This window comes from Mya arenaria, chromosome 7 (assembly GCF_026914265.1).
Source record: "Mya arenaria isolate MELC-2E11 chromosome 7, ASM2691426v1".
Taxonomy (NCBI): Eukaryota; Metazoa; Mollusca; class Bivalvia; order Myida; family Myidae; genus Mya; species Mya arenaria.
The window spans coordinates 6,726,251-6,798,339 of NC_069128.1; the positions used below are offsets into that span (position 1 = coordinate 6,726,251).

General features: G+C 36.5%; 2 protein-coding genes and 1 long non-coding RNA gene across 3 annotated transcripts in view; 1 reads left to right on the forward strand and 2 right to left on the reverse strand.

Annotated features, from left to right (window-relative positions):
- The window catches only part of LOC128240440 (uncharacterized), a 5,904-nt gene extending 3,129 nt beyond the window's left edge, over positions 1-2,775 (reverse strand). The window contains exon 1 of the mRNA XM_052957079.1: positions 2,760-2,775. Coding sequence (XP_052813039.1) covers positions 2,760-2,775 — 16 coding nt within the window. The remainder of the gene's footprint in view (positions 1-2,759) is intronic.
- A 5,643-nt stretch (positions 2,776-8,418) lies between these two features.
- LOC128240441 (putative nuclease HARBI1) lies at positions 8,419-10,630 on the forward strand. The gene is made up of 5 exons (XM_052957080.1): positions 8,419-8,842; positions 9,499-9,590; positions 9,777-9,888; positions 10,085-10,254; positions 10,412-10,630. The coding sequence occupies exons 1-5, from the start codon at positions 8,419-8,421 to the stop codon at positions 10,628-10,630; spliced, it is 1,017 nt and encodes a 338-aa protein (XP_052813040.1).
- Positions 10,631-28,457: 17,827 nt separating this feature from the next.
- On the reverse strand, positions 28,458-45,022 carry LOC128241626 (uncharacterized). Its single transcript, XR_008262416.1, has 7 exons — positions 44,904-45,022; positions 37,648-37,766; positions 36,683-36,799; positions 36,253-36,371; positions 32,505-32,644; positions 30,946-31,027; positions 28,458-29,974 (listed from the first exon to the last, which is right to left on the reverse strand). It is a non-coding gene; the product is annotated as an uncharacterized LOC128241626 (long non-coding RNA).
- Between the last annotated feature and the right edge of the window lie 27,067 nt (positions 45,023-72,089).

The following is a 72,089-nucleotide window of genomic DNA, read 5'->3' on the forward strand; positions in this document are numbered from 1 at the left end:
CTATGAAACTTAGGTTAAAGTTTTAGGACAGGTTGGGATATTTATTAATAACTTCAATACCCTTTATTTAATAGACTTAATACTTCACACAGTTGTTCAGAACCATCACACAATGAGGTTACATAACTCCATATTATCCTTGATACAAGTTATGGCCCCTGATTGACTTAGGTTAAAGTTTTAGGGCAGGCTAAAGTTTTAGGGCAAGTTGGGATTTTAATACAAAAAAACTTAGGTTAAAGTTTTAAGACATGTTAGGATATTTATTACAGTAGAAACTCAGTAAACCGGAACTCCACAAAACGGGAATCCTCCGGGATACTGGACTTCTTTCAGAGTCCCAGTTTATAAAAAAAACCTACAAAACCGTAACCCCGAAGTTCCGGATACCGGACAAATAATTAAGAAAATTTGTTAGTTGTCAACGTAATTTTACCTAAAAAAAACAACAGACAAATATTTGTTCCAACATGTCAAAATGATTTTGTGTATTAGGAATTCGCGAATCGCGTGTCACTTTGTTTTGACAGCCAGTGCCTCGTTAAATATTGCACCTGTGATGGTGTGTTAACTCGATGATCGATAATGATGATTGCGCTGTGGATTGACTGCCGCATGATAATCAAAGACTTCTATGATTGAATCAAATTTAAGCGGTGCGTTAATTAAACTATCAAACATACTTAACAAGCATTAAATTACAGATAATCAGATAATGTGTTTGTTTGTTACTCAAATCAAGAACTTTGATAGGTGATGTAGTGGTCATTTTCCCAAGTTGTTTTATTTTAAGACTTGGAAAAAAAGATGATTATAAAAATGCAGAAATGTTAAATTATGTTTATCACTTTTGCATGTGCTTTAATCATGTCTCAACCTCCGTCTATACGTTGAAGAATTAAACTCACAGTCCCTAGAGGACAAAAAGATATAAACTGTATCTGTGATGTAACAAGCACATGCACATTGATATATTAATGAATATATATTCTATGCATTATTTCAAGTTACTTGAACCATTGTTGATGTAAAATAAATGTTATCTTTATGTGTTTTCATTTTATTCCAGTTTTCAATTTCCCTTTAAAGGTTAACTCAGTTAATATTTTGAGTAAACTTACTCCGTACATCAAATCCTCACTACACGGGAATCCTCACTTAACCGGAAATTTTGCCCAGTCCGGACCTTGTCCGGTTTAGTGAGTTTCTACTGTAATAACTTCTATACCCTTCATTTAATAGACTTAATACTTCACATTCACGTTCAGAACCATCACACAATGAGGTTACCAGGCCTTTTTCTATAGGTCCCACGGTCCCACGCGTCCGACCATCGGACCCATTCCCAAAGCCATATTAGCATATTTTTTCCCTATCCGTCAAAAATTCAAGTTTGTTCTGTGACTGAGTTTTAACCATTTTAGATTGACATATATGGCACATTTATTTCAAGAAATTTTTCAAAAATCATTATGCATATTAAATGGTTTAACTGATACAAGTTCATTGTTTCTGAACAATAAGCTCAAACCTGCTCATCAGACAGAGATAACTATATTTAAATCTCAAGGTTTTGGCTCCGTGCGAGCAATTTTGTTCCCAAATTGACACATTTTACGACACAAATTTTCCCAAATTGTCCAGGGTCTTTTTCCCAAAAGAAAAAGCCCTGGTTACATAACTTCATATTATCCTTAAAGGGACTGTACACCAGATTGGCACCAAACAATTTTTTTTTCTGTAACAAATCTCATGACATTTATCTAATAGAATGTGTTACGCTTACGGAGTACAGCCCCTTTAATACAAGTTATGGCCCCTGATTGACTTGGTTAAAGTTTTAGGGCAGGTTAAAGTTTTAGGGCAAGTTGGGATTTTAATAAAAAAAAAGCTTCTATACCCTTCATTCAATTAATACTTCATACTTCACACAACTAATGACGACCATCTTACAATAAGGTCAAATAAATCCATTTTAACCCTAAATACAAATTATGGCCCTTGATTGATTTATTTTTTTTTAACTTCTTTTTTTAAATTTCTTTTGACAGGCACATTTTTATATTCTTAACCACATTTTCATAAAGGGAAACAAGTTATTAGAATGACTTGCATAATTGTTTTGGAAGGCTCACAGGTGGGAGGGCAGCGTCAAAGTCACCTTATGTATCAAATAATTTTAGCTAGGTTTGACATAAAGTGACCAAATTTGGGATAAAGGAAGAGTTTATAACTTTAGACCTTTCATGTGATTGCGTTTGAGACCCCTAGGATCAAGGTCAAAGTTACTATAATAGAAAAATGGTTGGTAATGAATAACTTAAGGAAGGGTCGACATATTGTGAGCAATCTTGGTATATATAAAGAGTTTATAGAGACCTTTAATGATGTTGTGTTTTGGGCCCCCATGAGTTATGGTCACTGTTTACTTTTTAATTTGATTTGTTGTATTGCTTTTTACAGGCACATACATGTCACTTCAAAGTCAAAGTGGTGTAGTTGAGCGCACTGTCTTACGACAGCTTTTGTTATCCTTTGTTGTAGGGTGAAAATGATACTGTTTAAAATTTGGTGTTGATTATGGCAGTGTGACTGCTCTTGTTCTTAAAATTTGTTTATAGTCTTTGTGCTATTGATAGATAAATTACTGGGTGTACAAATATGCAATTAAACAGCATGTATTCCTAAGTGCTGTATAATTGTATGTTTGGCATTTATGAATATATCGAAGAATTAATGTATTTTTCAAGGCCAAAGACCTGTAGTTCCAGCCATTGCCGAAAACAGAACATCAGGTACCTGATGCAATTCTACCTGAACATAGCCTCGTCACGATTGCGGCTGCACAACTACCCAATACATAAGTATCTGAACGGATCAATCTGTCTGAGAGGGTGAGATAAGGAAGGGAGATGGTGGGTTGGAGATTTTAGTTTTGTTTTCACAAGATATATTTTCAACAGAAAGCTTGTTATATTTTCAACAGAAAGCTTGTTGTTGTTTTTCTATCCTCTCAATCCTCCCCCAACAGTGTTTTGGGAGGGGGGTATTATTTTGGCATGGTTGATCTGTCTGTCAGGAACCATATCTTGTTGGTCAGATCATGTTAAAACTTTGTCAGAATGTTTCCCTGCATGAAATCTCTACTGCTTGTAAAAGTGGGTCACTTGGAGTCAAAACCTAGGTCATGATAAGGTAAAATCTTAGAAAAATCTCTGTAACAAGCTATATTTTTGTAATATTTCTGGTCTAATTAAAGAGCACACCCCTTATGAGAACCTCCACTTGAATATCATACTTGAATGATAAAAACCCTTATTCTTCAGATCTACTCAACCAATACATCTTCTATGAAAATTTAACAAAATAATGTCAATACTTCTTTCTAAGAGTTGTTGTACGAAAAAGAGACATAGTGTCAAGAAGTTGTTCAATGAACATTTATATTTTGATTTACATTTGCTGAACACATGAACTGATACAGATGTCATATATATTCCAGGGAGCTCTATTATGCGGATCGAGGTAATTGCCCAATTTCTGTGCTGTGTATGTTGCTGTTTGGCTGACATTCCTGCAGCAGTCCTGTTGAAGGCTTGTGGTATTTACAGGGCAAAGAACACGAAGGAGCGCTCTAGATGGGTTTTGGAGTGGATCGAAGGGCACACATTGTAAGTTAATAATTACCATTAACTTACAGCATTTTTAACTGCACGCCTATACCTTTAAAGGTGTTGACTTGTAAAGGTCTTTCATTAGTTGGTTTTCAATATGTAAAATGTGGTGAGAATGAATTATCTAGATCCTAAAAACATTCAGTGATAATACAACACACATTAACCACTCAATTAACCTTCAATTGCTTTTCCCGAATCTGTATCTAAGTATTAAATGTTTTGTGGACACTTGCTTTGGAAACTTGGTCGTGATGGCATACTTTTTTATAATTGGCAATAATGGTTTCACTTTAATTTGCTATCAAAGATTTTCATGGCTTTTGCACGAGTCAGTGGGCAGCCCTTTTAGCAGGGAAAAATGTTGTTGGTTTTTTGTTTTGGGCACAAGTACTGGTATTTTATCAAACATGTTGGGGACAATGGAGTACAACATTTATAAATCAGTATCTATAGCTCATATATGCATATTGAGATCCTAATTATATAGAATTTAAAAAAGTGAAATAATTCTATCATTATAATACACAGGAGGGTAATTTATTTTCCAGGGGGCCCCTAAACTATCCAGTAAAAATTAACCCTGAATGTAAACAACTGATAAATGTATATCATGTACTGTCTGTTACCTAACAGCATTAATACAAATATGAACTAACAATTTTGTAACCAAACAAAGGCATAACCAAAAGTCACTAAGCACCCATTTTTTAATTGTTTCACAATATGTCTAGTCTATTCAAGCTCAAAACTGACTTAAGTCAATTATTAGAAAAGCCATGCTTTGTTCAAGAGCAAATTCAGTACAATGGTTAATGTTATATATTCCTTTGTTTTTAGGAATAACAAAACATCACTCCTCATAGGAAGAAAAGATGTATGCTGAAAAGCATGGTCTGTCCGTCTGGGCCGGTGCCCAAGAAGCACAAACTACCAAATACAGAATACATTCCTGGGTAAATTGCTTCAATTTTTATGGTTTATAATAAATCAGACAAATGATAGTGTGTTTTTTTCTTATTTGAATTTGTATTGAAATAGTGTTACAAATGTGTGTTTGTTATTTTCAAAACAATCATGACTGACCCATTCCCTTGATATGATTAACAATTGTTATATTAAAATGTATTCAGGAAGATAAATAAAAGATTGCATCCTTTAATATTGAACAAGAACTTTAAGATGTAAGCCAATAATCTGGTAAACTTTCACTTACAGCCAGTGTAACTAGTATAAATGGTCCTGGAAATGTCAAGGGAAAACTGTCCATGGCAAGCAACAGTTCAGTCAGTTGGTTAATCAGCTTCCCGAAATGACAAGTTGACAAGATGCCGAACAAGTAAGCATAATATAAATAATCACTTATATGTAATATAAACTTACATCAGTCATTATATTCAAAATGTCTCAATTAATAGCATCATTATTTAGAAAGATGTTTTACTTTAAACTGTATTCATTTTCTTTAATTGTGAAGAAAGTTATACTAACTTTTGTGTGAGAGTGTGTCCTGTGTAATGGGGGAAACAGGAGAAAACCCACTCGTGCGTCTTGGTAACCACCAACCACACTCACATGCTCCCGGGTAGGGATTTGAACCAGACATTGAAATGATACTTTCAGATGAACAAGTCCGATTTCTAATGCTACTGCTTGGCATCAAGTTCTTTAACATTAGCTATACATAATTCAAAATTTTGCGTAAGTGTGTGGTCTTGTTTTATGGGGGAAAGAGTAGAATTAGTGAAGACATTTTACCAGTGCACGGTTTGTGGGGTGTGTTTATTTCAACTGCTGTTGAACCCAGTAAGCCTTGGTGAGAAACTTCATGCGCCATTAGTAATTACAATGATGAGATCACTTTCCAATAAAAGATTTTCTTTCATAAGGATCTATCTGCCATCATGTATGCAGAAAAAAGCTGTTTTTGATTTCTTGATCACACACTTCTTTCTCCTTTGGAAGCGATATGTACGTAAAGCTGTATTCCGAAAACTTTACTTTACCAGCAATCATTCGGAATTCCTCGGCAATTTTTATCGGATGTATAGGGATGGTTAACATTCTCAAAAAGTGGTACGTTAACGTCTGCTGTAAGTAGATCGCGTAGTAATTTTATTTTGCAGTTAAACTTTACAAATCAACTCTTGGGAATCTTAATTATGTTTGCAATAATACAGATAATTGTCAATCAATTAAACTTAAATCAATAAATATAACGAGGTTGTTTTCGATAAAAATGGCCGAGGAAATGTACCAGCAATATTAAAAATTGTTCAAATGATGCAATTTCTTATACATCTCCATGTAAAACCTTTGTATTCCACCAATTTATGGTGGAAAGCATGAATGGTGCTCTTCATGAAAGTATACTCTTAATATCCTGTTAATTTTCCATACTTGGATATTACTGAGCTTACATCAAAATGAAGCATAATATGAGTAGAAGTGTTTAAATTGAAAAATGGAAATAGCATCACAGAATATTGATACTCTGAAATCAGTACATAAGTGATTTGTTTCTGCAAACATTCAATCACAAAATACATCTCTCAATACATGAACTTAACAATACAATAACACTATTCAATTGAATATGTTCATTGTAAAATCAAGGTTATAATTAATATGTTAGATAATCAGTCAATTCAATATTTGTGCATGAGTTATTGAACCTTGGATATATAATCTTCAACATTACAGGTCATCAAAATAGAAGGACACCTGTGACCTGCAATCAGGGGACATGGTTCTTGTAGACACTGTTCGCTATGCAGATGAGTGGCCACAGATCGTGAGTAGTCAGGGTGGAGGAGAATGATGCCATTTTGAAATGGTTTACAGGGGCAAAAATTTCATCATGGACCCAAGCAACAAAATGAGTTCAAGCCAGCGGGGAAAGATAGAACCTTACATTGAGGCAATTTCTAGAAGTGTTATTTGGTATGGTGACTTTTTCCTCACTCCAGCGGGACTCCTTCCAAAGCATGCTAGAGATGCCCTTGAGAAATACTTTGAGGATTAACAATGTTACATGTCAAACACGATCATCGGCAGAAATCATCCTTTCATTCTTTTGTTATAACGACATTTTAAATGATGTATGGTATAGAAATATTATTATTTATTTTTATGTACATGATACACTGCTTACATTATGGCTTATTAGGGGTGATGGTTTACTGAAAGGAGTGAATCCAGATCTGTCTATATCAATGGTCGCATGACAGGTATCCTGACCTTTAATTGTACTGACGTCTTTGAAATATGAAAAAGATCACTGTTAACGAAGGCAACAATATATGGGCCGCATCGCGCGATTTTAGGCCTTCGGACATAATTATTACAAATAATCAATGAAAATGCCAAAAATAATGTTTTTTTCTTTGAAAATCAATTTCTGTCATACTTCATTCTTTTAAAGGATTGTCATTGGTGCATCATTTTCTCAACAATTTATGATCACCATATACCCACATTTCCATAACAACCATGGACCTCATCCCGACATATTTTGACTGCATTAATAGTCTGTGTTTAAAACAGACAAATGTAATAAAAATACAAAACTGATTCATTATTTTTATCTGAAGTAATGTTCCTTAAAGATTCTGTGATGAGGAAATAATTAAATAATAAGCTAAATATGATATTGATACGTTAATTGTGCACGTCATTTGGATAATGGGCTTTCGTAACGACGTCATGTAAATGACGTCAAATTTAGTATTCAAATTGTGCAATACATGCTCTCACTTGTACACACGTAGCGTACGCAATTTAATTGATATCATCATGACATTTTCAGAATGTCTTTCTGAAATATCATCTTGTTTAAATACCTAAAAACATTGTAATACCAAATATATGTCCGAATGCCCCAAATCACGCGACGTGGCTCATATAGTGTAAGGCAGTAAAACTTCGTAATTAGATTTTGTTTTGATTTTCAATCAATATGAATCAAATCAAATTTCTATTGAGTTGTTCAGTTGCAGTGTCTTCGATGTCAGAAAACCAGCTATGTTTCTTAACAGATTAACATGTTTCGGTATTGTTGACAGTACTCCTGTATTTAATGCCTAACACTTTAGTGTGGAGGTGTCATCTGATACGCTCAAAATTGCCTGTTTACTGAGACAAATATCCAGAATAGTTTTCATGAGCGCACCGTCTTTCTCTGTCATTTGCAGGTACTCTGTGTCATATGTGGGCAGAAATGCAGAGTGGCACCACCAGTCACCTAAGCCACCTTTCCCCTCACAGACGAGAGACTCGTGCCCACAGTGACCGCAGTTTCCAGAATAGCACTCGATTGTAGCTTCCGAACGTCAGGTAAGCGGTAAATCTGGCCTATAATGTTGCCACTACCAATCTCTCGCAGTCTTTCAATAATTCTAGAACAGCAAGCCTTTATGTCCTTTTTGTCACAGTTTGGTGAGCAATTTTGGAAACAAAATTTGGGCTCCAATTAGTACTTCTGGCTTTTTAATTTGCCGAGATCCAAGACGCTGTGGATCAGCTTTCCTACAGACATTCCAGGTACAGTCAAGTTCCTCATTTAATCTGGGCCTGTATTCACGTACGTGTCTTAGCCTCAAAAGTAAACTTAGGACTCGAGACTCAGACTTTGGGCTGTAAAACGGTATTCACTAATGTTTCTGAGATCAAAGTTTGAGTCCAAAGTCTGAGCCTGAGTCTCAAACGTTGAGTCTATAATTTAGAAGCTTTGCAACCTTCAAAGATGGTGGCTGGACATAGAGCTATCGTTAGAGATCATATGTATCTGAGGCAAGTGCCACGTCCTCGTGTTTTTCGCGATAGGAGTAACCCTCTGGAGGACCTAAGGGAAGAGGAGATATTTGCTCGCTATCATTTCCGGCCGGATACGATCTACTTCATTGTTGATTTATGCCAGGCAGCTGCCCGGGACACAGGCAGGTGTTTCGCAATACCTTTAGTGTTGTGCGTTTTAAGCTACCTGCGGTTTTTGGCAACAGGAGCTTTCCAGTTGACTGTCGGTGACACTGTCAACCTGAGCCAGCCCACAGTAAGCAGAGTTTGCCGCCAGGTTGGACAGGTGCTTTCTGCTCTTGCAGACCGGTATATCTGCTTCCCCTCCGGTGATCGTGTCCTCCAAGTGAAGCAGCAGTTCGGTGCCATGGCTGGTATGTAATATCCTCTATAATATATTCACTTATTAAGCTTTAAAGGAATTACTCAGCAAAATATTGTTTATGTCACCTTCATTGAAGGAGAGTTATATTCTTAGTGGGACGCAAACCTTGCACCCTGTTATGTAGGTTAACCTAAAAATAGCTCATCTATAGTCTTTTTCACTCTTTCTGTCATGAATACATGTATGTTTATGTTTACCTGGATTTATGTATACATGTATGAAGTAAGTAATAATAACAAAGGCTTGACAAGTGATTTTTAAGCATGACAATAACTGGAGGTAAATGAAGTTGTGCCTGTTTGACATATTCCTTCATTTCAATGCAAATATTACTGTTGATATAAATATTTTAGTGAAAAAAGTTAGAATTGCATGTATCAGGAGTTTTACATGTATTTTAACAGTACTGAAAGAAGTAACTAATATATAAAATCTTGATGAATGATCCAATTCCTCATTTGATGTGATTAAATATTCCATTTAAAAATCTGAGTATAAATTTCAATACATTTCGATGTTTTCACAGGAACCATTGAGAGTAACCGATGATATACAGTTCCTGTTTTCTGGGACCAATAACAAAGAAATCTTAATAAGTCTAAAATTATACATGATCATGTTTCTGGCTTTCCCAACGTTGTCGGGTAATTGACTGCACCCATGTTCTGATAAAGAAGCCATCGGCCAATGCAGAGGATTACATTGGGAGGAAAGGAGTTCCTACAATAAATGTTCAGGTAAATTGAATTGAATTGAATGTTATCCATTTTCCAAGATGTTGAATTCATTTACCATAACCATCTTAATCCTTGAGTTTCTACTCAATTATAAAGTTACACTTAACATAGCATTTATTGAACTGATTTGAATTATATGTAATTTAGCATTATTGAAATCACAAATATTAACTGTGTATATTTCAGGCTGTATGTGATGCCTCATATATGATCACATCAGCAGTAGTGATGTGGCCAGGGAGGACACACGATGCATGTATCTGGCGCCAATGTGCACTCCGAAGGAGGTTTGAAGATGGTAAGAACATTTATATGACTTAATCAATGGATACATTAGTACTGTTAATTGAAACCATATGCTTCCTATCTAGTTATAGCATGCACGGATAAATATAGGCTTCCTAGATAAAGCAGTTAAAAATACTGGGACAATCTGGCTATTTTTTAATTGATCTGTTGTGTAGTTGTAATATAATGACACATTTTACCCGCAGGTGATATGCAAGGGTTTTTACTTGCTGACAGCGGTTATGCCTGTACAAGGTATATGTTAACCCCCTACATGAATCCTGTGGGAGAGGCACAGGCACGTTACAATGGAGCGCTGTGTCGCACAAGGGTCACTGTTGAACAAACCTTTGGAATTTTGAAGCAACGGTTTCAGGTAGAATAACATTAACACTTTTTAAAATTTCCCTCTGCTTAAGGAACATTATACAGATGTATGGCAATGTATTAATTATATAAAATATAGTAATATAAAGTAATTTGTTCTTGCAATGTGTGTTTTTTCCCAAAACAATGCATTTTCTTGTTGTCAGGTACTTCGGAGGAAGTTGAACTGTTCCCCAGATAGGGCATGTATGCATATTAGAAACTGCATCACATTGCACAATCCGGGGATCGATCGCAGGGATATCGTTGCTGTGGACCCAATCGACCCTATTGATAACCCCCATTATCATGGAGTTGATGTTGGGGACAACATGGATGGGAGGGCCGCCAGGGAGTATGTGACCAGAATGTACTTTGAGCGATAGGTAAAATCACTTGTAATACAACATTCTTTTTATCAATACATACACATGTATTGTTAAATGTGATGAGCTTTTCAGGCAGAACATCATAGATGGCAATCATAACATCTTTTTATGCCCCCACAAAGTGGCGGCATATAGGGTTGCCCTTGTCCGTACGTACGTCTGTCTGTCTGTCTGTCTGTCTGTACGTACGTACGTCCCGAAGATTATTTCCGATCTAATTCTTGAAAACCGTTTGTCCAATCCTCACCAAACTTTAAACACATGTTTGTGACCATAATATCTTGATCAAGTTAGATAGTCATGGAAATCGCTTTAGTCATTTAGGAGTTACGGCCCTTTTTTGCCAAAAATACTTCAAAAATATATGTTTCCAATCTAATTCTTGAAAAGTATGTGTCCAATCCTCACCAAACTTTACATACATGATTGTGACCATAATATCTTGATCAAGTTCGATAGCCATGGAAATCGCTTTTGTCATTTAGGAGTTACGGCCCTTTTTTTGCAAAAGAAGACTTGAAAAATACGTCCCGAAGATTGTTTCCGATCTAATTCTTGAAAACTGTTTGTCCAATCCTCACCAAACTTTTAACACATGTTTGTGACCATAATACCTTGATCAAGTTCGATAGCCATGGAAATCGCTTTAATCATTTAGGAGTTAGGGCCCTTTATTTCCCAACAATACTTAAAAAATATCTTATCCGATCTAATTTTTGAAAAGGATTTGCCCTTGTGCAGATTATCCTGAATAATCATTATGGCTTATTTTCTGTTGCAAAAAATCGAAGTGGGGGCATCCGTGTCCTATGGACACATTTCTAGTTGTCTTTTGGCATTGAACAGTATTAGATTATTATTTAAGTGTTTCTTTTGCCCTTTTTATAGTCAATTTTTTTTTACGTTCTCATTTCCATAAAGTCCTTTTTTTTATGCCCCCACAAAGTGGCGGCATATAGGGTTGCCCTTGTCCGTACGTACGTCTGTCTGTCTGTACGTACGTACGTCCCGAAGATTGTTTCCGATCTAATTCTTGAAAACCGTTTGTCCAATCCTCACCAAACTTTAAACACATGTTTGTGACCATAATATCTTGATCAAGTTAGATAGTCATGGAAATCGCTTTAGTCATTTAGGAGTTACGGCCCTTTTTTGCCAAAAATACTTCAAAAATATATGTTTCCAATCTAATTCTTGAAAAGTATGTGTCCAATCCTCACCAAACTTTACATACATGATTGTGACCATAATATCTTGATCAAGTTCGATAGCCATGGAAATCGCTTTTGTCATTTAGGAGTTACGGCCCTTTTTTTGCAAAAGAAGACTTGAAAAATACGTCCCGAAGATTGTTTCCGATCTAATTCTTGAAAACTGTTTGTCCAATCCTCACCAAACTTTTAACACATGTTTGTGACCATAATACCTTGATCAAGTTAGATAGCCATGGAAATCGCTTTAATCATTTAGGAGTTAGGGCCCTTTATTTCCCAACAATACTTAAAAAATATCTTATCCGATCTAATTTTTGAAAAGGATTTGCCCTTGTGCAGATTATCCTGAATAATCATTATGGCTTATTTTCTGTGACAAAAAATCGAAGTGGGGGCATCCGTGTCCTATGGACACATTTCTAGTTGTCTTTTGGCATTGAACAGTATTAGATTATTATTTAAGTGTTTCTTTTGCCCTTTTTATAGTCAATTTTTTTTTACGTTCTCATTTCCATAAAGTCCTTTTTTTATGCCCCCACAAAGTGGCGGCATATAGGGTTGCCCTTGTCCGTACGTACATCTGTCTGTCTGTACGTACGTACGTCCCGAAGATTGTTTCCGATCTAATTCTTGAAAACCGTTTGTCCAATCCTCACCAAACTTTAAACACATGTTTGTGACCATAATATCTTGATCAAGTTAGATAGTCATGGAAATCGCTTTAGTCATTTAGGAGTTACGGCCCTTTTTTGCCAAAAATACTTCAAAAATATATGTTTCCAATCTAATTCTTGAAAAGTATGTGTCCAATCCTCACCAAACTTTACATACATGATTGTGACCATAATATCTTGTTTCATTTCAGGTGCTGAGATCCTGGCGTCTATGTACCCATTAGCTTTTAATCATCCTCTGATGCATGCTAACCTGCTTGTAACATAGCATCAAGATGGACGGTGAATGTGTTGTACACCGTTTAAGTTATTAGCCAGGCAACCTTAGCACAAAAGGACCTTGGGGTTTGGGTTAGGAACGCATGGTTTTCATACAGGACGATCAAGTTAGTGGCACATGCATGTAAAGTGTTAAGTTTAACCTAACAGACTGATTTCCTGTTTTGTTTCTAGTTTTCATTTGAAGTAAGCATATAAAAACAACAAAGACATCATTTGATAGGTTTCATGTTTTAATTACCATACAACTATGAACAAGTAACAATGTGGAATGCTTCATATCACAATTGTGTTTTCATAAATGAACAGGCCCCAACTTCTCAAGTCTATTATAACATGATTAATTTTAGATCACTATTTTTGTTTTCCAAAAATTTGCATTATATTTACTTCTTTAAGAACTTTTATACTTTAGATAGGTATATGCTGTATGTTAATAACATTTAACTATTTATTTTCAATCCAATTCAAATTTAAAGAAGTTTTGAGAAATTGTGACCAGAGCATAAACTCTTAGAATGTTAACAATGATGATGTTAACAATGCTGTTAACTTAAAACACTTCTTTTCAATACACCATTATAGTATAAACAAGAGCTGTCACATAGACAGCGTGCTCGACTGTTCGGCCGCTTTTCGGTATAAGGATTGAAACTATTTGAGGTAGTACGCAAAGTTTTAACATAAATTCTAAGTCGAAACAGGGGCTTAATTCTGTAAATATGATTGATACAGTTACCTCCTCCTGTGTACATGTTACGGGCATGATGGTGAACAAGCATGCAAAGTTTCAAAGCTAGATGTCAATGGACTTTGAACATATTTGAGATAGTACGAACACTTTAATGTAAATTCTAAGTAGAAAAAGGGGCATAATTTTGTCAAAATGCTTGATAGAGTTACCTTCTCTTGTGTACACATATTTGAGGTGGTACACAAACTCTTAAATTTTTTTTTTAACATAAGTGGTTACGCCGACGCTCAAGTGAATAGGATAGCTCTCCTTATTCTTCGAATAGTCGAGTTAAAAACGATGAGGAATAACACTCATATATACACCACAGTTTTAACAAAGTATTGTAATTCAAATCAACCATAGGGCTTAGTGTGACAACTAGCTACAATTAATTAAGCAATGAAAGTACAATACATATGCAAACATCACATACAGTTTTAGTAAGGACCGATATCATATCTGATGTACACTTTTATAATATTTGACAACGATCTGTATTCTCTGAAACCTAACATTAGTGTTTTATTTTGACTACATCATTTGTAATGATAATATAAACAACACAGATAAGTGACGCTCATGAAAATTGTACAGCCATACTTCCATGGACAGACTTGCAGACTTTAAAAATGATACCATCTATTGTTCAATGTTAAGTAAATTTAGACAAGAACGTAAGTCAGTACCTTACTGCTTATTCATTCACCATGCCATTTTTGACAAAAAGAACAAATACACTTATTGACTGTCCAATTATTGGATAAAATCACCATAAGTTCAGATGAAATGTGTTTGTAAATTCCGTTAATATTTTAGACTTTGCATAAAATGACAAACTATCAAAATCAGTTCCAGTTAAACAGAGACAGCTGGGTTTTTTTTCATATAACTGAGATGTAATGATCATAACATATTAATAATATTAGTTGAATTTGATATATATCAATTAAAAAAAAAACTACATAAAGTCATTGTTGTACATATATATATATATATATATATATATATATATATATATATATATATATATGAAGTCATGCATACAAAACACCGGGAAAGCTATCAATAAAAAGTATACACATTTGCATCAATAAAGTGATCATTGTGAAAATGATCATTAGTATAAATTAACAGTGTCAATCATAAAGAGGAGACTTTCTCAAACTCCAGATGAACCTTGTGAATTCTAAATAAATGTGAACTGTGTAATAATTGGACAAGTTACAAGCAATACCCTTAACTTAATTGTCTGATGACTTTATGGCACCATACATTTTGTAAATTTGATATGTATATACTATATAGCAAACTACATACCTTATGTCCTTAATAAATAATTACTTAAGCAAACTTTACAAAGAATATTTCATCAGACATGGATAAACAATGATGTGTAACATATATATGAAATGTCATCATCAAACCTTAAGTTTATTCAACAATGTATAGTAGGTTTGTGTTTAATGCAACTATGGCAAACTTTTTCTCCTGTATTTACAACATGAAAATTTATGCAGTAGCCGAATAACATATATGGTTTAAAAACTTTAATAGCACATGAATTTCAGGGCATTACTTACTACAACAAGTACAGTTTGACTTGATCAAAAAATAAAGTCACCTAAGCCAATCATACCTGCAATTCAACACTGTACACAGCTTAAAATATAAGAGGATTGATGTAGGATCTCAAAAGTAATTTTGAAGAACAGTTAGGTTAAACAAGTACATCACCTTCAAATATACAATGAAAAATACAGGGACAAGCCAAAAATGTTTCAAAGGCAATCTAACAGTGTGCTTGTTACTTTCAAATATCCAATGAATTGGTTGAGCAGAATTATTTATTAAAAGTAAAGGAATCTACAAAAATAACACAAAGATTGTATCATGTTTTTTATGTAAATCTATTTATTATCTCTGGAAAAAACATCATATTTGGTCTGATCTCCATTTCTAAAAAAGTAGCTGTCCAAAGGCCTTTTCCATCAATGAATATCACTGTCTTTAAATTGCTGTTTTATCCCTTCAAGTAGTTCTAAAAAACAATGTTTCTCCCCATTTATGTAGCATTTCATGATGTGTATATTGCTTTCTTGTATGTGTTTTCAAGTTTACACACTTATTATATAATGTTTGAAGACATTAATGTGGTTTTGAATGATATTTTTGCAGGACCTCTTTCTTGAGTGGATGGATTCAGAGATGCGGCCATGACTGTGTCATATGGACATTATAGACAATGACTGAAAAAAATGATGATAGCAAAATAAAAAATGGTCTTGATATGGTTTTCTGGTGTTAATTCAACAAAGTGTTCATAATTTATGGAAAAATAGTGTTAAAGCTGTTATATTTTCTGCCAATTTTCTGCAAGTCACAAGGGGAGGAGTCGGAACACAGATGCTGGGACCCAGTCACAAGAGGAGGAGGTCAGGACACAGATGCAGGGATCCAGTCACAAGAGGAGGAGGTTAGGACACAGATACTGTGACCCAGTCACAAGAGGAGGTTAGGAGGAGGTCAGGACACTGTCATAGGCACATGGAGTATTTTGTTTATAAAAAAAAAGGAAACTACAAGGACAAGCCCAGAAGCCTCAAATTTGACCAAGGTCCTTTTTTAAAAGATAAGAATTAAGGCCAAGCAAAAATTACTTGAGGAAAGTCAATATCCTACATGACTTATGAATTTCAAGATGTTGTTAGTTGCACTCCATTTATGCATGTATACGTAAAGATTGATTTCAAACTTCAGTCACAAGAAGCAGACAGGCAATCCCAGGAATACCAGCACATTCTGTTGCTCTCTAGCAGTACGGAGAAATGATGATAGCGACATGGAAAAAGGAAAGAGGCTTTAGGGTAACATTTAACTATTAACGTAACAATGAACAAGAAATATGTTTAAAAAAGATAAACAACAATCAATTAGTAAACAGTGTCATGAAGAGTGTATGAGAAAGCAGTATGAACTTAACATGTGTATATAGTTTCATTTGAATATCAAACAATACATATGAAAAATATGTATTTATTAAGTGTTCTTTTCAAATTTAATACATCAGGATGTAATTTTTATGGGACGAGTTTCTGACATTTAAAATGTTTAATCTATTCTGATATGGATTTCTTGAACATTTAAAACATAGAGATAAGTCCATTTAACGTTTTATCTACAGAAACCAGACTTGAGGATGATAACCCTGGGGTGGATAAAAACAGCTCTGATGTAGATGAAGCTACACATGCTGATGAAGACGTAAACAACGACACAGGTTACCAACTAGAAGGCTCCTATTCTGGCTATGAGAAAGGTAAATAAAACTAAATAATTATAATAAAAACATAGCATTCTGGTACAAGTGGTACAAAGTTTGCATAGAATATAGGTCGTAATATGGATATATGTTGTTTTTAAAGCTTACTGTTGATTATTTATTGATTCATTATACTTGTTATGTCTCCCCCCATATTGTTTTTTCACGAGTTATCTGTCTCTGTTCGTCACAAATTGTGTCCGCTCCATATCCCTTGAACTGCTTGAAGGATTTTGAAATAACTTGCCACAAATGTTTACCATATTGAGACGATGTGCATAGCTCATGTTTAATTTAGCTGGGTTCTAGATCAAGGCCATGCTTAGAGGTCAAAGGTCATAATGACTATAATATGACTGTATTTCATGTGAGATGTTCACCATATTAAGACGATGTGCAGAGATCATTATACAGTCAGCTCGGGTCAAGGTCTCACTGAGATCAAAGGTCACATATGACTACAGTTTTTGTCTGCTCTATATCTTTTGAACCCCCTGAATGATTTTGAAATGACAGGCCACAGATGTTACCCATGTTTAGACAATATGCAGAAGGTATGTTACAACCAGCTTGGTTCACAGTCAAGGTCACACTCATATGACTACATTTCGTGTCTGCTCCATATATCTTGAACCTCTTGATGGATTGGAAATATCTGGCCACAAATGAACTCCACCATTTTGAGATGATGTGCAGAGGGAAAGACGTCAGGTTTTGATTTCTTAAACAACCGTCTTGTTTTTTACTTGAACAAGTTTACTAAATTACTTTTCTCCATAACTCCATATAAATTGAGGTATTGACTTTAAACTTCATACACATATTGACTGTGTTGAGGAGAAGTGCTGTGTATAAGAAACATAATTTTTTGTATGGTATTTTATTTCAACAGTCTATAGTCTATACAACATCTTTCAAGTCTAGGCCAGGCATTTAATTTTCTCAATTCCTCACAAATTGACTTTTTCTCTTCAAAGATATTTTGTGGAAGTAGTTTTCTGCTTGACAAAAATGTGTTCTTTTCCATGAATGTAGCCATTTATATGAACATGTATTGTATCTTTGGTGTTGACAGGAATTAATTGTGAATGCTTCAGTGATGTGCTTTAGATAACAAAATTCAAGGTTTTTTCAGTAGAGGCTGTTAATATGATTGTGTTGATATCTTGGTTAATTTTAAATACCCGGTAATGGCCATCTCGGGTCGAAAAGTAGGTAACCATTTTAGCCAAGTAGGCAGTAACCTCAGGTCAGAAATATATGACCATCATGGCCCTCTTGTTGATAATACATGTAGGTGTCATGGTAATTCTATAGATTCGCTAGATCTTGAGTTACCACAGACATGTTTACATTTTTTTACATATACATTTTTTTTTCAGAGTTGAAAATCAAGGACCTGTGATATACAATAGAGGACCACTCAAACACGCAGGAAATGTACAACCCTGACCTGACCCAGTGGCCAAGGATCTTTATTTATGATTGGCGAGAAAGTCTTATTCGGGCCAAATGGTGCTCTGGCCTGAAGAGCATAGATTGTCCCCAGGAATTAATACAGGAAGTCAGTAGTGTGGATCATACCAGCAGACCGGGGGCAGTATTCTGTATGAGGGACAAGAGAGACATTGATTACACTGTCAGTCAGCATCAGCTGAAGCTGATTTGTTGTAAACATTTCCAACACGCAGGCACCATGTGAACGAGACATTATTTGCTAATATAATTGTTCATTTGCTCATTAAATCATTAGTTCTGGTTGATTTGTATTTCCGTTCATTCATTCATTCATTATATTGCTATTTAGCCAATTAATTATTCATTCATGCTTTTAATAATCGGCCCCAATTTATAATATCAGATCTCATTTATGAGAAGTTAAGAACCATTACACTGGCATACATGCCATATCTACTGTTTGGTGAAAAATCCCTCGTAAGTTTATTTTATTTTTTTGAGAGATTTAACATCAGGCAATGATGATGAAGTGAAACTACAGTATGTGAGTGAAACTGAATGTAAAGAAACAACTTTAACATTAACAGCTCTGCATTAAAGTTTTCATTTTATGTAATAAAATCAAGGGTTTTTATCCAATGGTTATCAAACTTGGTCAGACTATTTTTTGGAATATTATCTTGAATATTTATGAATACTGGTCATCTCGGGTCAAAAACTAGGTCAAATCTTTAGAAGAAATATTTCATGGTAATAAATTCAATGATTTTTATCAAATCTTGATGAAACATTGTCAGAATGCTTGTCTGCATTATATCTTGCATATTTTTTTAATATGGGTCAACACAGGTCAAAATCTAGGTCACTAGGTCAAATCTTCGGAAAAATATTTCCACGTCATAAATTTAACATTTTTGTTCATATCTTAAAGAAACTTGGCCAGAATATTTGTCTGCATAATATCTTGCTTATTTTCTACATCGGTCATCCCAGGTCAAAATCTAGGTCAAATCTTAGGAAAATCTTTCCACGTCATAAATTCAACAATTTTTGTCAAATCTGTATGGAACTTGGTCAGAATATTTGTCTGCATAATATCTTGAAAGTTCTTTAATATGGGTCATCCCCGGTCAAAATCTAGGTCACAAGGTCAAATCTTAGGAGAAAGAATTCCACTGACATAAAAAATCATTATTTTTTGTCAAATCTTTATGAAACTTGGTCAGAATATTTGTCTACATGTCTTAAACATTTGTGAATATGGGTCACCTCAGATAAAAAAACTAGGCCACTAGGTCAAATCTTAGGAAATTTTTTCCCCGATGTCATAAAAAATATGAAATCTTAGATGATAAAGTGTGTCATCTAGGGTCAAAAACAAGGTCTCTGGGACAGATCTTATTTTGGAAAAGCTGATGTAATTATAAAATGTTGATTTTTCCTCACACAAATGGAATAGTTTCTGTTGATCAGGTTATTTGTATGAACAATATCTCAGATAAGTATAAATATGGGTCTTTTTGGTTAACAATACTAGGTCACTACCTCAAATCCTATGTTTGAAAAATTGCAGCCAAAGAAAAAATCCAGCTTCAATGAGGCGTTGCCACATTGGCGTCTTGTTTTTCCTTTATCAATTGTTGATTTTTTGTTGGATTGTCAATTATCCATTCATTCAATAATTTCTGTTTTTATTTATTTATCCTTGTTGCTTTGTTAATCCTTCATTCATTCATTTGTGTATTATGTTATTCATTACACACCTAGAGAGATATATATTGTATTTCCAAATGTATTGCACCGAGTCACATGAAACTTAATAGGAATGTTGGTCAGCATGAGAAATGGTGCACCTGCAATTTGTATGACATTCATTTATCATACAGTCTAACAAAAGTTATGGCCCTTTACTTAGTAAAAAATTGTTTGAAAAAGTTTGTGTCACATGCAAAAGAGTTTGACCTACACACATGAAACTTAATAGGAATGTCAATCAGTATGGAAAATTGTGCACCTGATATTTGTTTGACGTTTTGCTTCATCTTACAAAAGTTATGGGGCTTTACATAGTAAAGAAGGGTATTGCTGAAAGTGGAGTATGCTCCCGAAATCTTATTTTCTATGAACAGGCAGAAATTTCAATTTGCTGGTAGAAGGTGAATGGTTTTAGCATTATTATAAACCAGTTAAACAAACAACATGGAATACATTGAAAGACTTGGCAGTTCAATTCTGAAGTAAATATTAAGCAATTTATTAGAAATGCAGCAATTGAAATTCACAAATATCAGTAGAAGATGAACATTGCATGTAAGCCTGAATATGGATCTTCAAAAATTCTGTTACGTTATTGCCATCTATCTATATACCAAGTTGCATTTAAATCCCTTTAGAACATTCTAAGATATTGCCCAAACATGCACCCATTATTGAAAAAATAAGGTTTATGGGAGATAACTAAATACAGATCCAGGATGGGGTTATTATTATTGGGTACTGCACTTTCTGTCATTGCAATCTATACACCAAGTTGCTTTTTAAGTAGATTCCAAGATATGGCGTGGAAAAGCAGGAGATAAATAAACAAACATGCATGATGGGATTAATTATGATTCTTTGGTTCTACACTTCTTCTTGTTGCCATCTTTCCACATTCCAAGTTTCATTTCAATGCCTTTAGTATTTTCCCAGATGTGGCTGGGACTTAAACCCATTTCCGAAAAACACCAGGGTCAGGGGAGATAACTAAGGAAATATGTTGGGAAGGATTATGGTTCATGTGTACTGCACTTCCTCCCATTGCCATCTATCTACATACCTAGTTGTATAAAAATGTTTCAATGCGATTCCGAATGTGTATTTCAGTTAACAAAATGATCCCTTTGTGCAGTATTTGTGCCGCCTGAAAAGACGACATATAGAGGTTACTTTTGTCGGCGGCGGCGGCGTCCGCGTCCCATTTTCGCTTGTCCGGGGTATATCTCCTAAACTGTTAGTGGTATCAACTTGAAACTTCATATGTACATAGATCTAATTGGGGGCAAGTGCAGTGCACAAGAACTGTTACTCTTGCTTCCATATTTTTAGAGTTTTGCCCTTTGTTATTTTTCATGCTTAAAGTTTTGTCCGGGGCATATCTTGTAGAATATAAGAGTTATCAACTTGAAACTTCATATGTAGATAGATCTCATGGAGGGCAAGTGCAGTGCACAATAACAGTAACTCTTGCTTTCTTAGTTTTAAAGTTATTGCCCTTTGTTAATTTTCGTGCTTAAAGTTTTGTCCGGGGCATATCTTGAAGAATATAAGAGGTATCAACTTGAAACTTCATAGCTAGATAGATCTCAATGAGGGCAAGTGCAGTGCACAAGAACCGTTACTCTTGCTGCCATATTTTTAGAGTTATTGCCCTTTGTTAATTTTCTTGCTTAGGTTTTTTCCGTGGCATATCTCGTAAACTATAGGAGGTTTCAACCTGAAACTTATTCCGTAGGTATATCTGATTGAGGGTTCAAATGCCACCTACACTTGAAAGTTAAATCGCAACATCATTGTCTAGAAATAAATAAAATGCCAATCTAACAGCTATAATGTCGACAGTAAATAATTCGTCAGGCGACACATCCGACTCGCGGAGTTCTAGTTTTGTTAATATCTCGTCTTGTTGTCATTGTGTAAAATTGTTTACGGATGAGCGTTATCGTTCTCTCCGTGGCGCACTTGTTTGTTTCCAAAACTGTACAGTGTACACGGAATGGAATCACTTTTGAATTTGTTTTTCGGAATTATTTTGGCCAAGATTGGAGACGTAGTCATTGAAAAATGAAAGGATAATACATTTCTAGGAGAAATACACCGGAAATATTTTGTAATGCCATATAAAACGAATTCGTTTAAAATCGGATTATAAATCATTTCCAAAAGACACAACTGAATATATAAAACTACATGTATAATTTAAACTAAATAGCTTAAGTTGTAGTATTACAGACACATAAGTATGTATATTATGACTACAGCGGCGTAGCGAAAACCATATAGCCAGACGGGATGGCCAGAGGTCAGTCTGTTAACCATGGAGGGACCCCGATGCATCCCTGCTACGTGCAGATAAATAGTGATCAGTGTAACATTGGCGAAAATCAGCCTTTGATCCGTGTAGGGCAGCCTTTTATGTGCGACAGAGTGCGTGACCGACGAAGCGTTTTCCAGGGACGTCCAGCGGTTTGGAGAAAATTCGTGTCTCGGCGAGTGACTGACGACGGGACAGGCCTACGGCATAGAAGTGACGCTGTAAACATTGCGGCCCATGACAAAGCTAGGATACATTCGATCGGCGTGGTGTGGACACTTACATCCGGTGCACAGGCCAAACATTTTGACTTTGATAATAGTTCTTCAACAAAACATGCATCGTTACTGTGTGGGCTAGGCTTATTTCAAATAGCAGTTTTGTAAGATGTAAAAAAAATGTACCAGCATTTACTAATAAATTAATAATCATATCACTGAGTTACAGTGGAAAACAGATTTAATCTAAAATGAAATTATAACCATTTTCTATTCTGCTTTTCGGTGAAATAACAAGTAATTTCAACCTCATATAAAAAAATATAGATGTGTTTATTTGACGGCTTTAGAGTGTGGTTTCCATATTACATTACACAAGTGACGTAGCGTCCAAAATGCGGGGTTGATTTTTTACAATGACGTCATCAAATTGAAGTCAACGTTATGTTTCTTACATGAACTTCCAATGAAAGCCAATTAAATTGACATATTTTGTAAATGAAGTTTCGGTTAAAGTTTGATAAACATTTCACCGAGCGAGCATGTGAAGTATTAAGTGATGTAGTCGAATAAAGGCAACCAAACCTGAGTGAGCAGACATTTCATCCCCGAAGACAACAATGCGTTTTAATGAGAACGGTGGTTGACCGTGTTATACAAACCAGGCAAACGCGAGCTTAAGACAGACTGCAATAACGGAGTACTAGAGCACATCTCATTTATTCAATACAAACAATTGCTCCTGTGTTAGCGCTTATGTCCACATTTCTGTTGACTGTCTTCTTTCCCAGTAAGCATGAACACAGGCACGAACACTTCCCAGAAGGTATAAAACGTATGTTCGACGTCAGAATGACGTTTGGTTTTGGTTGTTATCTCGGCGGTGTGTAGCCGACGTTGGGATTTAAAAAAACCACACTTGATATCTAACTGGATTCCGGGTCAATTAATGTACATAAAGGGCTGAAAACAACGTACATGTACACACGAAAAACTCCTTGATTTGTATTGGTATTCATTATTTCTCTTTTTTTAACATTTGTATCATGAAATCAGTGATGATTAAACAATGGTTAAAGAGGCGTGATCTGCAGTATCACCCACGGGCACTACCAAAGACAGAATAAAATCAAATGTGTGCCACATAAGACAAATCCTGGATGAAGCTGCTAACTGGAAATGTATGGTCAAAGGGAAGCAACTCAATTATACATCACTCAGGAGAGCTTACGCCGCAACTGCCCTTTTCACTTGCTAACATTTTTCAATAACACGAAACATTTTACATTGAGCATTTACCAAAATGGGTATTTTCAGTGATTAACTTGCAGTTCCAACACGAACTGCAGGGCAAGCTACATACAGATAAAATGGAGGTACATAATACGGTGTTAGACTAGAAAGGCGAATATTTAGCGAAAGGACGAAGGCGAAGACACGAATACGTAATGAAAATACGAAAGTACGAAGGCAAAGGAACGATTGTAGCTTCGCTTTGCTCCTTTGTCCCTTCGCCCTTTTGCCTTTTTTACCTTGTACTTTCGCTATTCGTCTTCGACAATTCGCATTTCGTTTGCACATGTGCTTTATAAACATTCAGCATGGCTGATCATGATATTAATGTATTTTCATATAAACAATAAGATTAACACTCGCTTCTCACAAAGGCGTCCCATAGTTTGATTCCCGGCCTGTGAATATGCAAGCGACTGTGATTAATATAATGTTCAATTATTTGTTTCTCAGTCGTTGTAAAATAAATCAGTTCTGTTGAATAAAGTAGTATAAATGTATAACACGTGTTGTGTTACAAAGAGATATAGGTATATTATAAAGTCACGTTGAATTAATTTACTAGTATAATATAACTACAAACTGAAAAAGTGCTGTATAAATGTTTAGGGTTATCATTTCGACGTGGAAATTTTGGAAATTTCCCTGGATTTTTTTATCTCAGAAAAAGAAAGATATGATTGTGTTTAAGTTGTTCTGAAATGAATAAGGACTTGAGGTACATCATAGTCAATTTCAAGTAAAAGATGAATTAGAAGGATAATTATTTTCTTGTTTTGCGTATTGTTTTACTGTTCGGGGTTAACGTTTAGTCATGCACCAATGTGCTACTGAACCATTTAGATAAAACAACGTAGCTATATAATGTTTGAGAGAAAACCATAACACACAACAAATGAGTAGTCATAGCCGTCTTCCCTTTACGTCTTAAATTTGCTCCTTCGGGGCAGGGCAAAAACATGATGGTTCTAACGGAACACCGTAACATAACACGATGGTAGTGGTATTTACGTACTTAGTTATTTTTATATCGAAAAAAAGGGGTTTGGATAAATAACCATCATTAATGTTTAGCTTCGCCAAGTATATCCGACTTGTCAGGGGCGGGTCAAGGTGTGGGTGTTAGTGGGGTGTAACTTGGGTGCACAACTTGAACCGTGCTGCCCCTATCACTTAAGGGGAACAGACACCGGATATAGCTCAAAAATGATCAATCAATAAGCGTTTAATTTTGACTCATACATATTAAACAGAGAGTTAGCAGTTTTAAACAATTGAATGCATTCACAGTTGTTATCTATAGGTTTGAAATGGGGTAAAATATCATCTTTAAAAAAAACTCCTATTCCTCCCGATTTTTTGGTAACTTTTTGCATTCTATTTTTTTGTACAAATGAATAGTTTTCGACTTTAACTTCCCCATAGTCATCAAGTTTTGTCTCAGTGCATGCACAAATATCAAATTGTGATAAAAAAAACCTACAAAAATCAAGTATAACTAATTTTGGCTTAAGCCAACAAACATTTAAACAAGAAAATAATAGATTTTGTCTGTGTGATGGGTCTCCACCCTGGCAGTCCTACAGTCGAGTGCTGAGTGGTTCCTGGCGGGAGGGCTCTGGAACGGGCAGCTGATCAGGTCGGACTGGTGCTCAATTGACGAAGAGTCTGTCTTTAACGAGCGTAGCCTTCTGTCGCGTAATGCCAACGCTCACTTAACTTTCGTGATAGTCTTTAAGTTATTAAACAACAACCGTTCGAATGTCATTTCTTTATTGTTCCACGTTCTTTCTAAGTATAATAATCAGTATATAATACAGCATGACATTTAAGGTAATCCCACATCCTAACTGCCGTCCATTAAGGACCCAAGGCCGCGTTCCTTGTCTTGCCTAACCCAACTCTGTCTTTTTACATCCAAAATCATTTCTCTTATACTAATTTGTGGTCTGAATATGACAGCTTTACAACCCAAGGAATACACGTTTTTGTAATTAACATGACCATTTTGTACATTTGTACCAGGTCGGCTGTCAACCATTTTCATATTCAAATGACAATCAAATATGCCCTACATTACTAAACATACAGTATGTAGACACATATCCATTTAATTAAATCTTAATTATATCTTAAATATAACGTATTACGTCACATTCTATACGTAACTCTGTTACGTGACACTTCTGGTTGTTCCTCTTGAGCTGGCGTAGGACTTGATAGGGCTGTCTCCTTTTCTCCTCAACTGCACCCGGGAACTGTTTCCTAATACCAAAATTGGCGCCCATCAACTTATACAATAACTTCCGTACTAGCTCACGTTCTTCGAAGGGGCTGAACTTGGCGATAATTGGTCCAGGCTGTTTTTGTCCTCTTTTGGGGGGTGCCAGCCTGTGTACACGTTCAGACTGTATGTTTGTAATTTGTGAGAAGAAGCAGTTGAGTTCATGTTCTGTGTTTTCAAAAGACCTTCCACTAGTGTTTTGTACTTTTTCAGGAATATTTGTAAATATGAGGTTGTCAGGCATACTTCTGCATTTGAGGTCAATCAGGTCTTCTGTAGTAATTACTGTAGTAAAGTTTATGAGAATTCTGGAATTAATCTATTTTGATCTATCAATAATTCTCCAATTTAATGCTTTTGAAAAAAGACGATATAAGGTCTCAGTGCTTAATACTTATGACTTTTCAACGCTCTATACATCTATTCCACAATCTTTAGTTACAAGAAATTGACTCCTCTTATCGAAAACACTTTTGCGAGGGAGAAAACTACTTATATGGCCTATTCTCGGACTGCATTGTCCCAAAAATCAAGCATGAAATTAGTATTATATACAATATATAATATTGACAATGATTGCTTACAAAACCGAATGATAAGAAACCATTGGTATGGTTCAAGAATCAGAGTTTAATTATCCCAAAATCAATAACGTACAAACAGAAACACTATAACACCTATAGATGCTATAACTTCAAACAGGACCAGCATACCAAACGCTTAAAAACCAATCACAATATATCAGCGAAACCTGCCGTCCTAAGTGTATTCTTGTTCGTATTTGATTAGCTGAGATTCACCATTATGACGTATGCACTGCAGGGAAGCAAATGTACAGCTACATGATACATAACAATATATCGTTTACACACTGTTAAATATTTAGATTTGTATTGTATAGTTTTGACGTCCTCTGAAACTGATTGTAGCCTAAACATACCGTCGGTCTTATGTGGTTAAATAAAAGTATTTTGTGATATTTGGGCAATGCAGTTTTATGAAGTTTGAAAAAACATGTTATCCCTATTTTTCGCAAATAAAATTGTTAACATTATAGATCGGATATTTATTATAGTCAATGAACATGCAGTGCCGTAGCTACACCGAGGCACTACCAGCTGCCTCGGTGTTTTTCTGGGCATATAACAATTTCATTTAGCTGTAAAAATAACCCTTCGACTTTTTTAATTTGCCTCAATGTACACAAACCATCGAGGCGGAATGTCTATATTTGAAAAAAAAGATAACCCTTCGACTTTTTTAATTTGCCTCAATGTACACAAACCATCGAGGCGGAATGTCTATATTTGAAAAAAAAGAACTGAATATTAGATATAGTAAATAAACTCTACAAACTACGGTACGATACAGTACCGTTTAATGTTCACTTATTGATTATGTAAAGTGATGATATGTGAAACGTTTAGAAGTAGGTTTATGGTATTGGTAACAAAGCCTCTTATGATTGTGACAGTAAATTTCTTCTAAATGCACATTTGTTTTGTCTAAATCTATGTAAACTGTGTAGAATTAACTTCAACTGTATCAAAAGTTATAGCCCTAAAATGTTGATATGATGTATTTTTATGTAATATATTTAGCATTTTATTCCACCAAAGATACTCCAGAATGAAGAAAATTGCTTCTTGCAAAAAACATTTCCGGGGGGGGGGGGATGCCCCCGGACCCCCTAGACCGTTCTGCCTCGGCTTAAGGGGATTTTAAAATAACCCATATGTCGCATGCAATGCTCACATCTGTAGTTTACCATAAGTCATAGTCAAACTAAGGTATGCTTAAGATGTAGGTTAGCCCTGCAACTGGGGATTGGGTTCAGAAATGTTTACTATATGAAGACGGCATGTCTTTAACAAAACCCATAACCATAGGTCAAGGTCACAATCCCATTTTAATGTCACTGGTCAGAGATCTTGTACATGTAGTTTGCCTCATCTGCATTGCATCTTACATGCAGGAGCGTAGCTAACGCTTCGTTCATGCGGATTCATAATTGTCCTTAAGGGGTTCGGGGGCATGATTTTTTGAAGTTTCAAGTTTCAAGCTTGTCCAGATTTTTACATCTCAATGCAAAGAGAGATTTGAAAGAACTTGGCATTAATGTTCACAATGAAACACTGCAACTCGAATGCAAATCCCCATTTATATAAGTCAAATGTCAAGGGAACACATTGAGGATGGAATTCATACATTACTAAGGTGTACATGTAATTTTCACTGCCAGTGATGTAGCAAGAAAACAAACTCTATTTTCCGAGAAAGAAATTTATTGCACAAGTCTTTGCATTGATTGTAAAAGAGAATTAAAAGTAAACTAATTATACACAATATAAAACACAACTGACTCCATTTATGGAGCCTTACACTATCAAAGCACATGTATAGTTAAACATATTTTTAAAGCATTTGTTCCCATTTCTCAAAACCATGATGAAATATATCACAACATGAATGACTCACAGGCTACCACAAACTGGTCTCAACTTTTATTCTACAATCATATGATGGCAATAATAATAAGGCCATTTTAATACATATATGTCACTTAAAAAAGATGTATATAATAAGTGATTTAAACAGCATTAAATTTTGATCCCTTATGGTTCAAAATAAAAGATGCAGAGATAAATAAATAGTGTACATGTTTACAAATGTATAGAAAATCTAGATGCTTATGATTAAAGTGACACTCTTATTCCAAATCAATACATACACATGTACAACAAACATCAGTTTTGACTGATAAGCCTGAAACTACTTAAACTGAATAATGCATTTATGAAAATTATTAATTACTGATAACAAGATTGTAACCATGTATTTAATAGCGAAAGCGCAAAACATATTAAATGATTGGTGAATGCTAAAAGATTTACTGTGGTCTACTATAGTCACATAAGGTAAAAATACCGTGTTTTATGCTCATTTCTTTAAAATTAAACTGGGTATCCTTCATAAGAACCATTGTTTTTGACATGTATTCATCCTTTTTGGAATATTTAAATAATATTATGAATTGTGGTAAATCTCATTTGGGAGTTGGAGTGCATCTTTAACAAAAGCCCAAAACACCATTGGCTGCATATAAAGTTTAAACATAACTATTCAGAAAAAAATAAACATTAATTTTGTACATAAGAAATATACAGTCATGTTACAGTCAATTGAATCCACTATCCGAATTATTAAAAGTATTTACAAGTTTGAACAGAACCTCTGGCAATGTCAGAGATGGATTTCGTTCTCCAAGCCGGTATATTGGGTTTAAAAGAGGCAGAATTTCTTATTTCTTAAATTTTCACTAAAAAACAATCATGTATTTGAAGGGTCGTAACTTTTTTACATTTTCGGAAAATATGCCTTAAATATGTCATGGAACTTGTCAAATGTCGGGGTTGTTTTCAGTTTGAAAATAAGAAGAATATTACATCAAGCTTGTGAAAACAAAAGCTTGCTTTAAGTAGAGCCACTGATAAATCAAATCAAACTGCCCCAACAGGTCTAGTGCAGACGACTGCAGAATTGTGTATGAAGACGGCCCACAACAAGATTCTCTTCTTTGTTATATACAATATTATTCCAGTTCACCACTTGAGTAGGAATTCGTAGAAAAGTTTCTAGCTTTAACACTATTTATCCACAAATTATACACACTTTGTCCGTTGATTTATCACCAAAAAACTAAATCATGATGGTTTCATCAATAACGTCCATGTGACACAGTCATGGCCGCATCTTTGGGGTCATCTCTGAATCCATCCACCCACAGAGAGGTCCTACAAAACATGATTCAAAACCAAATATTAATTGTCTTCAAATATGATATCAATCATGTGTAAATTTGAAAATATATACAAGAATGCAATGTTCAAGTCATCAAATGCTACCGAAGTGGGGGAAAATTGTTTTAAAGAACTACTTGGGCTACAATGACACGGACTCATTAAAGATGCACTCTTACTCCAAAATAAGATTTACCAAAATTAATGTAATTGTATATTGATGATAATAAAAAGGATGAACAAAAGTATAAAACAATGGTTCTTATGGAGGATAATGAGTTGGGTTTGAAAGAAATGTGCAGAAAAAACAGTATTTCTAACTATGAGACAATAGTACATCACAGTAAATCTTTTAGCACTCACCAATCATTTAATATCTTTGCGTGTTCAACTTTTAAATTCACAGTTACAAGCTTGTTATAAGTAATTAATTTTTACCATAAATGCATTATTTAGTAAGTAGTTAAAGATTTATCAGCCAAAATATATCTTTGATACACATGTGTATGTATTGAGTTTGAATAAGAGTGTCACTTTAATACAAACCTTTGTTATACAATTAAAACTATTACTATTACTTAAACCTCTAAGTAAGAAATACACTTTTTTCCTTAGTATTTTTCTATGAAAATTCTATCGCAACAGCAATTTCAAGACAGTGATACTCATTGATGAATAGGTCCTCAGACAGCTACATTTTCTGAGAAATTGAGATCAGACAAAATTTGATGTTTCTCCAGATAAGATTTATAGATTTACCCCCCCCCCCCCCCGGTAGATGAAATAAGAAAAATGATACAATGTTTGTGACCTTGTTGTTCCTTATCCCTGATTAAGCCCCTTCACTGCATTTAAATTAGTATCTAGTCCAGTGATACTGTCAACTTCTGTTTTTAGTTGAAAAATGACAAAAGGAAAGCTTAGACTTCTAGCAGTGTTTAGGAAATAAATACACAGAAGCTCACCGTCTGATAATAATCCTGGCTCTAGTTCGGCGTACTGGAAACTCAGGCCCAATGTACTGGATCTACGCGCCATCGGCAGTATCTGCAAGAGGACTGGGTGTAAATCTTGGATACCTCATTTATTAAATCATTATCAATTTGAGAAAGTTCTTATCCAACTAGAGATTGCTTTTTTGAAAAAGCGCATGTCTCCCCCATTGTGTGGTCGTAGGTGAGAAATAATCAATGATGGATCCCAAAATCAATAGGGGCCATCAACTAGTCATGACTAACTGGCATACCAAGTATGAAGTTCCTGGGTGTAAACGTTCTTGAGTTATTGAGCAGAAACCGGTTCTTCACCTCAAGGTCAGTGACCTTGACCTTTGACCAACTGATTGCAAAATCAACTAGACATCATGACCAACCTCACTTCAAAGTTTGGTGAACCTAGATCAAAGCATTCTCCTGATATTGCACGGAAATATTTTTTTACATTAGAGGTCACAGCGACGTTGACCTTTGACCTTGTGACCCCCCAAAATATAGGAGTTTTCTAAACCTCATGATCAACCTCCCTACCAAGTTTGGTGAACCTAGGTCAAACCATTCTCAAGATATTGAGCGGAAATGTTTTTTACATTGGGGGTCGCCGCGACCTTGACCTTTGACCTAGTGACCCCAAAAACAATAGGGATCTTCTACACCTCATGACCAACCTCCCTACCAAGTTTGGTGAACCTAGGTCAAACCGTTCTCAAGATTTTGAGCAGAAATGTTTTTTATATTGGGGGTCGCCGCGACCTTGACCTTTGACCTAGTGACCCCAAAAACAATAGGGATCCTCTACACCTCACGACCAACCTCCCTACCAAGTTTGGTGAACCTAGGTCAAACCATTCTCAAGATATTGAGTGGAAATGTTTTTTACATTGGGGGTCGCCGCGACCTTGACCTTTGACCTAGTGACCCCAAAAACAATAGGGATCCTCTACACCTCACGACCAACCTCCCTACCAAGTTTGGTGAACCTAGGTCAAACCATTCTCAAGATATTGAGCAGAAATGTTTTTTACATTGGGGGTCGCCGCGACCTTTGACCTAGTGACCCCAAAAACAATAGGGATCCTCTACACCTCACGACCAACCTCCCTACCAAGTTTGGTGAACCTAGGTCAAACCATTCTCAAGATATTGAGCGGAAATGTTTTTTACATTGGGGGTCGCCGCGACCTTGACCTTTGACCTAGTGACCCCAAAAACAATAGGGATCTTCTACACCTCATGACCAACCTCCCTACCAAGTTTGGTGATCCTAGGTCATGCGGTTTTCCAGTTATCGATCGGAAACGAAGTGTGACGTACGGACGGACTGACGGACTACCGGACTACCGGACTGACGGACAGGGCAAAAACAATATGTCTCCCCCAGAGAGGGGGAGACATAAATATTAGTAGTGTACGTACATGAAGCTTAGTCAGAACATCTGAAAAAAATATTTAGTCTGGGATCTTATATTTTGATGTGGAATGTGAGTTGCGCATAAATCGTAAGGTTGTAGCCAAAATTTATCCCTTACCTAAAATTTGTAGGGCTATACTGAGGGCTTAGCTGTAAACTGCAGGGACTGTCCACATTAGCCTCTAAAATGAGGGGAAAGGTGGCATAGACGACTGGTGGTACCACTTTGCATTTCTGCCAGCGCACAACAAGGAGTGTCTGAAAATGACAAAGAATGACGATGCACTTGTACTGCCAAACATGTATATCTGTCAAGTAGCAGTGCTGGTTCAGTGGCGTCAAAACCACTGCAACTGAACAATTCACAACAATTGCCTGGTCACAAAAAAGATACAAATATTACTGGGAAGCCTTTCTCACCCAGTGCGCCACACCCAGTTGCTGAAACCTGTGTGTGTCATGGAGCCGTGCTGGCTCTCTGGGAGAATCAAAAGTAACAAAAGATGTCACATTGACAGCTGTATGCGCAGCCTGTGCCCGCTACACTCAATGCTGAAAAACGGGTAACCTTTCTCTTTACACAGGTCACTCCAGTTATCATTATTAATTGAATGCATTAAGTTTGATTCAAGTATAAATGCTTTAATGTCTTAATTTGAAAAGTAATTCATTTCTCGTAACATTACATCAGAATTTTGTAACAATAGAAAGGCAATCTCTATAACATATTCATAAAACTCAAATTTAAGGAAACAAAACATGTATTTATTTCCTTAACAAAAGTCAACAATAAACAACGTTTGCTAATAGATCATATGGACTTCGCTCTTTTTCTTCCATTCTTCATATAAGAATCACCTTTTTTTATGCAAGTTTAATAAATTATTAATGTTGATAACCATTTTATATAAAAAAAATTATGACCTTTGCATGATAATAGATCTATGAGATTTATTTATGCATATATATATATATATATATCATTTTGTAACAAATCAAATATTTCATAAAGTTATATCACAGACTGATTACCAAAGTATAAGGGATGATATCTTTACTAAAGCACAACATCATTAGAATGCTTTGGATACATGTACGTGCGTTAATTAAGATTTAATTCAATGTGACAAATATATAACACAGGATAACCCATTAAAGTTATTCAACTTATTTCCAATGGGGTTCTTATGGCAAATATTATTATTTGCCAAGATCTCAGTTGTAAGCTGTTTAAATAGGTTTTATTATACAAAAAATAACTCACATGTACTCTGACTTAGTTTAAGAATGATTAATGTACTACAACCGATTGTAAAAACTATATGACACTTAAGCATAAAATGACAACAATCTTAGAACTGATATGCAAGTTCTTGCTTAAATGAATAACAATTAATAAAATAGAAAATCTTCTAATTCTGCGCAATTCATATAAGCAATGAGATGTGATTTCATTTCTTTTCACTAACAGACTATGTCCAAACAAAGTCAAAAGCAATTGTATATGCCTTGGATTTAAAGATATTGTCAATATCATACACTTTGAATACTGATCGATAATTTCTTGTTTTCAGACTAACAGAAAATATATGTATATTATAATATGGACGGTAACAAGAAGACATTTGGTGGGTTGAAATAGTCGACTTAAAGGTCACTTTGTTACCAAACAATGCAAATAAGCATAATTTGAGCAATAAAATGTCAGAATTTTGGATTTCTACAATTGTCTTTACATAACCTCTTAGTTATAAGAAACATATTTTGAGTTAACTGTATAGAAAACAGTGTAATTACACTACTGTTGTTAAGTGCAGATTATCGAAGACAGACATGGCAGAAAGCAACAGGCAACTGATATAAGCCCCACCTAATCTGCACACTGTTTGGTCAGACCGGCTAGTTTAATTGACAGGCTGCGTAATGTAATTTATATAAAATATAAAACTTGTACAACTTATTTTATGCAATGAACAATTATCATAAACTTCTTTTATTATCGCAGATTTTACGAATGCAAATCATGAATTCTCTCATAAATCAGTATCAACAAAGGAATTTAAAGGCAAGTATATTTCATTAATATCAACAACACTGTCCATTTGTGCCAGGGCAAACTAGAGGGCTCTTTTTGGAAACCTAACCAGATGTCTCCCAAATGCTTGTTTCATTTTATTCCATGACATTTGACAATGGGAGATATGGAACTGATTATTTGTATGGGTTGATGATATGAACATTGGACACACTTGTTATGAAAATCAGGTTCAGGAGATAGTGAACATGAATTATATGCCTAGAACCTTTGGCCTTGACCCTGCGCTTAGAATGTGAGTTCTCCACTTCATCTGAACAGGGTGAACATTTGACCTGAGTTTCATAGGAATTCTTTGAGGGGTGCAAAAGAAAAACAATGTAGGCATGAACATATATACATGACCATTAACTGTGACCTTGACTTTCAGCCAGCTAGCTTGGAATGTGGGTTCTGCATGTTAAGTCATGATAAGGTGAACATTTTACAAAAGTTTCATGAACATCCTTTAGGGGGTTTAGGAAATATGGAGTTTGAGCCAGCTAGCTGGAGTGTGTGTCTGCATATCATTTATGTTAGTAACATTTGATTTGGGTTCTGAACATTAAGTCTCAATGAACTTGATTATTGCTTGGCAACAAATGAAACAAGAGGGCCCTGAAGGCTCTGCATCACTCACTTGATCCTATTCAAGTGTAAAACAAGTGTTTTCAGGGCGGGGGCAATTGTGACAGGGGGTTCGATCCTTCCTAGTGACCCAAGTTTTTTTTTAATTTCACGGATGATTTTTTTAATATCACAGATGACCCAGTTGCAAACCTTACCTTGCTCTTATAAGAACATTCCGACCAGGTTTATAGAAAATATGGCCTCAACAGTGTTTTTAACAAGTTTTTTTTACGATTTGACTTTGTGACCTAGTTTTTGAACTCGGGTTACCCAGTTTCAAACTTGACATAGAATTCATTAAACACCAACTTTCTGACATAGTTTCATGGCGATCAAGAGAATGTAACCTCTACAGTGTTTACAAAGTTTTTCTATGATTTGACCTAGTGGCCTGGTTTTTGACCTCTGATTACCAAGTTTCAAACTCTACCTAAAGACCATCAAGAATAACATTCTGATCAAGTTCCATGAAATATGGTCATAAATGTGGCCTCTAGAGTGTGAACATGCTTTTCCTATTATTTGACCTAGTTTTTGACTGCACATGATCCAGATTCGAACCTAACCTAGAGATTATTAATGTTAACATTCTGACCAAGTTTCCTGGAGATACATTCATAATTGTGACCTCTATAGTGTTAACATGCTTTTCCTTTAATTTGACCTGGTGACCTAGTTTTTAACCCCAGATGACCCAATACCGAACTCAGCAAAGATTTTATTGAAGGAAACATTCAAAACCTTAACCAGAATTTCTAAGTCGAATAATAAAGGCCTATTTTTTGCATTAAATGCAAACTATTTTTTTAAAACTTGGTTAATTAAGTAGGTTGGATGGTTGAGTACCATTGTATAAAGTCTCAATGCAATACCTCAAGGAGTTGCTGAGATATTAACCTATGTGTGCTTGCATGCAAAGGTGTGACGCTGACGCCGATGCTGATGCTTGGGTGAGTAGTATAGCTCTCCATATTCTTCGAATAGTCGAGCTAAAACAGTATCTCCCTTATATACATAAGGATTATATAAATAAGGAGATATCCCACCACTGGCGCCATCAATTTTATGCGCAATACTCATTAGGTTCATTCTGAACTATATTTGAGACCGATATTATACAAATGCATGTACACAAACGTTCACTTCATTACAAATAAGGTACCTTGAATAAGAAGGTTCAGGTGCTTGTGGTCCAATGTTGTAGTTGTTCTGGCAAAACTTCAGACAGGTTGCTGGATATATTCCTATTAACACACTTCAAGATGAAATAGATCAATCCGTCTATAAGAAAAAGATACAAATCATATTTGATATGCAGTATTCAAAAAAACAAAAAACATAAATGGGTATAATTTACAAACTTTAAATGCAGCAGTGTAAAGAAACCATGTTGTAATGTTTAGCTTTCGAAAAATTGCATGTACAAAAGATTTTTGTATTAAAAGCATAAGTTGCTATAGTCCCTCCAAAAAATCAGTTTACTATTAATATATCCTGCTTTTCAGAAAGACATCTTTGCCAAAAAATAAGATTTGTATGAGCACATGTATATATATATATGCTGTTTCTGTACATGTTTGTACCATTCTTACCAGCTCTGATTGTTTAAAGTCGGCAGGACCTCTGCTGCAGGTAGGTAAATGTTGGCATAACTGGTACCAAGATAGTTAACAGCAACAATTAAATACAGCCCATCCCCATTGGTAATCCTACAAATAAAAAGTACACATTTACCAAAAGGATATCGACATGGATATACATGGAGGCACCCTTCTGGTAGTACCAATATTCTGTGAATGGAACCATCAACTAATATGTTAAACTTCCTTTGGCTTTATTCATTACAAAATAATAAGATGGTCCTATCAATTAATATGTTTTATACCCAGGGGAAAGCTCCTACAATCATAAGAGGGTTGTGCTGTGAGTTACCCAAGAAATTACTCTTGGCACTATTGTACTGAATCACCTATGAATAATAATTAGGATAAAACTCAAAATTAGTAGCCCCTTAACTAAATAAGGAGATATCCCATTAGTGGCACTATCAATTAGTGATATAGAAAGATAATTATGTTTCAAACATCAGAGGAAGGCTCCTAAAGAGATAACTCGGCTGTGCAGATTACTGCATCCACAAGCACTCAAAGGAGTCCTCCAAGATGAGGATTAACCAAAAGATCAGCAGCCCCTTAAATAAACAAAGTGATATTCCATCAGTGGCTCTAGCAATTAATATGTGCAATACCCTTTGGGTTCATGGAAATGAGCTGGTCCTGTCAATTATTGCAAACGAAATAATTGCCCTGAGATTCGTTGCAGAAGAAAACTTCTTTTCTGCCAATCTGGTGTACAGTCCCTTTAATGAAACCGACTCACTTTTTATTTCTATTGCCTTGAGTATAAATGTTAAAATGTCAAAACTATATAAGAAAATAATGTATTATTAATTTATATTATGTATTATTAGATTTACAATTTCATACTCAATTATCAATATTCTTTGGTTAAAACAAATGCATGTACACAAACGTTCACTTCATTACAAATAAGGTACCTTAAATAATAAGGTTCCAATGCATGTGGTCCAATGTTGTAGTTGTTCTGGCAAAACTTCAGACAGGTTGCTGGATATATTCCTATTAACACACTTCAAGATGAAATAGTTCAATCCGTCTATAAGAAAAAGATACAAATCATATTTGATATGCAGTATAGTTCAAAAAACATAAATGGTTATACCAAGAATACATTTTGATACAAATAACAGTCCAACTGCAATCATAACCAACTAGAAATAATACCATGACCAACCTCTTAAATGATCTTGAAAGTATTATATCATCATTACACATATAAAATTATCATCTGTGTCTACCACAGAAGTCAGGTCAACAATGACTTTCAAAACTCCCTCCTAAATTGAGCAAAGGACTGGTCACACCTGATGACAACAAAAGGCCACACAGGTCAATATGTACCTTCAATCACCACTTATGGTCAAAGGGAGATAATCACAACATTATCTCAAATAAGATCTGGTTAGGCCATAAAAAAAAATGTTTGGTTATGGTCACATCCTTTTTTATTTTTTTATTAGGCGTTGGGGAATGGTGTTAAAGTTATCTTCTGTATAAGCATTTAAGGTTTTAAAGTTTATATTAGTATGTGCTTAAAAGAACCCTTAATATTCTCATAGAAATTTAAATTTCAAATTGACATAAATTCAAAATTGTGATTTCTCGATCACCCAAGGAATGCTTGCTTTTTTGCTTGAATGGTGACAAAGATGTCGGAACAATGATGCAGGTCAGTCAAATAACTTGTTTTTCCTTGCCAAAACATGGTTAAGAATATAAAAATGTGCCTGTCAACAGAAATAAAAAGAAAATTTAAAACAAAAAAGTCAATCAAGGGCCATAATTTGTATTAAGGGCTAAAATGGAGTTATGTAACCTTATTGTAAGATGGTCATCATTAATTGTGTGAAGTATTTAGTCAATTGAATGAAGGGTATAGGAGATTTTTATTAAAATCCAAACTTGACCTTAACTGCTGCACTCTCACAGATTTACAATTTTTACAACTTTTTATTTTGTTTGTCTTGGAAAGAGCATTATTTTTGTGTAAATATCTTCAAACCAATGATATAAGATTGCTAACAAAAAATCAGATCATAGATTTTCATATTTCCATTCGAAAATTAATGTTTTATGGCCTAAACCGCTACTAACGGTTTAAGAAAAATGCATAAAACATTGGGTTTTTTTTTTAACTTATATATATACAAATAGCTGCAATCTAATTTGTTTCAGCAGTCTTATTTAACTGGTTTCAATGGATTTTCGCTAAAATCTGCTCGTTCCAAAACAAAAAATAAAAAAGTTGTCAAAACGTTCAATCTGTGAGAGTGCAGATTTAAATGTTAACATGCCCTTTAAATTTAACAGAAGTTCCTAAGTCAATCAGGGGCCATAACTTGTATCAAAGATATAATGAAGTTGGATATTATGGAGTTATGTTACCTCATTGTGTGAATGGTCCTGAACAATTGTGTGAAGTATTAAGTCAACTGAATGAAGAGTATAGAAGTTATAAATAAATATCAACCTGCCCAAAATTTTAACCTTTAAATCAACTTGAACTTTATTATGAACATTGATATCATTTATAACATCATTTATCTTTCAAAATAAGGATACTTTATTTCATAAAAACATTAAAAATTAAAACTACTCGCCTACTGGAAGTCCTTGTCCAAATATCTGTACGTTTATGGATTTTTTAAATTTTTTGATATAGCAAATCCTTCACGTACAAATTGTTAAGTATCAAAAGTGGGTAGTTATTCCGATCGGGATTCAGGGTTAAAGCATATAACATCTATAAAATATCATAAAAACAAGAAATATTGCCAGTTATGTTATTTTATATTAGTTCCGTACACCAAAAATAAATATCCGACTTCTAATTATGAGTTTGACGGATTTTCTTCATTTCATTCGGTCAAAATATAATGATATATATATGAAGGGCACCTGCAAGGCTTCCGGGCACAATTTTAAAATAATCGGAATATTTCGGCCATGGCCGAGTTGTTACAATTGTATTAATGCACCAGTCAATTGTACACCCCCCCCCCCGGGTTCGGGGAACAGCCAGTCGGTCCAGCCAACCCCGGGTAAAATCCCCTCCTTGCAGGGACCAACTGTTGGTTAAACCCCGGCCATATGCCCCCGCACCCCAGAGACTCTACATAGGGCCCAATCTTTGCTAAATTTGGCGCACTTACCCGGCCCTGCGGGGCTACCTGGAAACTCTTTTCCCCGGCTATCCCCGGTATACCCCTGGACCTGGCGGGGGGGGGGGGAGGAGGGGGGCGTGGTTACAATTGACTGGTGCATAACAAGGTCTATCTCGAAGCTTGTCAGAGGTGCCTGAGTTATTAGGATTGGGTCGAGTTGTTCAACTTGGCATTAATTGTTGTCTGTGTCAGTCAACCTTCGTTTTATTGGAAAGGTAAACAATGTGTTTTAATGCATTAAATGCTTGTTATGTGCAAAATAACTTTTAACTTACATGGTAAAATATGAATATAGCCCGTGTGTATCATCTATCAGTGTACTAAGACTTCCTTTGCTTACTGTTAAATCGAAGTTGATATATAAATGTATAATTTTTAATACATATATTTAATTACCTTTCAAATAATGTGGCCATAAAAAGTATTTCTATAGTATGTGTCCAACACCTGACCTATTTGTTGACATACTAAGGGGTCGGTCATTTTGTTTTGTGACGTACATGTATTTATTATCGGAATTGATAATGTAAAATTCGGTTGTGAGGTAGATTTTGTAGGGTACTGTAGTTTATATAAGTTTTACATTTTCCTCGAGGAAATTACAAGTATCGGGTTATGTACTGATTTGGGAAATCATTCGATAAGCAAGTGGGGTACGGAGAGGATCGTGTCATTGTACACTAGTAGCGTGTTTTATTATTGTGAACACTATTTTTTTTTTTTTTGGACATTGGAAATTTAGAAATTAAATACTTAATATTGCTATTTAATTTAATAAGCCACTGCTAGGCTATGTTTGGGGGGACGGAAAGGCAGTGTTTTGAGGAAGGAGTCGGAGGCCGGTCGTAGCGACACACCGGAAGGAGGAGCTGGCATGCCACGTGGCCAGGGAGAACAAGCTTTGTTTCATTTTCTCGCCGCGCTGGTCCACCGCCAACGGCCACCGTGACGTCAGCGATTTCCGGCCAAGGCTACTTCTCCAGTCCTGCGTTCTCCAATCGAGCGACATCCATGGTCATGGTTAGGGATAGACAGCAGCTTTTTCGCCCCTACCACCCTTACCAAGCGAGGTCCAACGCCAACACCAACGCCATCTGTTTCGGTTGCGGACGGAAAGGACACTTCCGGCGGGAGTGCGAGCTGGTCGGCGGGTCGTCTGTCAAACGAGAGAGCGGCATCGGAGGGCCTAAACAATGATAAGTACTTTCATGATGATAGTGACTGTTTGGGTGAAATGAGAATGAGATGAGAAAATAAGGTTTTTATCATCGTATTTCGTAGTTATTTTAAAATAACTTACGTAAAGATATTATTTGAAAATGTGTGTTTCTTATACCATTTACATCTGATGTAAATGAGGTTCGTACACTGTGTGCGAAGTATAACATAATATGTTTAGTCCCTTGGACAGTTCCGCTTGTATCAGATACTTGCGAAGTCGTACTCTGAGTGCGAGGATTATTTTATGCATTGCAGAATATAGATCTTTCCGTTCAGGGGGTGCTACGGCGGTTGCTATTGGGGGTGTCCCTGAACGATTGTTCAAAAGGCATGGCAGAAGGAAAATCTGAAAATGCAAAAGATCGTTATGTCAGGGAATCGGATGACACTAAGAAATTTGTATCTCTTAATCTTGGTTTATAGATTACATGAATTGTTATACAATTTAGGTATATTTCATTCATTGATATATTTTTGACTGTTGTTTACGCACCCGTTCTTTTACTGTCGATAAAATACCCCGCTTGTTGGCACACCTATATTGTGTTCCTTTGTTTGTCTTTACTTAAGGTTAAGATAATAAATATTTTATGTTTGGCATAAAATGAAATGAAATAGAAAACATAAATGTATTTATTATCGGAATTGATAATGTAAAATTCGGTTGTGAGGTAGATTTTGTAGGGTACTGTAGTTTATATAAGTTTTACATTTTCCTCGAGGAAATTACAAGTATCGGGTTATGTACTGATTTGGGAAATCATTCGATAAGCAAGTGGGGTACGGAGAGGATCGTGTCATTGTACACTAGTAGCGTGTTTTATTGATTACAAAAAATGATATACAAATAGATGATTGTTTCTGTGTTATTAACGCATATTTATATTTCAGTTTGGTATTGTTTGTGTTACCAACGTACGAATGGGAGTTTATTCGTGTAGAGGGCTGTGAGTGGCATTGATTCCGGACATTACTACAATGCAGAAGCATTCATCACTGTGTATAGGAACATTGAGCCATTCACCATGTTATGGCTATTCAGGGAATCAGTGCCTGTGTGAATGTTATTGAATTGTCAGAATATACAAAATAAAATACCCCGCTTGTTGGCACACCTATATTGTGTTCCTTTGTTTGTCTTTACTTAAGGTTAAGATAATAAATATTTTATGTTTGGCATAAAATGAAATGAAATAGAAAACATAAATGTATGTATAATCAATCGGTGTACATATGACATTTTCACTAGATAACAATACCAAACATGGAGGTTACGTGACCGCGAATATGCACGTTGTTAAGAAGCACCTGTCAGTGACGTCATCAGCATATATAAATAGATGAAATCGGGAAAATCTGATCTGGGTTTTGCGAGATTCTAGCAATAGCAATGGCTTACATTTAGAAAGTTTAAGTAGAATATAGAAAAACAAGAGCCGTCGTAAGACAGCGCGCTCGACTTAGAATACAATGACGATGTAATAATACCAAGTTTGGTCTCTTTATGTCAAACCTAACTAAAATTATTTGATACATAAGGTGACTTTGATGCTGCCCTCCCACCAGCCCGCCCAAACAATGACGCCAGTCATTCAAATTACTTGATTTCCCATTATGAAAATGTGGTTAAGAATATACAAATATGCCTTTCAAAGGAAATTAAAAAAAAATTCAAGGGCCATAACTTGTATTTAGGCTTAAAAGGGAGTTATGTTTCTTGTTGTAAGATGGTCGTAAATAATTTTGAATTTTATTAAGTGCATTTAATGAACAGTACAGAAGTTTTTTTTATTAAAATCCCAACTTGCCCTTAACTTTTACTTGCCTAAAACTTTAACTATAGAGAGGTGACAATCAGCTTAACGGCGTTACTACGTAACAAAGTGTCTCTCGCAGTTCAAGCTTTGTAAAAACAGTGTAAACTATGGAACGCCGGGGCGCAATGCTTCTTGCGAAATACTTCATGCTTTTTGCATAATGCTTAATGTTTTTTGCAAAACGCTTAATGCTTTATGCGAAATGCTTTTTGCGAATTGCTTAATGCAAAGTTCTTTTTGCGAAATGCGAAAAGCTTCGATTCAATATTTTTTACCGTTGTTAGCATAAATTGAGCAGAATCATTTTGTATGAAATGAAAAAAGGAACACATTAATTTGAAAAATACTTTTATCTGCATGTAATAGAGGTGAAAAATAATACATTTGTTGTGTCTATTCATTAGAATAACATATATAAACACACCAATACAATATAATATTCAGAAACGGTAAAGTAAAGAGGTGTCCTAGAGAAAATATGCCAGAAAGTCAGTTAGATTGCGAATAGCAAGATGTGCAACTCTTTATACTGCTGTAAACGCGTTAGGTTAGAAAGAGTATCGTTTCTTCCACCGTATAATAATATTTCTGTAGCAGCATCAGTAGCTTATGTCTTACATCCCCTTCACTGCCGGGAGCAGTTCGGAACGTGCACAATATTTTGTCCGATTCAATTTGAATGTGTTATGCCATATATGCGAAATGCTTTTTGGGAAATGATTTTTGTGCAAAATGCAAGATGCTAAATGCTTTTAAAATGATTCATGCGAAATGCGAGATGCGAAGGAAATCCGTTATTCAGGAGGTGTTACTATATTTAGATTTCACATAGCACGAGCTTCAGTAATTCCGTACCCACCTAGTCCAAATAATTGTACGTTGACGGATTTTTTTTAGATTTTTGATATGGCAAATCCTTCACGTACAAATTGTTTAGTATCAAAAGTGGGTAGTTGTTCCGATCAGGATTCCGGGTTAAAGCATATAGCGTCTATAAAATATCATAAAAACAAGAAATATTACCAGATAATGTTATTTTATATTAGTTCCGTACGCACACAAAAAAATATCCAACTTATAATTATGAGTTTGACGGCTTTTCTTCATTTCATTCTGTCAAAACATAACGATATATACATGAAGGGCACCTGCAAGGCTTCAGGGCACAGTTTTAAATCGCTCGGAACATTTCGGACATGGCCGAGTTGTTACGAGTGTATAACAAGGTCTATCTCGAAGCTTTGTCGGAGGAGGCCGAGTTATTACGATTGTATCGAGTTGTTCCCCTTCGCATAATTGTTATTTGTGTCAGTCAACTTTCGTTTTATTGGAAAGGTAAACAACTTGTTTTAATGCATTAAATGCTTGTTTAGTGCAAAATAACATTTCACTTACATGGTAAAATATGAAATTAACTCTTTATGTTCAATTTCAACCATAAAATACTTCACTTAAAACAATTTCAATATTTTTAAAACACCCCCGTTTTTTGCACATTCCCGTTTAGACGTTAGGGATTGGAAGAATCCCGTATAACACGTCTATTATTTTAGACTACGTACCCGCCCATTCGATTGGTAGAAAATGAAACTATTGTTCTATATATAGCATTTGCATAACGCATTTCGAAGATACATTGAGCCCCGGCGTTCCATAGTAAACACATGCAATAGTTTAAGAGCTTGAGGCGGTCGCAAAGGCCTCCGACACCCTGAATTACCATGAAAACACATGGGGGCCTTAGTGGCCAACAGAAGTCAATTTCAGAAGTTACGCCCCCCTAACTGAGAAACCTGGATCCGCCACTGCGTTTAGACATTGGGGATTGGAAGAATTCCGTATAACACGTCTATTATTTTAGACTACTGGAAGTCCCAGCCAAAATACGTCATTTTATATTTGATTAAATTGTTCATTGTTTAACTGAAAACACAAACAGTACATTAAAAAAGATATTGTACAGGGACATACTTTATTCCTGTTTAGTGAGCATTGGTCCGCAGACACGGCAGGTCAGTTTGAGGATGAAATCGAATAAAAGTCAAGATGTTCACCATTTTTTTTTCGCACGCGATTTCGAAAGGCAAAACGTATTATCACAAACGGATAAAACCGGTATGTGACTTAACTGGAAATACAGAAATTCATGTAATTACAACAGGAACAGACATCAACTTATTACTATTTTTTTCATTGTACGCAAATTGGAATACACTTTATAATTGGTTAATACTTCAATACGAAAACAATGACTACGACGAAACAGCCTAATAGCTCATGTCAACTGGCTATGTACAAAGTCAACATATTTTCACTTGCTTCAAGAAGACCACCGATTGACACGCCGAGAACTACTGTCCACTTCCACACGCTGAGAATTATTGCCCATCACCATTTTGGGTGACAGTGCACGGCAGGTGTCCGGTGTTGGATGTGTACGTACACGCTGAGAATTACTGTCCATTACCATCATGGTTGACAGTGCAAGCTCAGAGTCAAGCCCAGAACGGATGGCAGTCCACATCATCACGAAATACCACTGTAAATATTATAATTGTTATATTCATTGCACGACAACTTCTTAATTGTTCGGTGCTGGTTGTTCACAAGCCGAGACTATTCCTATTCAAACACAGCAGGGGCTATTACGAAGTACCATTGTGGATAAGTGTTCTTTTCATTCGCCCACAACGTCCTTTCAATTGCATATGTGTTGTTTTTCATTATTGTAAACCAACATCATGCTTTGTCCGACAATTATGTAACCCCTGTTCCTAGTATCCGGAAACATACTGTTTTTTTTGTACGCCGAAAACAAATTATTGTACATAGTTAAGCTGTCTGTCCGTTTGTATGTAACTGCATGTATGTTTTTGATAATGAACTGTATGATTATTATAACGGGTAAACTTATAAGTGCAATAACAAATTTACAAGTCCAAGAATAAAACGTTTCATATAAGTTGTTCTTCAACATTTCAGTGTGCTATATAATGCTTTTCAACTCATCTCTTCACCTCTTTTTCCCTTCTCTTGGAACACTCAGTTTTTATACGATTTCACAGACGCCTTATGGTATTCAAGCTGCGAAGGCAAAGTTACCGTTTCTGAATTTGTTTGTACAAAGTGACAGTCATACGTAACTTTAAATAAATCATTACTTATGGTCACTTAGGGTTAGTTTACAGTTACTGGGTAAAAAATCTGCGGATCTTCATCGTTAAATAATAAGTAACAAAAGTTCCATAACACCCTGTCAACTCATCAGAATTAAGCTGTACATAGTACCATTGGATGTTTACATTACGCATTAACCGTGTACAATTGTATCAGAAACATTGCCTGCTAACCGTTTAAACATTTGATGTTGAATGTATTTAACAATAAACATACATGTATTTTACTTAATCTGTTAAGTCACATTTGGATATAAACGAAACCCCAGCCGAGTCGTTTGAAGACAACCACAACGTTTTTAAATAAACACAATATTAATAAATTAGATAACTACATTTACATTAAGTCCCATAAGCCACTATATTACATTATGCATAATCATAAATGAACATGTAAATATAACCAATAACTAAAGTAAATAGAAGTAAAAAGCAAACATTTTTCAGAATACAAATATGATACATGTATATCGATGATATAAAACTGTTTGTGTGTGCTTTAATTGTGATTCTATAAAACACACACAAAAGGGCTCATTGTAGTATAGCCTGGAAGTTTATGGACGTTGTGTATATCTGAAATTAGGTATTGTACAATATAACACACATACAATTAATAAACAAATGTGCATACACAGAACGAAGTGTTTTGCAATATAACTAAAATACGAAGATAATTTTAAAAATATATGTGAATTATCAGTGGATCCATGTAATCCGAAGTCGGATTTCCATCGAATTTTCATTTCATTTATTTTTTATTTAAGTATCTATAACTTCGGCGATTTTGTATTTATTTCATCAGAATTTAAAATTTAAACCTTTTATCATGTGCATTCAACTAAGCATACAATAAAACCGGTGTGTTATCATTGGATCTTGAATGGAATTGGATTCCGGGTTCTTCACGTACCAGTTTAACAACTTTTAAATAGATAAAACGTCTTATTCGACAAACGATACAGAGTTTCCGATTTGTACTGTATAAGTCAATATTTACATGTACATGTAAATGTATTAACTTGTGACATATGTTTTAATTGTTTTGCTATACTTCACCATATTTCAGGTCCAAGTTGTAATTATGATAGGCATCGAGAGCATTTTGCAGGTCATTTGTCGTTTCTGCCATTATATCTATGTCATCTGTAGTAACAGAATAATAAGAAAAATAATAGAAACTGGGGAAGTTCATTGTCTTCATTAGGTCGAATTGAAATTCCGTTTACGGTTGGCTTTGACTGTAAGTATTCATGTAGATCATGAAGACATAATGAAAATAAAAGAGGCGAAAGATTTTCTCCTTGTCTGACTCCTATATTGGATGGAAAATAATTTGAGTTTTTTGCAGTAGATGAAGAGAACACACACGATTTGATATTATTGTACATATTAATTATAACCCTTAAGCATTTTTCTGAAAATTGCATTTTTTCCCCCACAATCCAGATATCCATACTTTGTCAAAGGCTTGGTTAAGGTCAATAAATGCACAAAATAACTTCTTTCTATGGTGATTCAAATTAGCTATTAGATGCTGTAGAACAAACATATGATCTGATGTCGAGTATCCTTTTCAAAAACCAGCTTGACAGTTATTACTGACATCATTATCTTCAACATAATTTGTTATCCTATTATTTAAAACACTAGTAAATAATTTGCCAAGACAGCTTAGAAGTGTTATTTAACGATAGTCCTCAGGTTATTTGTTTTATCCCCTTTTTGTCAATTGGATTTATAATTCCAAATTGTCCAAACTTCTTCTTTATTATTATTATTATTATTATTATTATTATTATTATTATTATTATTATTATTATTGTTAATTTTACTAGTAGTAGTTTACTTTCTTCAACAGATTTCTACTCTCATTACCTCGGTTAATGATTTTCCAGAATTCTTTAGAATTATTTCCTTTTAGGGTTCTTAGTTTTGTTATTTTATTATAATGGTGAATTGACCTGTAAAGATTCCCTCATTTCTGTTACTTGATAGCGTCAGAAAAATTTAAATGTTCCATGTCTCAATCTTGAAAGTTCAATTCTAAATCCTGGGTATTGATATTCTTGCTTTTGGAGAACCCTGGCAAATCTTTTTCATTTTTAAAACATATTGTGGAAACTATAAATAAATTTAAAAATACTATTAACATTTCAACACTTGTAGCAACAAAATTGAACCAGGCAAACAACGACGCACAGTTTTCAACAGCCACGTCGGTCATTGCTTACCCACAAGAACCGGAGCTGATTTCAACTAACGATCATGATTCATACGCCGATGCTGTAAAGCGACAACCCCCGCAAAGGGCCCACAAGTAAAATCTCAGTTCGTGTTACGAAACGAAACAATCAGGTGAAACAACAAAAAAGTCGGAGAGACAGTTTTCTCGTGAGAAATACAAAACAATGAGCATGAAGCTCAGAAAGGCGACGGCGACACAGAGCCGGTCTTCCAGAGTGTAAGCGCAAGGCGTACTCGTAGATACTACGTTGGTGGTATAGGGAAAGAGTCCAACCGGGCCGGGCTGATAACATTTCTTACAGATAGAAACAAAAACTTTGAAAGTGTCCGAAAGAAACCGGGCGAAAATCATTGGCTGCGAAGATAACTATTTACAAAAATGATTGGGAGAAAGTCGAAGAAAAGACGTTCTGGCCGCGAAAGGTACATTGTAGGCGCTGGTACTCAGAGCTGGAGTGGGAAAACATGTTCTATACCACTGCTGACCGTGAACAGAATCAAAGCTATAACATTGATTAAATTACGTGATGAATACATACAAAAGTAAAATCAATTTGACTAACTATGCTATTTTCTTACTCTTATTAATTATGAACACACAATCAAATTGTAGTATACTCACATGGAATGTACGAGGAGCAATGTCATCTGCGGGAAGCTTGAGCTATATGTTAGACCAATATTCAGTAGACGTTGCAGTTATAACTGAACACAAAATACTCGAAAAATCAAATCTTCCTGAGATCTATTCACGGAAACTTCGACGCTATCACCATCTGTAACCCGGAGCCTGATCCAAACGCGAAATGTGGCAAAGGAGGGACTACCATACTCTTTAAAAAGTCTCTATCTTTTTCGACAAAACCTATAGTAATTCAAAACTGCTCAAACATAAGTGGCCTAAAACTATATTCAAAACATAATTTGACAGTTTTTATATTCGCTGTATACATGCCATCAGTAAACTATGAAATCGACAATTATATCGAATGTCTGGACCATGTGCAAGGCTTATTTGATGCGTATTCTTCAGAAGGCGTAATCTTGTTCTGTGGAGACCTAAATGCCGACGTCACTTCCGACAACAGTCAACGGGCATATCTTTTGACACGATTTATGAAAAATAATAGCTTAATGGCCATACCAACAAAAAGCACCGACTCTTTTACATTTCGACCAACACGAAAAACGCTTGACTACGTCGTCATCGGAACATGGCAGTCAGATGTTATTCTTAACAACAGGGTGCTAAATGACGATTGCTGTGCGGTTTCAGACCACCTTCCGCTCCTTACACAGCTGGACATCCCCTGCTCACACTTCGTCCAAGATGCCGAGAACTATATCGCATGTAACAAATGTTTTGTAGCTAACTTCGAGAATTACGTTAGCATCTTAGAAGCATATCTAAAAACTTTAAATACATATCGTCTATATGCAGACGAAGATACCATTGAATTGTTGTATTCTCATATATTAAAAGCAATCTGTGCAGCTTCTCAAGCGTTACCGCAGGCACGGTTCAACGCACACACAAAACCGTATTGGAATAAAGACGTAAAATCAGCGCACTCAGCACAGCGCACGGCCAGAAAACGCTGGGTAGAAAATGGGTCTATAAGGCAAAGTGGACATCATTTATATGACAATTATAAAGCGGCAAAACGTGTTTTTATTAACACTCAAAAACAGGCAAAGTCTCAATGTGACAATTACTTTTATGACGAACTTGACCGTATTGCAACTTGTGATATACGTTTGTTTTGGAGACTTTTCCGTTCAAAGCAGAATCAGAATAAGACAAAAGAAACTATTAACGAAATTCAGTGGAATAATAAAACTTTTAGAGACCTCCAGGACATTTCAAATGCCTTTAGCGATTATTATAAAGATGTTTTTCGCATAAACAGTTTCCTGATTATGATACTATTTCCCATGCTAAACTAGCTGAGAAAATACAAACGTTTCTTAAATCCAATGACTACTCGTCGGATGACGTACTAACTTGTGACGTCACATGTAATGACGTTAATGGCATATTGAAAGAACTGAAACGAAGAAAAGCGCCAGGTCATGACAAAATTATGAATGAGCACTTAATATATGGCGGATCAACTCTACAATATTATCTTAAAGTGTTATTTAATATGATGATAAAAGCCTCGTATATACCAAAAGATTGCAAATTGGGAATTATCATACCCATTCACAAACAGAACAAGATAAAAATTGCATGTACAAGTTACCGTCCTATCACATTACTGCCTGTGAAATATAAAGCTTTCGAAAAACTGGTGCATAAACGCCTTCAAACATGGTCAGTTAAACATACAAAACAATTTCCAAATGCACAACAGAATGGATATCAAAAAGGACTAACAGCATCCTTTGCTCTTCAGGAAACTATATTCACAAATCTAGAGTACGGCTCACCGTCATACGTAGCAACACTAAACACTTCCGGGGCCTTTGACAATGTATTGCACCCAGCCCTATTTGTTAAACTTCATGACTATGGAATTCAAGTGAGAATGCTGAGAGTACTCATCAACTGTTATACAGACTTAAAGGGCACGGTATTAGTAAACGGTATACAGTCGACGCCATTTCCGGTCCGCCAAGGCGTCCGTCAGGGAGGGATACTTTCAACATGGCTGTATCTCCTCTTCATTGATGAACTTTTAAACAAGCTACAGGTTTCTCCCCATGGATCTTACATTGGAACCATAAACACTGGTAACCCGACCCTTGCTGACGACCTCACATTGATATCATCGAACAAAGCTGCGCTACAAGCCCAAATAAACGTTGTTGTTGCTTACGCAAATTTATGGGGTATCAGTTAAACGAAAGCAAATGTTCGTACTTAATCTTTGGAAATAGTCAAACAGTAAACGACCCGTTGGTCGTAGGCCATACAACGCTTGTCCAATCAGAGTCAACAACACACGTCGGCATAGAAATCCATAGATCTTGTAAATGTGCCACGGCCGTTGACGCCAGAATAAGAAAAGGACGTTCATCGCTCTTTTCCTTGCCAACAATCAGAGAGTCAGCCTACGATGTCAATCCGCTAATGCTTGCTGGCTTAGTGCAAAAAATCTCTACACCAACTGTTCTATATGGCTCTGAATTATGGTCGTCACTCACTGAATCTGACATTACGAAGCTCGAACGTTACGTTCGTCTCGCGGCTAAGATGTGTCAAATCTTAACACGAGGACACGAACTGATATGGCTCCCAGTCTGTTGGGATGGCATTCTATTGTATCACAGATCGACCTACGAAAGATCATGTTTTCCCACAAACTGTGCAAATATGATTTAGATCAACACATACACACCTACAGATGTACAGCAAAGCTTCCTACAAAACTGGCTTGGAAACGGTCAATCAGAACAGCTATCACGGGCTTCTTTAACGATATATGGAGATCCAGAGTCACCGGCGACCCGGAGTTTCATCTTTTTAGCAGTTTCCATACTCGCGTCTAACCGTCCTTAATATGGTCAATTGCGAAATCACGAGAAGATAAACGTCATGCGATATCAACCATCCGCTTCCTCACAAACACAAGACATCCCCATGCCGGGATATGTACTCGATGTCTTGCGTGGTCAGCTGACGTCGACGTTCATCGTGTTTCTTCGTGTCCAAGGCTTTCCGCCGAGAGACAAGTGTTAATGAACAGACTCGAGACCCCATGTAATAGTGCAGAGTTTATCTACTACTGTAACAGCGCGATTCGTCATGAACATGTTGCACCGAGTGATCATACAGGCACACGTATCCGTGCAGTCTGTAGATATTTTCACAATGCATTGTGCAAACAGACCTAATAGGCTTACACTCATAAAGGAACTCTCCCTGCTGATTATTCGCATAAAAAATAGTACTATGTTCGTCTTTCTATGTTTCTTGCTTGTTCATGAGTACTATCTTTAAAACTTATACGAATGCTCTAATATAATTGTAACCTCTATTTTTGGTTATCCTTTTATTTTGCATGTCTAAGTGCGTTTTAAGGCTTTTGAACATTAAAACGGATGCAGTAAAATCAAAGGTATTATTACTTGTATTTCAATTTCGGCAAGTTTTTGAACTAGGTGCCACGAAATGTTTTTGGATATTGATTCTTTTTTCTATTTCATTATTCTTTTCTTGGAATAAAATAAAATAGTAGAAATAAGTATTCAGTGTAATGTACATCGCATTAATGATAATAGCCACAAACTCAGAAAATATAAGCTCAGTTCTAAAGTATATGCTTCATCTTACAAAATTATTACATTAACATCTTCATCCTTGTGTAACAACTTTGTGCCTTATAACATGTAATATGTATTGCTGTACATACTGTATATATGACCGTTTGATTGTTAAATATGTTTAAATCACTTTCGGGTGGAAATAAAGAGAATAAGTAAACCAAGCTAATGGTTTATTCTTATTATAGGAAATAATAAGTTCTTTTTACTTGTTTCATTTTAATTGAACCTGCATCCTTAAAGTCCACAATTGTCAACGCGATTAAATTAAAAAAAATCATTCTTCTTCCAGCAGCAATTATCTTGAATATTGGACATCCAGGGCTTCGATTAAAGGAAGTTTGGAAGTATATTACTCCCTAGAAGTGGGTTTTAACTTCCAAAATTGATTCCTTGGAGGAACAAAAACTTCCATAATTTTGAAAAAATCGTCCAAAGTATAAGTTTTGAAGTTCAAAATATCAAAACCTTGTGTCAATATTACTTTTATGGTCACATTATTTATGCAACAAGCTACAGAAACAAGCTCAGTAGCAGAAAATTTTAATCAAGTTACAAGTTCAATCAGTCTTTTAGTAAAATGAATTATTATAATATATGTCTATTAATTTGACTTGTTAAAATTGTAAAATACTTCAATACCCTGTGTGCTGCATTGATGATAATTGAATGGATAGTAGTTTAGGTTATTTACATCTCTACTTCAGTTTAAGGGGTTTCATGCGATGTACTTGACATACACGTTAGCTTGCCAAGGAGAATAATTGCGTAAGAGTGACTTCAGCAAGTGAGCAGCTTTTTTGATTTAGTCAAATCAAATAGAGAAATCTCATTGTCAGGCAGCTTTTAACAACTGTAAAAATTACACAAGAAATCCAATAGATTTGTTTTACTCACCCCAAAGAATTTAGCCGCAAGAACATTCCTCCTCCTACAGAATGTTGGCAATGGAAGATGACATGTACTCATCCTTCTGATGCACTGTTTGTATGATACATGTTTATAACTTATTGTGTCTTACTTCATTAAACATGAGTGTACGATACTCTTTTATAATGGTTTACTCAATTCATGAACAATATGAAAATCAGACGTAGTGAGAGACATAACATCAATATAATTAAGCACCATAAGACGCCTTAACCTTATATTTATTATACTTCAATCAATTTAGTGAAAACGTTTCATACTAACTGTAAAACACTGTATGTGGAGTGGTTAAAATGCTTCTAAACCAAAAATCAGTTGTGGCATTCCATATGTTATTGACATAGGCAAGTGAGCAACTTGTACCAACTTTATACATTTTTCCGTATGACGCGGCCAGGAATCGAGTCTACTTACATAACATGTACCCACCTTAACCACTAGGCCACAGAGACTGCCATTGTAAACATGCATTATAATGGTGCATTCATTTTCAATTTATTTTATGACATATCTTTGCTAAGTATATTTGAAAACTAAAGTAAACTCAGATGCTTAAAATAAACACGCTTATATTAAACATGGTCATTTAGGAATTATTATCCTGGAATACTTCTCTAATATCTCATTTTTGTACAAGGTCTCCTACTTTACAAGCTAAATTTCAAAGGTTGGTCAGAATTTATCAATGACTCTCGAATATCCTGCAATATTAAGGAAAAGCTTCAGTGAGTTTTAACTGTGAGGCCTATTCAAACTTTCGTAATGACCATTTAGACCAAAACCTTAATGCTCCTGTCAATTTGCTCCTGTCAACTTTGACTTTCGGTCCAGCCAATCCCGGGTAAAATCCCTACCCTACGGAAAAAAACTGCTGATAAAAACCCCGCCAAATGTCCCCACAACCCGAGATACCCAGGTAAGTTGCATTCCCCGCTATTTTCTAAAACACACACGCACACAACAACACCGTATTCACTTGGCACTCTGGGGCCACCTGAAAGATGAAAACAAGGCCTAAATCTTCCAGCTATCATCTGTATACCGTCAGACCTGCGGGGTGGGGGTACAATTGACTGGTGTATAGGAACTCAATATACATGAATTTAAGTATGTATTATTTTAGTTGACATCATAAATTTGTTTATACAAATTCAGTTTAAAGGACAAGACAAAATATAAACACTGTGGAGATTTGCTCAGACTTCGTATAATTTCATTTTATTTTGTTGCGTAACTCAATGTGCAATTTTGTTTGGAGACAAAGCAGTTGAGAATGGGAATATATAATGAAAATTTTCAACATAACAACAAATTGAGACTGTTTGGCAATAAAGAATACTTGTGGATTAGTGAAAAATAACATTAAGTTTAAAACAGCGACATTGCTACCATATAAATTTAAAGAATGTATTTTTCTGTTAATTGAAATGGGGCCAATTTAAGCAAAAATTAAGAGCAAAAAACACTATTTATCATTCGGAACTCCTCAGATATTTGTATCGAAAATACCTTGGATGTATATGGACGGTTTACATACTCGGTTTGTCCGGGCCAAGAAGATAGCTTAGTAATTAAATTAGCAATTAAACTTATAATCACTTAACTGTTGGGAATCTAAATTATGTATTAAAATACTTCATTGGCAATCAATTTATACTCAGATAAAAATACAAGGTTAAACACTACATTTTATTAATGATATAATTCAAAAGTTTAAGAACTACTTCTTCTTATGTACCGGCATACATCCGAGGTTGTTTTCAATAAAAATGGCCGTGGGGCTCCAAATGATAATTCATATAACCATTAAGTTAATATTTTCAATGAAATACAAGCTGTTTCTGTCTTGAAAGTCTTGCTTTCCATTTTATATACTTGTATCCTTCATAAAATTGCAGTGTAAATTCAATTTGTTTTATTATGCTTGATGGAATTAAAAGGTTTGTAATTATACTTTTTCCTTTTAATATTTTGGCTTTCCATGTCAAATACATTTGACCAGAGGCAAACAAGCTTTTGCTTAAACATGGAAGCTAGTACATAATTATAAGTAAAAGTTGAAAAAAAAAACGTATTGATAATTGGCTCCAAATGTAATATCCTGTAAAATTAACCTTGCTTGGGGTAGCATACCCCTGGATTTTCTTAAGATGTCCATCCCTAATATACTTGGCTGCACCACTCTGGAATTGCTGCAAAGGGTTTGTAATTGTATAGCTAAACAATTAAAATCAATGTTTTCCACATAGGCCACTACTTTTATATAAATTGGTTTACAAAACCGGCTGGTCTAATTTTCCGAAAAGTACAAAAAAATAAAAAATGAATTTCACTATTTTTTCAAAATTATTTTCCCGACCGTATTGATTTTGGTGCGAAAGGAAAGAAAAACGCACAGATAAGAGTACGAATGCAGTAGATCTGGACTGGTTTGTTGTTCCGTGGCCGTATTTGCCAATTTATAGTGATAGCATGTGAGCCAGTCAACTGTTATGGCAGCGCCGATGGCAATGACGGAATTGACGATAGCAATCATTCTTTGTATGAAATAATTAATTAAAATATGCAGGAGTTGTTAAAATAACAATAGCAATAAACATTGGCAAATTTAACAGCCGACACAAACAATAACTCTCACGTGATTGTTGTTATTCCCCGCCAATTTAGGTCATGAAAATATTGTTGTTAATAGATAAAAAATAAAATTGTCAGCGGCTGCCATCGAATTAGTAGACACAAATATCTGTAAATTATGTGTGAGAAAAACATTTTATAACATTTTATGGTTAAATATCAAATAACAGTGCACTAAGTGTAAGTGGTGAAATCGAAAGTAAAATTTCTAAGTTGATACCGGTGACCTAATTTCACAAGTTCGGTCGATGGTGTTTATGGATTTGAAATCACAAAATGGTTTGGAAATACTTGTTATTGAGTCATGTATTAGCTTGTGTTTATTCTAGATTACATGTTTATTCATGTTTGGGTTAATAGTAGAGTAAAAACAATGAAAGAGTTGAACACATGTCTCGATGACATTTTAATACTAATGCCATGAGTTGTGTGCAAAACATTTAGATAAAACTACACGGAAAACTATTTTGAAGAAGTCCATTTCAATTTGTACTGAACTTGATATTTCACTATAAATGAGATTTCTTGTTGTAACCAAGGAATACTCTTTAAAATGAAAAATAAACAAGCATGAAGTATAGATGCCCTGTGAACTCGTGTATACACAAAATGGCGGAGTTGGGAGAAGATGAAAATATCCGATACATAATTATGGATTTCTCTGTTACTATCATTGGTACATAAAGTTAAGTCACATGCTAGATTTATTATTTTGTTATGTGATTTTTATGTACTGATGTGGTAATTTGATGCAAGATTTGAATTTGAAATGGATTTGGTGAACATCCCATGGTAAATATCCCGGTCCAAAAATATCCGAACTTAGCATTTATCGGGTTACACACAACTAGGACCCACCATGGTAAAGGGTATTAAAACTCAAATCTAGGTCTAGTTTGGTTTTTAGTTTTTCAGGAATTGCTTTCACAATGTTAAAGCTCAAATGTCTTCATAAAATGTTACTTCCTTATTTACAAAATTGGTAATTATTTCACTTTATTGGCATTTTCCAATATTGAAATAACTGAAACAATGTTTAGAAAATATTATGTATTGTTTTAATACAGTGCAATTTTTTGTATTTTAATGCGTAAAATTGCCTTCTCTTTTTTTTCTATTTAATATTGTTCAGTTTAGTGTTCTGCATTCACTTTTGCTTTAGCATACCCTTGAAGCTTAACAAATGTCTTGCTGAGTGATATTCAATGTATCTTTGATAAAAAGTGTAGTTTATACATGTAAACATGTTTTATAGTCAATTTCATTGATGTTTTATATGCACAGTTTGTAAGATTTAAACTGTATGTTTAATTAGAAATTTGAAACTTTGAGTGTATTAAAACATGCATTAATAGCAGTTTAAAAATTTAAAATGTCATGTAAATGATATCAATTTTCAATGTTTTTATGTTGTTCTCTGATTTTTACCCTTTAAGAGTATGTTTTGTGACTTTTAACCTTTTTTTTTTTTTTTTTTTTTTTTCGACCGCCCGGTGGACATTTTTCCCAAAAATTCTTGTAAACCAAAAAATAAAAAAGGAGTGGCCATATAAGATAAAAAAAACTTCGAAAGTTCATGCAAAATGGAGAGGGGCTGCATTTTATGATACTTTCAAAGACACGAATACATCAGCGACTGATTATTTCAAAAATAGAAACCTTTAATCAATTGTCAGTGGAAGGTTATTAATTAACTCTCCACGCAATGAATGTTAAATTATAATATATCAAGGCAGTGAGTATCAGAGTTGGCTTAACGTAACACGACACCAGATGGTCAAAAGTATACACATGGCGGGTAATCGACCTGCACCGAACCATTCTAAATGTAAACAAAAACCGGTCATCTTGGATGTAAAAATGTAAGTTTTTAAAAAGTTCTCTTCTTTTAGAAAAAGAATTGATGCAGAAATAAAGTTATGAACCTGCTCATCACTTTTCAACATCTTTAGGTACCTACGTCAAGTAGAAACTCATTTTACAACAAAAGTTCCATGTGCGTGGGAAATTGAATAGACGTGAAATGACCACGATTTGACAGGGTAAAGTGCAGTGCATTTTTCTATTTCTCACTGTTTTTGTTTTTCCAAGAAAGTTATTTCATTGGTTAACTCTCCAAATATGTAGTGCCATTTTACATTTCATGTTCAATGACAAAGATCAAAATCAAACAAAGCACTATTATTAAGTAGAATTGTCGTATTTCATTTTTGGTACGGCGCAGTGCTATAAAATAAATGGTAAAGCGCAGTGCATTTTGGTATTGTTCACTTTTTTTTCAGAAAGTAACTTTCGTTGGTAAACTTTCCAAATATGTAGTGCAAATTTTTATTTCATGATCAACGATCAAGTTCGAAATCAAACAAAGCACTTTCATTCTTAAAATTGAGGAATTTCATTTTTGGGACGGCGCAGTGCAATAAAATAAATGATAAAGATTACCAAAGAATGACATTCTCATCGTCTCTTTCAGCGCTTTCAGACTGACGATACGCGCCTACCAGCACCAATCGCCAATCGTACAAGATCCATAACTACTTAAAGCACAATGAGGGAATGTGAAGTGTACAAGATCAATAACTTCTTAAAGCAAATTGAGATAATGTGCAGTGTACAAGATCCATAACTTCTTAAAGCAAACTGAGGGAATGTGCAGTGTACAAGATCCATAACCACTAAAAGCACAATGAGGGAATGTGCAGTGTACAAGATCCATAACTTCTTACAGCAAACTGAGGGAATGTGCAGTGTACAAGATCCATATCTTCTTAAAGCAAACTGAGAGAATGTGCAGTGTACAAGATCCATAACCACTAAAAGCATAATGAGGGAATGTGCAGTGTACAATATCCATAATCACTTACAGCACAATGAGGGAATGTGCAGTGTACAAGATCCATAATCACTTAAAGCACAATGAGGGAATGTGCAGTGTACAAGATCCATAATCACTAAAAGCACAATGAGGGAATGTGCAGTGTACAAGATCCATAACTACTTAAAGCACAATGAGGGAATGTGCAGTGTACAATATCAATAACTTCTTAAAGCAAACTGAGGGAATGTGCAGTGTACAAGATCCATTGGGTGATTGGCGAGGAAACAAAAAGTGAGCTCAAAGCGTCTTCAGAAAAAGAACTTTATGCACCAGTCAAATGTAACCATGCCCGCCCCCCTCCAGGTCTGGGGAATACTTTGACTTTCAGTCCAACCAATCCCCTATAAAAATCCCTGCCCTACCCTGCAGGAACGAACTGGTGGAAAAATACCTGCCAAATAACCTCGCACCACAAGGATCTTAGGTAAGGGTAATTCCCCGCTATATTTTGCGGGAAGACAAAACCACAGCAATCATCAGGCACTGCGAGGACACCGCTGAAAGGTGAAAACACTGCCCTTTTCCTTAGTATACCCCGAGTGGGTGGTAACAATTGACTGGTGCATAATAAGAGTAGAAATCAAAAGTGAGCAGGCAAATGGCGATGGTTTATCACACAATGTCATTGAACAAAATGTACTTACACTGAGAATGGCTCCAAGACATTTCTATGCACATAGTTAAACACTCATCATATTCATAAGACAGATGCTATGCACATATTCATACATTTGGCTTCATTTAAAATGAAACTTTATAAATAAGTATGCGCATATTTGATATTTCTTTACCTCCATTTTGCAAAATTGAAATCACATGATTTTATCAAACGAACTTGTATTGCTTGAAATTCTACGTGTCAAATTAAACATGTTATCCACGGTAAGATGACAATAGCTTGTCTTGTTAGGAGAACTATTTTTATTGGATGTTTTCATTGTAATCAGTTCTGGTACGACTTTGATTATTCAAATTTGCTAACGGCAATCCAATCAAAATACAGCGTATGAATACATTACGTCAGTGAATGCCCAGATTCGGCTTGAAAATGCAGACATCGCGATTACGGCTATGAACTAGGCCACAAGTGCCCTAGTCCAAAAATGTCATGAAGTTTCACCATGAGGTGGCTTGTCACGTACAAGGCCAGGCCCAAATATCACGAAAAACTTAAGTCAATTTTCAGTCTCAACTCATTTTACCACTTAACAGCAACGATCATAACAAATAACATACGCTATTTCACCTTTGAAAATGCATTAAATCATGTGATATGTTGATTTTTGCCTTCTGTCAAGATTTCAATTTGAAAGGAATAATATTCTACAGCAAAAAATATAACAATTTCTTGTTTTTAACAATTACTTCAGTATATTTTTGCTCTAAATAAGTTTCAATATTGACAAAACAATTATCAACACATTCCGTGAGACGGTACATTTTTAAAAAGTATAATATCATGCTATAACCTTAATCATACTATATGCTTTCATGTGGTAAAATGGTGGATTTGTTTTAGCTTTCACGGACGCCAACTACAGGAAACTAATATTTCATTGAAAATTCATTGTTATATAGTTCAGGGTTAACTATATATAAAGAAGTTGAAACTTCATTTGAATATGACAAATATCTTAATATTTTGCCCAAAAGACTACGTTTACACTGCTTCAGACTAAGACTATCTGTATTCTTACGGAGAATGCAGACTGGAAGGTATGCCAGAAACAGAACACCTAGGGGAACGATATTGTCATACAAATGATATAGACGATGAATTTCATTTTTTTGTATATGTCCATGCTATTTTGATTTACGAAAGAGATAATATCATAAACCTCTCTGCTACATGTTCAAATTTCCACAATTATTAAAATTAAATGATAAGACAATTTTATATCAAAGAAGCTCTTGTTCTTAGAAATAGTTTATTGAATGTTGAAAGATATATATTAAGTTCAGCCTTTGATTATTCCTGTTTATTAATATTATTATTACTTTTATTATTATTATATGTGAACACTGATAATAACATCACAATTCACCATTATACATTTTACACGTTGATATATGAAAGCATAAATGTATATATGTGGACATTGTAAGTTGCGCATACTTCAGAATCTGTATTAAATAAATTGTAATACATAATGAAAAAAGAGTGGGATAAAGAGGATGGGAAAAGAGAAGGGGGGAAGAGGAGGGGAGAAAGAAGAGGGGGATAACGAGGAGGGGAGAAGGAGGAGGGGAAAAGGAAAATGGGAGAAAGAGGAGAAATAGAAGGGGAGAAAGAGAAGGGAGAGGGGAGACAGGGGGAGAGGAGGGGAGAAAGAGGAGGGAATTAAGAGGCGCGAATTAAAAGGAAAGAGGTGGAAGAGAAAGGGGATAAACATAATGGGATAAAGAGGAGGGGGGTAAGATAAAGGATAAGGGGATAAATAAGAGGGAGGGAAAGAGGGGGGAGTGGAGAATGATAAGGGTTAACGAGAGGGGTGAAGTGGATGAAGAGTAAGGGTAGAACGAAGGAAGAGGAGAAAGATAGGAGGATAATGAGAGGGGGAAGAAGAGGGGGAGTAGAGGGGATAAAGAGAGGGGAGGTAGAGAAGAGCTAAAGAATTAGTTGGAAAGATATAGGCAGAGAGGAAAAAGTGTGTAGTGGCAGGGGAAGAAGAAGATAAAAAGTGGAAATTGAGAGGTTTAAAGTACATAAGAAAGCTTATGAGATTTAAGATGAAAAGAGGCAAGGGTGTATAAAGGGAAGAGAAAGTGCGGGGAAAGGAGGAAAAATGAGAAAGTAATCAAGATTTGATAGATCTCGAAACATGCGCGACCACATACGCATGTACGATGGTGGCTCAAAGAGCCAGTGGGAAAGACAGAGAGAGGAGACAGATCTCGTACCATGCACGACCACACGTACGAGCGGTGGCTCTGAGAGCCGGGTCGGGAACCAGCACCGCTAGTTCCCGTACAAATGTACCCAAGATTTGAAACCCTGGGATATTGGCAGAATACAAAACTTGGAGGTTTAAATAGCATACGTTTATTACATTTACGTGGACATGTTATTTGATAAATTAATGCAGTGGTACGAAAAAAATCTACATGTTATAATATCATATTTTAGGAGCACTATTCTGGAATGACAATTCCTCAAAAATGAGTTAATTGCCATATTTCAGCGATTTAGTATTATTTTCTGGCTTCCGTTTATTGCTTATACAGTTTATTTATACTATTAATAAATATTCTATAAATAAATGTATTATTATAATAACAATGAGCTACAGTAACGCCTTTGGCCATCACAATGAAAGGTGCGAAAATATGGCCATGAATGAAAATAAGTAAGTTGTATACCGGCAGGACATGTGGGTACTTCTGAAACAGTGCCGTAAACAGTGCGACATGGAGGCAACACACCGCGGAGTCTGAAGCATTTCATAAAGATCTATCCATGCAACCCTGGAAAGGCACGACTTCCTTGTTATCACAGCTGAACCATGGCTTCCTTGTTATCACAGCTGAACCATGGCTTCCTTGTTATCACAGCTGAACCCTAGTTATCACAGCTGAACCACGACTTCCTTGTTATCACAGCTGAACCATGGCTTCCTTGTTATCACAGCTGAACCACGGCTTCCTTGTTATCACAGCTGAACCACGGCTTCCTTGTTATCACAGCTGAACCACGACTTCCTCGTTATCACAGCTGAAACCCAACTTCCTCGTTATCACAGCTGAACCACGACTTCCTCGTTATCACAGCTGAACCACGGCTTCCTTGTTATCACTCGTTATCACAGCTGAACCACGGCTTCCTTGTTATCACAGCTGAATCACGACTTCCTCGTTATCACAGCTGAACCACGACTTCCTCGTTATCACAGCTGAACCACGGTTTCCTTGTTATCACAGCTGAACCACGACCTCCTTGTTATCACAGCTGAACCACGACTTCCTCGTTATCGTTAGTGAATCATGGCTTCATCGTTATCGTAGTAGAATCACGGCCTCATCGTTATCAGAGTTGAATCACGGCTTCCAGGTTATCGTAGTAGTATCACGCCTTCCTCGTTATCACTTTGTTATGCGCTGCAGTCGATGCGTTTTACTTACGGATTCGCCATTTGAATCTGGAAACTTCATTGCGCAGATTACTACGTTAATAGTGTGTCGTTATCATACTTATTAGCCTGGACTTAAACGTCTTAATTTTCGATTTTCGTTAAGGCAACCTTGCCACTGGCTGTAATATAGAGCAGCGGCTTATTACGATAATGCGGTATAATATGTTATATGTTAGTTTGAATTTGAACTAGTACCGTCTTTAAAATTTCTTTACAAACTATATGTATATATATACAAGCTATTGATATCATTGTATGTTGACAGTACTATGATCACCTTTAAAAATATGTCATTTGTACATGTATATTTGTAAATTGTAATAATGGCGCACTGTTGAAATTAACTTTATTTCTGTATTTGTAAATATATCCTGCTCTCCAACTTGGAGGAATAAAAGATATTTATCTATCTATCTTTGATGGATCTTGAACCATACATTAATAAGCCCATTTTAAGCACAGTTGTCACTTTATTTTACTTTTTGCAACGCATTGCCACTATCACTAAATATTGTATAAATTGTGCGTACTTAATCATTGCACTTCAGTGCGGTCGATATGGTTATTTATCTGGTCTATAAATCGCCATATCGAACAATACTGTAGTACAACAATTGTTTTATAATAAACCAATATTCGATCAAAAGAATTACCGAATATTCGAATATCAATTTTGCCATTCGTTTGCATCCCTAGTTTTATTCTTAAATCTATAGTCTAATGTACCTGTCAATTGTAACCACGCCCCCAGGAACGGGGTTGACCGGGGGTAGCCGGGGAAATGGGCCGTCTTTTACCTTATATGTGGCCCCGCAGTGCCGTGTGAATGCAGGGATTTTACCCGGGCTTGGCTGGACGGAAAGTCAGAGTCCCTGCTATTCCCCGGACCTTGGGGGCCGTGGTTACAATTGACTGGTGTATAAGATTAATAACACAAACCCAGAGTACCTTTTTTTCTAATTTATCATAGATTTAAATTTTCAGTATAAACGTAGAACTTAACAGATATATCAAGATAATTTTTCTGGTCAAAACAGTATACAATTATCACAAATGTGCAAATTATTGAAAAACTCAACTATCAACAATTAAACATATAATGTAAATGTAACTATGTACATCTTTCATTTAAGATGATCAACATTTTAATACATGTCACCAATAACCTCACAGCCATGGTAAGCTCTTCCACTTAAAAAAATATGTTTTTATATTGAACTACCTTTAACGCCAGCTAGAGCCTTATCTATATAAAGGTACATGTATGTTTTGACACTGTACATGATTAATAAATGTTAAAATTAATTATATTTTACCAACATTGAAAAGGTATAACTTTTCCAACATGTAGCTAGCTTGGAACGTTATTTAGTTTAATGATCACGTTACTGTTACTCGAATGAGATAACTGCATCGTAAAATTTACGCAGCGTTAGTAACCGTTATCTCCCTTTGCTGTGTGATATATGCATGTGGTTTTTGGTATAAATTTATGAGACAATGTATGAGAATAACTGTACTATGATTGACTTTCAGAGGATTACCAGTTTTTTCTGTCATAATACTTCATTTAACATGCGACAAAGAATAAACGCAACAATCATGTTGCTGTTTCAACTGAGTGTCCCCGTTTGTGTATACAAATCAATGATGACGAATTACCCTACATGTATATATGTACCTCAGCCTACATGTCCTTTCATTATGCCTTAATTCTTCCATCACGGTTTCGTGAGTATTTGAGTGGACGTACAGTGCAAATGTGTGTGTATTTTTTAAACTAAACTAAAGTGCTTCTTATTTGTTCTGACTCATTACAGGGTCAACTATGAATTTAAATGCTTATAGAGCATTGCACAATATCAGATAACGTCACTACAGTATCTGAACGTGCCTGGAACATAACACAACCTCGTACAACGTAGCAAACAGCAACACACAACGTTATATAACGTGTTTCAACGTATTATATATTGATCCCGCGTGGCATAACCTGACAGGGAAATGCGGGTGCAGCGCGGTTACGACGTAGCATACCCATGATAAGGCAGCACAACAATTCAATAAACGAAAAAAAAACGTACGCCAGGACGCGTTATGTTTACATTGTGTAACAACCACGTTATATCACGTTCCATAACGTTCTTGTATTGGTATCTTCGGAACCAAGAGTGATAGGAGCTTGGTTTTGGTATTGAAATTTACGTCTCACCATACCCTACGTCACGCGCACGTCGGTGCATCGCTGACGTTATTATGTCACAGTTTTCATTCGCCTTTAACGTTATTTTATACACTAAAATACTGCACAAAATGCCGTAAAATGGGGTCGGCAATCTCGAAGATATCTCAGCATCCCTACTAGTGATCAGGCTGGGACCAATTTTACCTTATAGGGGACGCTAAACCCTTCAAGATGCACCCCTTGGGGTGTGCGGGATGATAGTTTTTGACTGGTTTCAACAGTGTCAAAGTTTGCACAAATTCGCGACATTTCGTACACAAAACGCGCTCCCATATAGCTACTAAGGGGGAGCTAATCTCGAAGGTATCTTCGGAACCAAGAGTGATAAGAGCTTGGTTTTGGTATTGAAATTTACGTCTCACCATACCCTACGTCACGCGCACGTCGGTGCATCGCTGACGTTATTACGTCACAGTTTTCATTTGCCTATAACGTTATTTTATACACTAAAATGCAGCACAAAATGCCCTAAAAGGGGTCGGCAATCTCGAAGATATCTCAGCATCACTACACGTGATCAGGCTGGGACCACTTTTACCTTGTAGGGGACGCTACACCCTTCAAGATGCACCCCTGGGGTGTGCGGGATGATGGTTTTTGACTTGTTTCAACAGTGTCAAAGTTTGCACAAATTCGCGACATTTCGTACACAAAACGCGCTCCCATATAGCTACTAAGGGGGAGCTAATCTCGAAGGTATCTTCGGAACCAAGAGTGATAGGAGCTTGGTTTTGGTATTGCAATTTACGTCTCACCATACCCTACGTCACGCGCACGTCGGTGCATCGCTGACGTTATTATGTGACAGTTTTCATTCGCCTATAACGTTATTTTATACACTAAAATGCAGCACAAAATGCCCTAAAATGGGGTCGACAATCTCGAAGGTATCTCAGCATCCCTACACGTGATCAGGCTGGGACCAATTTTACCTTGTAGGGGACGCTAAACCCTTCAAGATGCACCCCTTGGGGTGTGCGGGATGATAGTTTTTGACTGGTTTCAACAGCGTCAAAGTTTGCGCAAATTCGCGACATTTCGTACACAAAACGCGCTCCCATATAGCTACTAAGTGGGAGCCAATCTCGAAGGTATCTTCGGAACCAAGAGAGATAGGAGTTTGGTTTTGGTATTGAAATTTACGTCTCACCATACCCTACGTCACGCGCACGTCGGTGCATCGCTGTACGTTATTACGTGCACAGTTTCATTCGCCTATAACGTTATTTTATACACTAAAATGCAGCACAAAATGCCGTAAAATGGGGTTGGCAATCTCGAAGATATCTTAGCATCCCTACGCGTGATCAGGCTGGGACCAATTTTTCCATGTAGGGGACGCTAAACCCTTCAAGATGCACCCCTTGGGGTGTGCGGGATGATAGTTTTTGACTGGTTTCAACAGCGTCAAAGTACGCGCAAATTCGCGACATTTCGTACACAAAACGCGCTCCCATATAGCTACTAAGGGGGAGCTAATCTCGAAGGTATCTTCGGAACCAAGAGTGATAGGAGCTTGGTTCTGGTATTGAAATTTACGTCTCACCATACCCTACGTCACGCGCACGTCGGTGCATCGCTGTCGTTATTACGTGACCATTTCCATTCGCCTATAACGTTATTTTATACACTAAAATGCAGCACAAAATGCCGTAAAATGGGGTTGGCAATCTCGAAGATATCTCAGCATCCCTACACGTGATCAGGCTGGGACCAATTTTTCCATGTAGGGGACGCCAAACCCTTCAAGATGAACCCCTTGGGGTGTGCAAGATGATAGTTTTTGACTGGTTTCAACAGCGTCAAAGTACGCGCAAATTCGCGACATTTCGTACACAAAACGCGCTCCCATATAGCTACTAAGGGGGAGCTAATCTCGAAGGTATCTTCGGAACCAAGAGTGATAGGAGCTTGGTTCTGGTATTGAAATTTACGTCTCACCATACCCTACGTCACGCGCACGTCGGTGCATCGCTGTCGTTATTACGTGACCGTTTCCATTCGCCTATAACGTTATTTTATACACTAAAATGCAGCACAAAATGCCGTAAAATGGGGTTGGCAATCTCGAAGATATCTCAGCATCGCTACACGTGATCAGGCTGGGACCAATTTTTCCATGTAGGGGACGCTAAACCCTTCAAGATGCACCCCTTGGGGTGTGCGGGATGATAGTTTTTGACTGGTTTCAACAGCGTCAAAGTACGCGCAAATTCGCGACATTTCGTACACAAAACGCGCTCCCATATAGCTACTAAGGGGAGCTAATCTCGAAGGTATCTTCGGAACCAAGAGTGATAGGAGCTTGGTTCTGGTATTGAAATTTACGTCTCACCATACCCTACGTCACGCGCACGTCGGTGCATCGCTGTCGTTATTACGTGACCGTTTCCATTCGCCTATAACGTTATTTTATACACTAAAATGCAGCACAAAATGCCGTAAAATGGGGTTGGCAATCTCGAAGATATCTCAGCATCCCTACACGTGATCAGGCTGGGACCAATTTTTCCATGTAGGGGACGCCTAAACCCTTCAAGATGCACCCCTTGGGGTGTGCGGGATGATAGTTTTTGACTGGTTTCAACAGCGTCAAAGTACGCGCAAATTCGCGACATTTCGTACACAAAACGCGCTCCCATATAGCTACTAAGGGGGAGCTAATCTCGAAGGTATCTTCGGAACCAAGAGTGATAGGAGCTTGGTTCTGGTATTGAAATTTACGTCTCACCATACCCTACGTCACGCGCACGTCGGTGCATCGCTGTCGTTATTACGTGACCGTTTCCATTCGCCTATAACGTTATTTTATACACTAAAATGCAGCACAAAATGCCGTAAAATGGGGTTGGCAATCTCGAAGATATCTCAGCATCCCTACACGTGATCAGGCTGGGACCAATTTTTCCATGTAGGGGACGCTAAACCCTTCAAGATGCACCCCTTGGGGTGTGCGGGATGATAGTTTTTGACTGGTTTCAACAGCGTCAAAGTACGCGCAAATTCGCGACATTTCGTACACAAAACGCGCTCCCATATAGCTACTAAGGGGGAGCTAATCTCGAAGGTATCTTCGGAACCAAGAGTGATAGGAGCTTGGTTCTGGTATTGAAATTTACGTCTCACCATACCCTACGTCACGCGCACGTCGGTGCATCGCTGTCGTTATTACGTGACCGTTTCCATTCGCCTATAACGTTATTTTATACACTAAAATGCAGCACAAAATGCCGTAAAATGGGGTCGGCAATCTCGAAGATATCTCAGCATCCCTACACGTGATCAGGCTGGGACCAATTTTTCCATGTAGGGGACGCTAAACCCTTCAAGATGCACCCCTTGGGGTGTGCGGGATGATAGTTTTTGACTGGTTTCAACAGCGTCAAAGTACGCGCAAATTCGCGACATTTCGTACACAAAACGCGCTCCCATATAGCTACTAAGGGGGAGCTAATCTCGAAGGTATCTTCGGAACCAAGAGTGATAGGAGCTTGGTTCTGGTATTGAAATTTACGTCTCACCATACCCTACGTCACGCGCACGTCGGTGCATCGCTGTCGTTATTACGTGACCGTTTCCATTCGCCTATAACGTTATTTTATACACTAAAATGCAGCACAAAATGCCGTAAAATGGGGTTGGCAATCTCGAAGATATCTCAGCATCCCTACACGTGATCAGGCTGGGACCAATTTTTCCATGTAGGGGACGCTAAACCCTTCAAGATGCACCCCTTGGGGTGTGCGGGATGATAGTTTTTGACTGGTTTCAACAGCGTCAAAGTACGCGCAAATTCGCGACATTTCGTACACAAAACGCGCTCCCATATAGCTACTAAGGGGGAGCTAATCTCGAAGGTATCTTCGGAACCAAGAGTGATAGGAGCTTGGTTCTGGTATTGAAATTTACGTCTCACCATACCCTACGTCACGCGCACGTCGGTGCATCGCTGTCGTTATTACGTGACCGTTTCCATTCGCCTATAACGTTATTTTATACACTAAAATGCAGCACAAAATGCCGTAAAATGGGGTCGGCAATCTCGAAGATATCTCAGCATCCCTACACGTGATCAGGCTGGGACCAATTTTTCCATGTAGGGGACGCTAAACCCTTCAAGATGCACCCCTTGGGGTGTGCGGGATGATAGTTTTTGACTGGTTTCAACAGCGTCAAAGTACGCGCAAATTCGCGACATTTCGTACACAAAACGCGCTCCCATATAGCTACTAAGGGGGAGCTAATCTCGAAGGTATCTTCGGAACCAAGAGTGATAGGAGCTTGGTTCTGGTATTGAAATTTACGTCTCACCATACCCTACGTCACGCGCACGTCGGTGCATCGCTGTCGTTATTACGTGACCGTTTCCATTCGCCTATAACGTTATTTTATACACTAAAATGCAGCACAAAATGCCGTAAAATGGGGTTGGCAATCTCGAAGATATCTCAGCATCCCTACACGTGATCAGGCTGGGACCAATTTTTCCATGTAGGGGACGCTAAACCCTTCAAGATGCACCCCTTGGGGTGTGCGGGATGATAGTTTTTGACTGGTTTCAACAGCGTCAAAGTACGCGCAAATTCGCGACATTTCGTACACAAAACGCGCTCCCATATAGCTACTAAGGGGAGCTAATCTCGAAGGTATCTTCGGAACCAAGAGTGATAGGAGCTTGGTTCTGGTATTGAAATTTACGTCTCACCATACCCTACGTCACGCGCACGTCGGTGCATCGCTGTCGTTATTACGTGACCGTTTCCATTCGCCTATAACGTTATTTTATACACTAAAATGCAGCACAAAATGCCGTAAAATGGGGTTGGCAATCTCGAAGATATCTCAGCATCCCTACACGTGATCAGGCTGGGACCAATTTTTCCATGTAGGGGACGCTAAACCCTTCAAGATGCACCCCTTGGGGTGTGCGGGATGATAGTTTTTGACTGGTTTCAACAGCGTCAAAGTACGCGCAAATTCGCGACATTTCGTACACAAAACGCGCTCCCATATAGCTACTAAGGGGGAGCTAATCTCGAAGGTATCTTCGGAACCAAGAGTGATAGGAGCTTGGTTCTGGTATTGAAATTTACGTCTCACCATACCCTACGTCACGCGCACGTCGGTGCATCGCTGTCGTTATTACGTGACCGTTTCCATTCGCCTATAACGTTATTTTATACACTAAAATGCAGCACAAAATGCCGTAAAATGGGGTTGGCAATCTCGAAGATATCTCAGCATCCCTACACGTGATCAGGCTGGGACCAATTTTTCCATGTAGGGGACGCTAAACCCTTCAAGATGCACCCCTTGGGGTGTGCGGGATGATAGTTTTTGACTGGTTTCAACAGCGTCAAAGTACGCGCAAATTCGCGACATTTCGTACACAAAACGCGCTCCCATATAGCTACTAAGGGGGAGCTAATCTCGAAGGTATCTTCGGAACCAAGAGTGATAGGAGCTTGGTTCTGGTATTGAAATTTACGTCTCACCATACCCTACGTCACGCGCACGTCGGTGCATCGCTGTCGTTATTACGTGACCGTTTCCATTCGCCTATAACGTTATTTTATACACTAAAATGCAGCACAAAATGCCGTAAAATGGGGTTGGCAATCTCGAAGATATCTCAGCATCCCTACACGTGATCAGGCTGGGACCAATTTTTCCATGTAGGGGACGCTAAACCCTTCAAGATGCACCCCTTGGGGTGTGCGGGATGATAGTTTTTGACTGGTTTCAACAGCGTCAAAGTACGCGCAAATTCGCGACATTTCGTACACAAAACGCGCTCCCATATAGCTACTAAGGGGGAGCTAATCTCGAAGGTATCTTCGGAACCAAGAGTGATAGGAGCTTGGTTCTGGTATTGAAATTTACGTCTCACCATACCCTACGTCACGCGCACGTCGGTGCATCGCTGTCGTTATTACGTGACCGTTTCCATTCGCCTATAACGTTATTTTATACACTAAAATGCAGCACAAAATGCCGTAAAATGGGGTCGGCAATCTCGAAGATATCTCAGCATCCCTACACGTGATCAGGCTGGGACCAATTTTTCCATGTAGGGGACGCTAAACCCTTCAAGATGCACCCCTTGGGGTGTGCGGGATGATAGTTTTTGACTGGTTTCAACAGCGTCAAAGTACGCGCAAATTCGCGACATTTCGTACACAAAACGCGCTCCCATATAGCTACTAAGGGGGAGCTAATCTCGAAGGTATCTTCGGAACCAAGAGTGATAGGAGCTTGGTTCTGGTATTGAAATTTACGTCTCACCATACCCTACGTCACGCGCACGTCGGTGCATCGCTGTCGTTATTACGTGACCGTTTCCATTCGCCTATAACGTTATTTTATACACTAAAATGCAGCACAAAATGCCGTAAAATGGGGTCGGCAATCTCGAAGATATCTCAGCATCCCTACACGTGATCAGGCTGGGACCAATTTTTCCATGTAGGGGACGCTAAACCCTTCAAGATGCACCCCTTGGGGTGTGCGGGATGATAGTTTTTGACTGGTTTCAACAGCGTCAAAGTACGCGCAAATTCGCGACATTTCGTACACAAAACGCGCTCCCATATAGCTACTAAGGGGGAGCTAATCTCGAAGGTATCTTCGGAACCAAGAGTGATAGGA

Excerpts from the sequence above, each read along its gene's own strand:
- LOC128240441 (XM_052957080.1), top strand. The coding sequence starts at position 8,419 with ATGGTGGCTGGACATAGAGCTATCGTTAGAGATCATATGTATCTGAGG. Across the intron at positions 8,843-9,498 it reads GCAGTTCGGTGCCATGGCTG|TAATTGACTGCACCCATGTT; the intron begins GTATGTAATATC and ends AACGTTGTCGGG. Across the intron at positions 9,889-10,084 it reads CCGAAGGAGGTTTGAAGATG|GTGATATGCAAGGGTTTTTA; the intron begins GTAAGAACATTT and ends TTTTACCCGCAG.